The sequence below is a fragment of the Haliotis rubra genome, unplaced genomic scaffold (assembly GCF_003918875.1).
Source record: "Haliotis rubra isolate DU_JTF1 unplaced genomic scaffold, ASM391887v1 Scf955, whole genome shotgun sequence".
Lineage (NCBI taxonomy): Eukaryota > Metazoa > Mollusca > Gastropoda > Lepetellida > Haliotidae > Haliotis > Haliotis rubra.
In genome coordinates this window covers 18987-91075 of record NW_025767696.1, presented here as the reverse complement: position 1 = coordinate 91075, position 72089 = coordinate 18987, and the positions used below count along the sequence as shown (strand labels likewise).

The 72089-nt window shown below is 41.1% G+C and overlaps 2 protein-coding genes across 2 annotated transcripts in view; one reads left to right on the top strand and one right to left on the bottom strand.

Annotated features, from left to right (window-relative positions):
• Positions 1-4348, bottom strand: part of LOC124264993 — a 12624-nt gene extending 8276 nt beyond the window's left edge. The window contains exons 1-2 of the mRNA XM_046699772.1: positions 4210-4348; positions 2597-3011 (exon numbers count right to left, since the gene is read on the bottom strand). Of these exons, the coding sequence (XP_046555728.1) occupies positions 2597-3008 (412 nt within the window). The 5' untranslated portion in view covers positions 3009-3011; positions 4210-4348. The remainder of the gene's footprint in view (positions 1-2596; positions 3012-4209) is intronic.
• A 15254-nt stretch (positions 4349-19602) lies between these two features.
• On the top strand, positions 19603-52489 carry LOC124264997 (probable methyltransferase-like protein 24). Its single transcript, XM_046699774.1, has 9 exons — positions 19603-19721; positions 20440-20553; positions 36909-36986; positions 39828-39905; positions 40957-41024; positions 45243-45371; positions 48183-48257; positions 51595-51730; positions 52193-52489. Exons 2-9 carry the CDS (start codon positions 20473-20475, stop codon positions 52487-52489), a joined length of 942 nt encoding a protein of 313 aa, XP_046555730.1. The 5' UTR covers positions 19603-19721; positions 20440-20472.
• Positions 52490-72089: the final 19600 nt, after the last annotated feature.

Genomic DNA, 72089 nt, shown 5'->3' with positions numbered 1-72089 from the left:
AGGGTGTAGTGTATGTGTGGTGTGGTGTGGTGTAGTGAGGGTGTGGTGTACGTGTGGTGTGGGTGTGTTGTGGTGTGGTGTAGTGAAGGTGTAGTGTATGTGTGGTGTGGTGGGTGTGTCCAGGTGTGTGGTATGGTATAGGTGTGGGTGTGGTGTGGTGTGGTGTGGGTGTGTAGGTGTGGTGTGTGTGGTGTGGTGTGGTGTGGTGTGGTGTGGGTGTGGTGTATGGTGTGGTGGTGTAATGTGGTGTGGGTGTCCAGGTGTGTGTGTGTAATGTGTGTGTGTGTGTGTGTGTGTGGTGTGTGTGTGTGTGTGTGTGTGTGTGTGTGTGTGTGTGTGTGTGGTGCAGTAAGGTGTGTTGTGTTTGTGGGGGGAGGTGTGGTGTGAGTGGTGGGAAAGGTGTGTGGTGTGTGGTTGTATATTGCATTTCACTTGCAGGTGTGTGTGTTTGGATTTCGTGGTTGTCTGTCCTCACTAATCACTTTTTTTCTCATGGAGTGAGATTAAGTCCCTTGGGTCAGTATTCATAAGTGTTTAAAACCCGGGAAGATGTACTCTCCTAGCATTAGATCAAGATTATGTGAGCAATACATACCAGTGACATTATACTATACACCCTCTCATCACATATCTTTCAGAAACTTTACATCTGTGTATGGCGGTAGTGAACTCACTGTGACATCTCACACATGCTCTCACTCACACACTTCGCACACTGGCATCACAGGCTCTGATTTTCCGAGATAAGGACAAAACAGAAAGAACAAAAATGAATGTATGACAGAAAAATCATTTTGACTATTTACCCTCAGAGTCATCAAAATCTCTCATTTTCACCTTTGTTAGCCATATTTGTATACTTTAATATTCCAGAAGTACAAAATACAATGTGCAACTAAACTGACATTACATTTAGGTCCCTTGTACAATAACACAAATAATGCGGCCTCAGCACTTCTGGTTGGGCCAAGAGTCGATCATACAATCCTTCAAATTAAATCATAAGCATTAAATCCTTATTTTAAGCTGATCAATATATCTTTGTGTTTTTTCATAATACTTTATTGTCATGTAAACCTACAAAAGTAGTTTAACTTACACTAAAACGTATCAGGTGGTGGCATAGCCTAGTGGTTAAAGCATTCGCTCTTCACTCAGTAGACCTGTGTTTGATTCCCCACATGGATACAATATGTGAAGCCCATTTGAGATTACCTGCTATGATATTGCTTGAATATTGCTAAAACCTCACTAACTCATTCAGTGAACCTTATGGGGGCTATTGATCACTGGATTGTCTGGTCCAGACTTGATTATTTACAGACCTCCCCCATATAGCTGGAATATTGCTGAGTGCGGCGTAAAACTAAACACACACGCAAAACATACACAACACAACGCAACACAGAACAACACACACAAACACAACACAACACAACACAACACAACACACAACACAACACAACACAACAGACACACATTCCTACCTTATAAGCAACACAGACCACACTTAGGCTGACAGAAGTAGTTTGTGAATTTCTATACCACAGTTATGGTATTAGGAAAAGCAAAATTTATGGATGATGAAGGAGCAAGCATACACTCTGAGATGTTGTGTTATTCACAAGAAAGATGTTGACATCCCTAAATCTTGCTTTTCTTATGCATTCCACTTCTAAATGCCCTTCAAAGATTTGAGTTATGGTATAAATTATTATTAACCCAAGGAATTATCAAATCTGTTTGAGGGACTGACCATTTCATATTAGAGGTGGCCTGGGAATTTTCCCCAAAAAATATTTTTCAGCTTCAGGCTGTAGGAAATATAGAAGAATTCATTCGCCACGAAAAAGAAATAGTTTTTCAGGCTGTGGGGTTGAACCAGCCTCACCATAGAGACCGAGTTGACATGTAGGTTATATTGACGTCATATTTATAACAATGCACTTCTGCTAAAACCCTGGGTGCTAAATAAATATTAAAGCCTTTTCCTTCTATTACATCGTCTCTCCTTGAAGGGGCGGTGGGATAGCCTAGTGGTTAAAGCGGTCACTCGTTGGGCAGAAGGGCCGGGTTCGATTCCCCACATGGATATAATGTGTGCAGCCCATTTCTGGTGTCCCCTACCGTGATATGCTGGAATATTGCTAAAAGTGGCATGAAATCCTTACTTGTAACAAATTCTGGTGATTAAGCGGAGATAATAGAAAATGGAAATTGTGGAACTTTGATTGTACATTACAGGAGGGGTAGTTACCATTACTGAAGCAGATTAAATTCTTCATTCCATTTGACTCTCACTATATAATTATAAGCAGCAACAATTCTGTGAATACATCATAAAAAACATAATATTTTTCAAATTTTTTTTACATCTGGTCAACCATGCAAAACCATCTATCTTGATGTGAGTGAGTGAGTGAGTATGGTTTTACGAAACTTTTAGCAATATTCAGGCAATATCGACGGCAGGAGACACCAGAAATGGGCTCACACATTGTACCCATGCGGGGAATGGAACCTGGGTGATGAGCGAACGCTTTAACCACTAGGATACCCCACTGCTCTTGATATGAAGACATAACAGCTCACATACCTTCCATCAAATCCTTCAGTCCAATACGAGGGTCCTCCCTCACTGGTCCATCCTCAAGAACAGAAATGAGGGTACCCATGCTATCAGGAATCCTCTTCTTCACATAAAGATGCACATCAACTGTGGATGTATTGAGTGGAACCTCTTCTATCCACACATGGTGCCTCACTACCACCTGGTCACTGCTGGACGATATCTCAGTGGACTCCACTCTGACCTTCACCCCTGGAGGGGGGTCAGGTTGAACTGGGCGGGGCTCGTTTGCCTCGTATATATGGACCATGGTGTTTATCCGAAGGACGTGATTCGGAGGCACTTGGAGAATATGAATGTCATTTGTGTAGTTTATTGTTTGAACGAATACACGTGGGGGGTTACAGTGAGGGCAGGGACGTTTGTCTTCCTTCCCCATGATCTGACAAAACACAACAGAAAAAATATACATCAAGAATAACATATTCTATGGATTGACAACATCTTTTTTGCAATAGATGCAATGTTTTGATGCAGATGCTGACAGCGCCATGAAGCAAGTGACACACCATATTATTGCTCTAAAGATAAATTTGTCGAATTCTGATTGGTCAAAAGCCAAAGCATACATCTATTAAAGCAAAGGCAGATTTGCCAGGGTGTACAAACCGTACATCCGTCAAATCTGTCATGTGACACACCACACTCGTTGTACAAATGACCTTGACCTTAGATGGAATGTAGCTGCCAAAAAGCTGACTGCTTCGAAATTTAGAGTTGGCATACATAATTATGAGTATAAACAGAGTAATAAACTGTTTGCCATTATTTCTTATTTGTTTGAGTGAATTTCACTTGCCGTTTATCAAAACCTATATTCGATCATTTTTATCATAAACTAAAAGACATCACAAGTTATCTCCCTTTATGACCCTTGGTAAATATCATCGCGAAACGTTTTGCGTCTTATTCTGCTGAAGATTGAATGTTGTTTTAGGTCATAAATTCGTCAGTGTTTTGAAAGGGTGTACATGACTGTACGACCCTTGTAAATTCCGTATTTCATGAGGCGCAGCAATATTCCAGCAATAACATGGTGGAGGACACCGGACATAGGCTTCACACACTGTACCCATGTGTGGAATCGAACCCGAGCCGATGGCGTGACAAGCGATTGGCGTAACCACTAGGCTACCCAACTGCCCCATTTGGGAACAGAATCACGGCCAAACCATTTTCAGTTGCAGTTATTTTGCAATATTGTGCACGTTTGCCTGAAACAAATTTCTATAATGCCACGTAGTTTTATTGATCTGTACTGTACAGGCAGTTTCCCCAATCTGAGGCTCGCCAGATCATAACGCACTGTACATGTCGTCAACCCGTGAACACCCGGGTAAGAATTGGTGTTCAGCAACCCATGGTCAATCAGCGTAAATATTTGTACTTGCAGCCGTACATGTAGATAACAAACAACATTAATTTTTGCTTCAGGAGGATGTGAGTTAGGTTCAGTTACAAGTGCGCGTTGACAAAATGGCGAAACCGACTTCAGCTTGAGTTCAATCTGACCGTGTTTGAAAGTGTTGTCTGCGCAACAACAAAGCCATGCAATTAAATATGTGTTGAAATTAACTTACATTCGGTAGAGGTACAGCTGAGATGTTGACAATACAGATCTATCCCACTGTCTCCATGTGAAGCGGGCGACCCTCAACTCCAAGGCTTCCCGAATCGTCTATTCGGGGAATTCCCTTCCGTATCACGTGACATTACCTATGACGCGTTACTATAAATACTCTATCAGTATTGGGTTTTCCCGAGGGTGCTTTTGCGGTGGTAATATGGAAACTTACCTGGGGAAAGTCAAGTTTACCTGAAACGAATTCAAAACACGCTTGTTTGCTTACTCTAAACTGAGCACAAAGCACAAAATGAGTACAATAATACGTAACCCATGTTCCAACATTTTGTATGGCCGTGCATATTTGGAGTTAGGGAATCTTCTTGTTTCCATGTTCTGTTGTCGCGAGAAGTTTCTCGGGTTTTTTACTGTGCACCTATCATAAAAGTGTGAACATGACTAATGCGTTTTTGTCTTGCTTTTTCCTATTATACATGTTGAAATCTGGAAAATTAATTGTTGAATCACGACGAAACCCATTCGTGACCAACTCGTGTTATTCCGGTACACGCCGAATCGCGAGGTTACGGAAAGGGGCGAGTGGTGACGAATGGCCCTGAAGTGGTACCAAATTAAACTGTCCCGATTTCAGTGAGTGAGTGAGTATGGTTTAACGCCGCTTTTAACAATACTCCCGCAATACCACTGCTGGGGACACCAGGAATGGGCTTCACACATTGTACCCATGTGGGGAATCGAACCCGCTGCGTTTCTATGTTCGACTAAACGGATCGGGTGGTCTACTTTTTAAAAAATTTGAGGTAATAAATTTAAAACGCGTTCGGTTTTAGTGAGTGGGTGCGTATGGCTTCACGCCGCTTTTAGCAATATTCAAGCAATATCATGACGTTGGACATAGAAAATTGGCGTCACACATTTTACCCATGTGGGGAATCGAACCTGGATCTTCGGTGTGACCAGCGGCCGCTTTAACCATTAATCTACCCCACCGCCACCACATTCGGTTTTAAATTAAATTTAGAGCTATTATAATTCCGTAAACACAAAAGGTTTATCCCCTTAGAGTAGTGAACAACGTTACCCTGGCGGGATTTTCAAGATGGCGGCACATCCGGTCAGGGGGAGGTAACTCGGGGTTCCGGTTCCGGTGTGTGCGCACGCATCGCGATGTCGTCACGACGGGTTCAGGTGTGTGCGCGCGCATGACGATGACGTCATCTTCGGGCCAAGATGGCGGACGCGTTTCAAGATGGCGGCCAAGATGGCGGACGCGTTTCAAGATGGCGGCGCATCCGGTGGGATTACGTGAGATCTCGCGGGATCTCGTGGAATCTCGCGGGATCTCGCGAGCGTAGACGCATTTCAAGATGGCGGACGGACGAGCGGCGGATGGGAAGGAGAGGGAGGAAAGGAGAGGGAAGGAGAGGGAGGGAGGGTGGTGAGGGGACGATGGCATTGCTAGAGAAGTGTGTGGTTCAAGCATGGGATGAGGCAAAGTAGAGTGTACGCCGAACGGTGATGAAGCCAGTTACACCATCAACAACATCTATCTGGAGTTCGACATGGTCACTAGCCCGGAGCTGGCAATGCAGGTTCGAAACTAGTACTCGGGGAAGGTGGCCATCCTGTACGATAGGGTCCTGAGGCATAGAGCAATCAATCGGGACAAGAGCGACTCGCTGGGGAACATCAACCTAAACGTGTCGGCGCGATCGATGAAAGGTATCCTGATCGTCCCTGTGGAGGATTACGAGCCGTTCCGAAGGGACAGCGAGAAGTTTTTCAACCCCGAGATTGAAAAGGTGGAAGTGACCACTGAGGGCGTGCCCAACCAGCTGTTCAGCGCGCCGGTATGAGGGCGCACCAGCAGTGGGATGAGATAATGAAACTACCGACCCGGCACCAACACATCATCAAGGACCTGGACCTATCCTCTGTGCAGATCGGTGAATACCTGACCACCAAGTACGCGCTATGGTTGGACATGCGATCCACGGATGACGATAAATTGCATGGCAGCAGTTTGCCGCATCGACAACGGCAGCGAGGGGATAACAATCCAGATTACAAAGAAGGCTCAACCCTCGGGCAAGTTGAAATTATATCTGTACGTGATTATGAACGCGCAACTTAATATAGAGAATGGGAGATTCGTGCAAGCCATCTATTGATTTGCCTGCCGGCAAGCCATCTACCGACAACGGCAACGAGGGGATAACAATCCAGATTACCAAGAAGGCTTGGAATCTAGTTGGAAACTCAGTTACTCAGTTTCAGTGAATGGAAACCAACTGGATTCCCCATTTACCCAGTATACGGATGGTTTCCAGATTTCAGGAAACCAAGTCATTTTTGTAGTGAAGAGGTACAAGTATGCCCTAACCGTCGTGGATGTGGCCAGTCGCTACAAGGAAGCCGAACCCTTGACCGCGAAAGACTCGGCCTAGGTAGCCCGCGGATTCGAACGCATGTACAAACGCAGTCTGCTGACGTGGCCCACAGAGCTGCAAGTCGACCCCGGGCGGGAGTTCATGGGTGCCGTGTCACACCTGCTAGACAAACATGATACCAAGGTCAGGCGTGGCACAGCCGGGGCTCATCGCAGCCAAGCCATAGTTGAGAGATTCAATAGGACTTTGGCTGAGCTCTTATTCGGGCATGAGTATGCGAGAGAGATGGCCAACCCGGGGAAACAATCGACTGAATGGGTAGCGTGGCTACCTCAGGTGGTGTCGGCCATCAACCACGAAATCACCCGTCTCACCGGCAAGAAACCAGCTGACGCTATCAAACTAAAATCAATAGTGGCTGAGTCGGCTGCACCATCGCGTGGGAAGGAGAAACAGATACCAGATAGGGCCCTAGTGAGGTACCTCTACCAGCCGGGGGAACACGAAGGGGACACTCGGAAACGAGCCACCGATCCGATATGGTCAGTCAAAACTTACAACATAGATAAAGTGGACATCAAAGCCGACGAGCCGAACTTGTACTACTTGAGAGATGGGCCAGGGAGAGGTTTTGTTAAAGAGGAATTATTAGTCATACCGTACGGCACAATGTTACCCCCCAAGCAAAATATTTAACACTTACCAAGTAATCCCAATAGTATCCTGTAACCAACTGTTTCCTGTCAACACGACATAGGGTAATCACAATAGTGCCATGTGATCAGGAAAGTGCTAGTTCGCGGTCAAAGTGACACTATTGTGTCACGTGGGGTCGGGAAGTTAACTGGGGGTTCAAAAGTAGAATATACAATTGGGGCGAGATCTAAGGGCCTGACAAAAGCTTTATTTGTGAAATAAAGCTTTACAGAGGCTTTTGTTGGACTTGGTCTCGGACAATCATTGTATCTACTACTATTGTGAAATCTGTGACCAGGGATACGACCACGCTCAGGATCATCGCTGCACCCGAGAATTTCAATGTTACTGGTGCCAATGTCCTGGATACTGTGGCAACGTGGACAATGAAGGACTCTCCTGTCTCCAATATGGCAGGTGGTTCCGAAACTCTACCTGCTTTCAATGGCATCTGACGGCCTCCGCCAATCATCCCAGCACCTGCTCCACCACCAACACCACCAGTGTCATCAATGTCTGGCCAAACTCAACGTGAGAAAAATCGAGGGCATGGCCAACCATCTGTGCAGCACGAATCACGACTGCAAGATCTGCAAAGAACCCATGGAACCCAACCACCAGTGCTACATGTCTGTCATCAAACCACCCACACAAGATGAAGAGGGCGAAAACAAGGATGAAGACAAAGAACGACAACAGCGTCAGTTTGTCTTCTATGACTCTGAATGTACCCAAGATCAAGGGACTCATGTTCCCAACTTGTGTGTGGCGCATCTGGGATGTGGAAAATGTATTTCTGAGGCTTCGGATCAACTGTGTGAAAAGTGCCCCCTGGGGTAAGGAAGGAGAAGGCCCTAGCCGCATCAAAGTGTTTTGGGGATCTACGACCTTGAATGACATGGGCGACTGGCTGATGGCACTGGCAGAAAAGAAACAGAAGAAGAAGAAACGTAAGGCACCCCACCAGCAGCCGTCTGGCTGTGCCTCGAAACAACCCAAACCGCCATCACTAGAATCCAATGATGATGTGGAACAAGAAGACGACGAAGAACAAGACGATGAAGACGATATTTCCCCTACCATTGATGATGACGACGTTTTGGTCATTGCTCACAACTACCGAGGGTATGATGGACACTTGCTCCAACAGTACTTCCATCAACATCTAGTGAAAGCACCCCAGGTCACACTACGTGGGCGACACATCTTGCAGATGACCGTGGGACGCCTTGTTTTCAAAGATTCACTCAATTTCCTCACGATGGCTCTGAAGCAGTTTCCAAAAACGTTTGCGTTGACGGAACTCAAGAAGGCTACTTCCCTCACTTCTTCAACACCGAAGCTCACCAAGGCTATGTGGGTCTTTATCCTCCTGTTTCTACCTACGATCCTTACAGCATGTTTCCTGCTGAACGTAAAGCTTTCTTGGCCTGGTACAATGCGCGGGTGGCTGAAGGGGCTGTCTTTGATCTGGATGAAGAATTGTTGACCTACTGTCAGAGTGATGTGGACATTTTGCGTCGAGGCTGTGCTGCATTCCGCAACATATTCATCCAACAGAACAACGTGGACCCTTTCTATGAAGCGGTGACTCTACCCATGGCTTGCATGCACACCTTCCGAAAACAGTTTTTGGAACCCGCACCATCGCCATCATACCTACTCAAGGTTATCGCCCCCAGCGTCGCTACTCTCTTCAGTGTCTCCACTGGCTCAACTGGGTCATGCATCAACACCTTGGTGTCCACAACCAACATGCTCGTATTGGTGGAGAAGTAGGCTTTGACTGTGCTGATGGCAGTCACTATGGATGGCTACGACGCCAAGACACGCACCGTGTATGAATACTTGGGCTGTTTCTGGCATGGATGTACTCACTGTTACAAGACGGGCCGATGTGAACACCATGCTAGCTTGGGTACAGCACCTTGGGAACAATACCATCATACGATGTACCGACTGGGTGTGTTACGTCAACATCCTGATATCGGCCAAGTGGTGACCCTCTGGGAATGTGATTTTCTGAAACAACAGAAAGACAATGGTGACCTGAGAGCCTTCCTGACCACACTGCAAGGACCCCATGCCTACATGCCTGACCCGTGGATCCCAGACATGCGTTCTTTGGAGGACGTACCAACGCCACCAAGTTGTACTACGAAGCCACAGAAGATGAAGAAATCAAATATGTGGATGTTTGCTTGCTGTATCCTTACATCTGCAAGTATGGCACTTTCCCCGTGGGACATCCCGAGATCAAAGATCATCCTCCCGTGTCTGACTTGTTTGAGTTACATGGGCTGATCCAGTGCCGAGTCTTTCCACCCACCGTCCTCTATCATCCTGTTCTTCTTTACCTTGTCCAGGGTAAGTTGTTATTTCCTCTGTGCCGTACTTGTGCTGAAGAGCAGTTGGATGCTTCCTGCCCCCACGGGGATGAAGACCGGGCATGGATCGGTACTTACGTCAGCAAGGAGCTTCAGTATGCTGTTGAAAAGTGTGGCTATCAAGTGCTTCACATCTTTGAGGCTTGGCACTTTGACACACTCACTACCTACGACCCTGACACTCAAGAGGGAGGGCTGTTTGCCAAGTATGTAGACAATTTCTTCAAGATCAAGCAAGAGGCCAGTGGATACCCAGAAGGCTGTCCAGACCCACACGTCTACATCAACAAGATACAGCAAAAAGAAGGAGTCACCTTGGATCCTGCTCACATTCGCAAAAACCCAGAACTACGTGCCTTAGCAAAAGCCTGCCTGAACAATCACTGGGGCAAGTTTGGTCAATGCGTTGGGTTTGACAAGACGGAATACATAAGTTCCCCTGAGAGGTACTTTGCCCTCCTCCGGGATGAGCGCTGTGTGGTGAAAGACATTAACATCATCAATGAAGACCTCATCTGTGTCACTCACGAACCTCAGGCAGAATTTCACGACCCCCATCCAGCCCACAATGTCGCCATTGCAGCCTGGGTGACAGCACAACCCCGTCGCAAGCTGTATTCTTATTTGCAACCCTTGGATCGCCGTGTACTCTATTTTGATACAGACAGTATCATCTACATTCATCGTCCATTAAGCTACAACCCTCGACTGGGAGATACCTTGGGGGAGCTGACTGATGAACTGGGAGGGGGCAACAGCATTCAAACCTTTGTCTTGGCAGGACCCAAGAATTATGCCTACAAGCTGCGTCATCCTCAATCTGACGGCAGTTTGGGCATCAGCAAAGTCCGAGGATTTACTTTAAATCACAGGGCGAGCCAACATGTCAACTTTGACAGCATGAAGAACCTCGTCTGTCAGAGGGATCAAGCCAACATCACTGTCCCGTACCCGCACCACATCATTCGAGGAGGACTTCGCCATGGCAACGCGTTGCTGTCCAAGGACACCACCAAAAGTTATCGTTTGGTCTACACTAAACGACGAGTCCAGTACGCCCACAAGCCGTCCCCAGGGTAACTCTCCCCTATGGCTATAAAGAGTGACCTAGGAACAAATCCCCATGGACTTTTGTTGCAGACATGCTCTGTTCATGATCTACTGTATATGTTCTGTAACCAAAGGGAGGAGAAGGGAGAGCAGAGTGGCGCAGTGGAAGCGTACTGGACTCATAACCCAGAGGCCCATGGATCGAAACCACGCTCTGCTAACGACAATGTATTTCTTTTTCTTTCTATGTTGCAAATACAACCCATTGACACACACCCTATGACGTCATCACGACCCTGTGTATATATAAAGAGATGTTTCTGTCAGAGTCATTACAGATTCTGTTGTCTAAGGAAAGAGAAGGATGGAACCCGTTCACCGCGATAGGCTTAGGGAGAATCGTTCCGCCCTCGTGGTTGCTATCAAGCAGATAGAAGGATGCAACCCGTTCACCGCGATAGGCTTAGGGAGAATCGTTCCGCCCTCGTGGTTGCTATCGAGCAGATAGAAGCTGTGGTCGACAAACTGATGGAGTTTAAAGTCCTTACCATCTTCATGAAGGCAGAGATTATCGAAAAACCTCGAACCTCCTTTGACCGTGTCAGAGAATTGTTAGATATGCTTCCCCGACATGGACCCAAAGCTTACTCCCTCTTCTGCAAAGCTTTGGAGGAATGTGGAGAGACAGACGCCATGACATTGCTGGGACTAGAGACTCCAAGTGACAAGTCACAGTCACAAGTGACAGTCCATTGGCTATTCTCCTATGGGATCAAGTCACCGTTCAGCAACTTTCATCCAGCTGTGTTTACCTTGGATGGTGTTACATTTAATTGTGTTGAACAGTGTTACATGTACTCTAAAGCAATGTACTTTGGAGATTTGGACAGTGCGACATGTATTCTGCAAGAGGCTGTTCCAGCAAAGCAAAAACGTCTGGGGCGATGTGTGAAAGGCTTTACTCAAAAAGTGTGGGACACTGTCAGTCTTGATGTGATGACCAAGGTGATAACGGCTAAATTTTCCCAGATCAATGACTTGAAACAGATATTGATTCAATCCTACCCTAAGCCGTTAGCTGAAGCTAGCCCCTTTGATCAAAGATGGGGAATAGGAATTGGTGTATCTCATCCTGATACTGACAAACCCTGGAAATGGTTGGGGAAAAACAAGTTGGGAAAAGCGTTAATGCATCTTCGTGAAAAGTTGTTGTTGTGAGTGATGGTATCCATTGACAAACTCCAGTGACGTCATCCATGCACGACCCACGTGACGTCACCCTGTGTATATATAAAAACTCTGACCGAGACATGAGTAGACATGTTGTTCACACTGCTCTTTGTGGTCGCAACGTATCTAGAAGAGAGACACTACTTTTTAGAACAGTTCAGAGAAGCGGTGCAAGACGCTGTGCAGAAACAACACAATTGTGACGCAATTTGAAGTGACGTCATAGCGTGCGCTGCTGCCTATAAGAACGCAGGATCGGTCAAGCGGGTCATCAGTTGCACCAACTCAGTCGTTGAAGATGGCATCTCCAGGCAACCTCCCTTCTTCCTTCGTCAACTTGGCTTTGCAGGCAAAGGACCTAGCTTCTGACATGGCCCATCTCCACAACAACATGATGGCTCAAAGCCAGTTATACAAGACCAACTACATGGATCTCCAGGACCGGCTGCGTGTGATGGAACAAAAGTTGCCATCAATCATCCACAAGCTGGCGGGTATTCATCCGAAAAAGAGAGACACTGTATGGAATGATGGGTCGCTTCTGTGAGTTGACTGAGGAAGACTATTACTGGATGGTGTTTCACCAAGATCGCTTAGAGATCCTCTCCGACAGCGCCAACAACTCTGTTCGCTTGATACTCATAGGTATCAACAATGCGCATGCCAAGGAAAATGCAGGGGAGACCTTCCTCAGCAAGCTGTTACACATCATGTTCAAGTTGAGGAATGGACGTCCTATGGCCTATGGCAATGGTGTGCTTTACATCAAGCTGTTGGACAAACTCCAGGTGCAACTCTGGCCTCACCCACCCAGCTATGATCTTCGACGTGCCACCTGCGCTCTACCTTTGTTCTCCAACGCCCAAGCCTGTCCCTCGAAAAAGAATACCTCCCAAGACCACTCCTGCCAAGACTTCTCCAAAGAAGAAGAAGCTGAAGGAGGGGCCCCCCACCAAGGCCTCCACCAAGAAGGCACCCCTTCCCAAGGCACCCACCAAGAAGACGTCACCTCCCAAGGTTACCCTTGCCACGGCTTCTCAAAAGAAACAGAAGAAGAAGCCAAACAAGGAGTCACCCCCCAAGGTCTCCACGATGGTCCAGGAAGAGTTACCTCCAGATCTTCAGCACCTGAATGATCTACTCCCGATGCCTGTCACCATGAAAGCAGAGCAGACAGCTCCAGAGATGGCTACAGAGACGACTCCAGTGATGGGTCTGCAGGCGGATCTGGTGATGGCTTCAGTGACGGCTCCAGAGGAGCCAGAGGGCATCATCGACATCCCCATGTTTAACGATGAAAATCATTTTCATCCAGGACAAAGGACTTTTTATGTTGTTCTACCTGCAATCCCGAGGATCACCTGAACTGGTGGTGATCTGTTGATGTACTGTTGATCTGTTGATGCATTATTGTTGATCTTTTCACCATGTTGTTGTTCATCAATAAAATGTGAATTCAATTTCAAAGGGCTGCGTCTTCTATATCTTCAGGGATCTTAGCTCTTGGAGGTCATTTCCGGTGCAACCCGCAGGGTGGTAAGACGTGTGTCAGGGGCTATGTCAGGGACTTTGTCAGGGACTATGTCAGGGACACTGTCAGGGACTATGTCAGGGTCAGACCTGGTGGAGGCCATGGTCACCCCACTCACGTTACGTCATCCCTTTACCATGTTGATTGCAGGCCCTACAGGGTCGGGTAAAACATCGTTTGTCAAAGCCTTCATGGAACATGTGTTTCAACCGGGGATCCTTGATCTTCCACCTCAGGGCATCGTGTGGGTGTACAGTGAATGGCAACCCATGCATGAGGACTTGGAAGTTCTTACCTCGAGGTTAGGGATACCCCTGACGTTTGTGAAAACCATGGGGGAAGCTAACACTCAGTTACCTGCAGGGTCTGGGGGTAAGGCAGAGGAGGGTTTGCCGACGCTCCATTGGTTGATCATTGATGATTTGCTGGGCGACAATACCAGTGAGGAAGAAGCCGAGGTCCTGCGATGGTTTACAAAGAAAAGTCATCATCGCAACACGTCCGTGTTGTACTTGACACAAAACCTCTTTGCTTCATCGCCTCATCATCGCACCATTAGTTTAAATGCCCACTACATGGTGCTGTTTAAAAACCCGAGGGATGCCTCGCAAATGGATCACTTGGCCAGACAAATCTTTCCAGGAGAGACGGCCTTCCTTCGGGAAGCCTATGAGGATGCCACTTTGGCTCCTTATTCCTATTTAGTAGTAGGAGTAATAGCGGTACGAGATCAAGTCCAACAAAAGCCTCTGCAAAGCTTTATTTCACAAATAAAGCTTTTGTCAGACCCTTAGATCTCACCCGCTATTGTCTACTATTTTTGAGCCCCCAGTTAACTTCCCGGCCACGCGTGACACTATTGTGCCACACGTGGCACTACTGTACCACTATGACGGGTTGACAGGGGGTAACATTGTACCGTACGGTATGATCAATAATTCCTCTTTAACAAAACCTCTCCCTGGCCCATCTCTCAAGTAGTACAAGTTCGGCGCGTCGGCTTTGATGTCCACTTTATCTATGTTGTAAGTTTTGACTGACCATATCGGATCGGTGGCTCGCTTACGACTATCACCCTTGTGTTCCCCCGGCTGGTAGAGGTACCTCACTAGGGCCCTATCTGGTATCTGTTTCTCCTTCCCACGCAATGGTGCAGCCGACTCAGCCACTATTGATTTTAGTTTGATAGCGTCAGCTGGTTTCTTGCCGGTGAGACGGGTGATTTCGTGGTTGATGGCCGACACCACCTGAGGTAGCTGTGCTACCCATTCAGTCGATCGTTTCCCCGGGTTGGCCATCTCTCTCGCATACTGATGTCCGAATAAGCGCTCAGCCAAAGTCCTATTGAATCTCTCAACTATAGCTTGGCTGCGATGGGCTCCGGCCGTGCCACCCTGACCTTGGTATCGTGTTTGTCTAGCAGGTGTGACACGACACCCATGAACTCCCGCCTGGGGTCGACTCACAGCTCTGTGGGCCACGTCAGCGGGCTGCACTTGTATATGCATTCGAATCCGCAGGCTACCTAGGCCGAGTCTTTCGCGGTCAAGGGTTCAGCTTCCTTGTAGCGACTGGCAACGTCCACGACGGTTAAGGCATACTTGTACCTCTTATCGTGTTGTAGGAATAGGAGGTCGGCCTGGTGAAAGCTATTGGGTATGTTAATACCGAACTTCCTTCTAGGCACGTAGCGTGGTGCCGGTAAATAGATCTGCCACAGGGGTTGTTTTTCAAGCCACGCTTTGGCCTTGTTTCGGGGTACTCGCGCCATTTTAGCCAGCTTATGTACGGCGCTAGCTCCTTTCCAGTCCCCACGCGGGCTGTAGTAAATAGACTCAGACTTTCTCTGGTTCCGTGACATGGTATCGTGTTTATATATACACCTATGTTCTTGGTTCAATTTTCTCATGCCCGTACGCGTACGTGTTGATCCCATCAATAGCTATCCAACGCTTAGTGTCCATTGGCGACAGGGACGTCTTCTTTATCATCAGTCCGTATATCCTATGCCCATCACTTCTAAGCGTGTTCATTTTATGTCTAAAGGTACGGGTCTTGAACAGGGCTTCCTTGAATCTGGCGTAGACGGGCAATTTGGGACTTGAACTTCAGTTTGCAGAACCCCTACCACGTCCCGTCACTCTCGTCTGCTACGAGGAATACGAAAGCGTTTGGAAATTGATCGGTTCCGTAACGCTCTGATGGTCTAAGGATGGACGACAGTGGCTTGACGACCAAACACTTGAATGCCTACGTACAACAGGATCCCCTGCTGCGACCCCTCTACCAAGGTACCTTTGCCCGAGATCACTTTGCTACCACCGTGCTGTGTGAACAACAGGGACATTATCCTAAAGCCTACATTGTCAACACAGACCCCAGCCATCTCCCAGGACAACACTGGGTGTGCGTGTATCGCCCAGCACCAGGTGCCATTGACTACTTTGACAGTTATGAACTCCATCCCTACCAACAGCATCCAGACTTTCAGAATGTCATGACCTTCGCCGGATGACTCCAACAACAGTGGAATGGTGAATCACTTCAACCCTGGTTCAGTGCCTCTTGTGGGATGTACTGTTTGTATGTACTGGCTCCTCGTGCCCGTGGATGGTCTTTTGACGAAGTGATGGAACAGTTTGCTCACTACGATACTCTCGTCAATGAAGAACATGTAAGACGTTGGTTTCAACCCACACCCTGACAGACAACAACGATGGCCATGATCCACAACCCTGGCAAAGGACACAACCTTATCGTTCTGATGTTAGGATGTTACAGTTATGATGTTATGATGTTACAGTTCATACCGTTTGTAAACAAAAGATCAAGGACGCCCCTAATTCTGCCTCTTTTGTCAAAGTGTTCTTGTTAGCGGGGGAAAATGAAACGTTTGAAAAAATGGCAACCTATTGTTGTTATTATTGTTGGCATTGAAATGAAGCCTTCTTTTGAGAGAGATGGGTGGCCCTGAAAAGGGCCCGTTTTTTAGAGTGTACCTCACTAAAGGGACCAGAGCTGGCACCTGCATTGACAGGGATGGATGACCAGTTTTCATTTCACCGGGCACTTGCTCCCATAAGTGAGGCGACGGATGTAGGTATTCTTCAGCACGGTACCGCAGTACACGCACTGAAATGTCCCGTTATAATCTATGCTACCGTTGACATAGACGGGCAGGCAGCCATGGCATAGGTGGCACTGCCATGCCGGTAAGGGTGGCGAGGACGAGGGTGCCTCCAAGGACATTAACTCTTAGTCCCAATTTTCAGCCATGGTGCGGGTATCTGGCTTTGGTCACCCGCTCATGATATATAGGAGAGCTAAGCCAATCAAAGACCATGGCAGCGCCACCACCTCACAGTGACGTCACCGGTGCCACGTCAGCACCCTCATGCGCGACCATGACGTCATCGACGACACGTCATCGATGTCTCGTTGCCTGTATATAAACTCCAGCATTGGTCAGTGAGGGCTATCTCGATGCAACATGGACACAAGAAAAGTGGAAGTCATCGACCTGCACCTTACCGGAAAGATTGCGGTAGACAACAATGCTTGCGGTGCAGCCCTACCTTACAAGTAAAGGGTGGTATCAAAATGGAAGAGGCAGCAACAGAACCGGTTCTGATACCAACAACGGCAACAGAAGCAGCGGCAGCCCCACCACCACCAATAACAACGGCAGCCACATCGAAAACATTACCAAAATGGTCGTCAAAATGGCGACTTGTTATCTGTGCTACCTGTTTCAAAGCATATCCCTCAAATCGCTTCGATGTCGTCCCAGGAGCTGACTTTTACATTTGCCTCTACTGTGGGGAAGGGATCATCAAGAGAGGACAACAGCAGCACGATGATGTGTGCCCCGGTAAATATATTTTTCGAGGCCTCAATCTCCTCTGTGAATGTTAACCTGCCTTGTTCACATACCAACGGCCCTTTTCAGGGCCACCCAGCCCGCTCGAAAGAAAACCGCATCACATGCTTGAACGACACACTTCTCTAGCCACGCCATCGCCCCCTCACCACCCTCCCTCCCTCTCCTTTCCTCCCTCTCCTTCCCGTCCGCAGCTCGTCCGTCCGCCATCTTGAAATGCGTCTACGCTCGCGAGATCCCGCGAGTTTCCACGAGATCCCGCGAGATCTCACGTGATCCCACCGGATGGGCCGCCATCTTGAAACGCGTCCGCCATCTTGGCCCGGAGATGACGTCATCGTCATGCGCGCGCACACACCGGAACCGGGCGTGACGACATCGCGGTGCGTGTGAACACATCAGAACCGGAAGCACCGGAACACCGAGTTACCACCCCCTGACCGGAAGTGACGCCATCTTGGATCAAGATGGCGGCGCTCACGGTGACCAGATGTGTCGCAATCTTGAAAATCCCGCCAGCGTAACGTTGTTCACTACTACTCCTTAGTGTGAAGTGAGGTTAAGTCTCTGAAAATATACAATATGGCTGAGAACACATTTCATCTTAAACGGAGTTCCAGTAAGATAACAGATACAAGGAAGATCGACATTCTATAATTGGAACGTGGTAAACAAACGCTGTTTAATAAATGTATCTGAATACATGACGAGTTCATCCTTATGTTTTACAATCCAGCCTTCATCGTAAGCACGATGAAACATAGAATGTCGACTTTACCTGAATTAAATAGGATTCGAACCAGCTTCATATGTAAACGAGTGAGTTAGTGAGTTTAGTTTTACGCCGCACTCAGTAATATTCCAGTTATATGACTACGGTCTGTAAGTAATCGAACGCCTCCGTGGTGTAGTGGTTAGAGCGTCCGCCCGCAGAGCGGAAGGTCGCTGGTTCGATCCCCGACCGCGTCATACCAAAAGACGTTAAAATATGGTACTTGTTGGTCCCTGCCTGGCGGCTCGGCATTAATGGGTACAACAAGGACTGGTCGGCTCGGAGTCAGTATAATGTGTCTGAGTGGGGTATTCATGCTTCACTGCGGCATGGTGTCTCAGTGGACTAGCACTATAAACCAGCTTCAGCCTGGGCAAGTACAAGCAGCCGCACTTACACATACACACGCATGCACGTCGTCATATGAGCGAAATATTCTCAAGCACGACGTTAAACCCAATTTCACCTCACCTCACCTGTAAGTAATCAAGTCTGGACTAGACAATCCAGTGATCATCAGCATGAGCATCGATCTGCGCAATTGGGAACCGATGACATGTGTCAACCAAGTCAGCGAGCCTGACCACCCAATCCCGTTAGTCGCCTCTTACGACAAGCATGGGTTACTGAAGGTTCATTCTAACCCTGACCTTCATGGGTCATATGTAAACGATGAAATACTAACATTACAAACAGATTTTAGACGAAAACGTTCTCTAAACGGTCCCTTAAAAGTTGATATTTATGGGGTTGCCTAATAAAGAATTTTAACTGCGTAAAAGGCCCCCAACATGGTGCTTGGCTTACGCTCTTTGAATATACATGTATATATACTTTTGATAAAAAACAAGAAAATCCTCTTAAATCAAAAGGCGCTCACGTGAAATGGGAGAATCAGAAGAAATATAGACTTACTTAATTTAGGGCTTAGGATTGTAATAAACTTTGAAAATATTGGACTTTGTCAGAGGTGAATTTCATTGTCTCATGCAGCGTGTCAATAAATCGATTAGCTATGCTTGATGTGACGTCACAATTGCACGTGCTTTCCCACCCTTGAGGCTCTTCCTGCAACAGTTTACTGTTACTTTACCCTCGTAAAACTTCACACGGAAAACTGCAAAACAAAATGATGATAGTTTGTTAAGTAAGTTTTTTTTTATAATGGAGATAAATGTTATCAAACTTTTTTCCATAGTTGGTCTGATGTTTTCATTGCATTCTGCGTTGAAATGAATGTTTGATCACGAACAGATTTGGAGTTAGATTGTGATTCATCTGTATCATTTTGACCCAAGCAGACGAGGCGAGGCGAGGCGAGGTTTAACGTCATACTTAAGAATATTTCGCTCAATATGACGACGTGCATGCGTGTGTGCAATGTCTCAACACAACCGTAGCTACAGCTCACAAAACTACCAAACGCCTCCTGTTGCATAAAAGCTTGCCATTGATCTTCACATGTTTATACCGTCATAGGACTTCTGTAGCAACTGCTCTGCGCCGATGACCGGGCCCATACCTACGATATCGACAAGTGATCAGATGTCTATCCCCTGCGGTTGTCGAAGGTCGGTAAATTTTTGTTCTGCGACAGTCTGCAATTCTACACATGGCATGCTTAACTCATAAACAGTTATATATAATATTCGTGAAACCTCCAACAGGCTTGGAGGACGTGAAACTTCCAACAGGCTTGGAGGAACATAATCAGCATTAGTTCTGAACGCCCTCCTCAATAGTTGTGTTTTTGTTGTAAATACCCTTCCAAGCTTTAGTTGTGAATTAAGAAGTGGAAAAGGAATTATACAGAATGATTGTCTCTGAGCAAAACCTCTGATATGATTATACTTGTATGTTTTATCGCATACGTAAATACATTCCTTTTTCGAGAGTTCTCTAATACATATGTATGTATATTTGACTCTTGATAGCGGCATAATATTATGATGTGGTCAACTCAATGGCTAAAACGGCTTCCGATTAAGTACAGTCTATTATCGATTGCATGTTGTGTCGCTAATGCAGACTTTTGAAGCGTTCCTGGTGTTTGAAATGCAAATAATTATGTCATGTCGATTTGTCATTGCTGTTATCGTTGGGGAAGCCTAGTGGTTAGAGTGTTCGGTTATCACGACGAAGGCCCGGGTTCGATTCCCAACAGAGGTACAAAGCCTGAAGCCCATTTCAATTGTCCTCCGTCGTGATATTGCTGGAATTTGCTAAAAGCGGCGTAAAACCACACTCACTCGCTGTTATCAGTACAACATGTGTTTTTGTCTGTTTCAGTATAAACATCTACGCCTCATTCTGAGATAAAACATGAAGTTGAACCAAGCAGTCGTCGGATTTGTGTTTGGAATGGGATGTTGTGTAGTTTTATACACGATAATGATGAATCAGGTAAGTCCTTTCATACCTAGTTTAAGCACCAATACAGAAAACGTGAGTTTAACATAGGATATTTGAAAACTTTAATGTGAATTGTACACGCATTTTATTCGGAAAGGAAATTAGTTCCTAAACGTGGACTAGTGAGTTAATTAATACGCATGCCTTAAAACCTTTAGAATAAACAAGGAACGACATAGTGCTTAACTGACAAATGACATGTTGGTTAGGTTTATGCCCTCTGTGGCACTTGGCAAATTAATTGATGAGGGTCAAGTTTCAATTCAATTCAATGTATTACTCAAAACACCACCAACGGTGGTACATGAGAATACAATAAATATATACAGGTCAAGATGGCAGATAAAAGCGAAAAAGAACCAAAGGTTAATGTGTGGCACGCGAGTGTGTCTAGTGTCCCTTTGTGGCACGTGTGCAGCAAGCCGTAACTGATCGAGGGCTAGATCAATAACACCTTTGATTAACCTTATTCAATCAATTAAGTTTATTAAAAAAACACCTCACCGTGGTACATGGATGTACATATTTTTGCGACTATGATGTGACTGTACACATTTACACTTTTATTAATGAGATAGCAATAACACCAATAATTAAGTACCATTCACGTACGTATTTACAAAGACGAGAAACAACAATTGCCATGCATTTATTACAATAATTATAAACATCTATCAATCTCAACTGAATTTGAATACCACATTGACAAAAGATACTGAAGTTTACTTGAAATATCTTGAGAAATATATTGCGATGGGAAAGTGTCCTAAAGTAATTACACAATTGCACACATTTGGATGGTGTCATGGAAGCTTCAAGATCAAGTCACATCAGGACGAGTGATACTGGCAAGAAGGCAAGTCCAATGAACACACGAAGCCAGTGCTGCACATGAAAGGGTCTAGCAACAGTAGCTCTTGAGTATCCAAAATGTTAAGCACTCTGTAATCTGGGTAAATTCCTATTCAAAGCTTCACAGTTAAGACTAATTTTTACTGTAAAATGTGTTTGTATGTTCTTCTTATGCCTATATATTGTACCAAACTAACCACCCTGTCTGTACTAAGAATGTATATAACCGATTAGCTGCACAGATAAAGGTAAATTGAATTGAATTGCGTAAAGTAATCTTGAATTCACGTCTCATTACACCTAATTATCTGAGGTGAGCCGTGAGGTGAGATTGGGTTTAACGTCGTGCTTGAGAATATTTCGCTCATATGACGACGTGCATGCGCGTGTGTGTGCGGCTGCTTGTACTAGCCCAGACTGAAGCTGGTTTTATAGTGCCAGCCCACTAAGAGAAGTAACCTGACCAAACTACGCTGCGGTAATCTAAAATTACGTATAGAAACAGGTCGTTACAGCAAACCCCCAACCCCTCTGTGTGAGAGAATTTGTCCTTTCTGTAAATGTGTGGAAGACGAGATACATTTTCTTTTGCACTGTTATTTTTATCAGGATCTTAGATATCATCTTATAAATGGAGATTTCAAGTATGATAACAATGTGCATTTATTAAGTATTTTAATGTCGTCAGACCCGTTAATTTTACCGTGAATAACATGTTTAGAAGACGACTCCTATTCCTGTAAAAATGTTATTCATTTAAACTACCTCTTATATTTTACTCTAAAACGAAATGTACATAGTTATTAAATTGTGTATGGTGTCTCATAAGCCTTATTGGCTGGGTGAACGATATTTTATTATATATATTGTGTATTTTATTTCATGTAATCGTTCACGTGACACCTTAATAAACTATATCTGTCTGTCTGTCTGTCTGTCCTACCATGCCGCAGTGAAGCATGAATATCCCACTCAGACACATTATACTGACTCCGAGCCGACCAGTCCTTGTTGTACCCATTAATGCCGAGCCGCCAGGCAGGGACCAACAAGTACCATATTTTAACGTCTTTTGGTATGACGCGGCCGGGGATCGAACCGGTGACCTTCCGCTTCCGTTTAATGGGCCACTGATCGAGGACTGGTTGTTGCTTTTGTTATTGTTTTTCACCCGTGCCCGGATGATATCCCATAACTCTTGACTGGTTCGTGACCTCTGCTGTCCTACCCGCATGCGCAATTGATAGTATAAGTATAGATTGATCAACAAAGAGGAAATCTTTTTTATTCGATAATATTTCCATTACCTTGTTCGAGGAATGTATCCATCAATATCCACATAAAGGAACGACATGCCATTCGCCTTCAGCTGACAAAGAATCCTGTTCCATGTCAAGTGTCTTTTAACGGTCTAATATGCGAAAAAGTGATATATAGTTTCAGGTTTTTCACATTGGTGTAGAGTCTGATTGGTCACCCAAGATAGCACACCTGACAACTAATTGCACGATGTCCGCCATTCTTTAACAAAGTAATTTAGTTAGCCAATAATAAGCAATCAATCAATGTATTGGCGGTTAATCCTCTGAAGGGAGGAGGTTGTTTTTACACAGTCACTTTACGACAGAGTGTATTCAGTATAGATTAGTAAATCTACATACATAAACACTACCTTTTGACAAATCCACTGTGCAAAATAAAAGCAGTTAATCAATCAGCGCGTTATTGGTTAATCCTTTGATCGATGTTTGTTTTTGTAAGTCCGCTGATATAATCCCTCTTGCTGCACTTCCAAGCGCATATTACATAAGATGTAATACATTTGCCACATCAGACCTTAACCAATAATGAAGGAAAACCAATTGCAAGTTCTATGGATAGTCAATTTCTTTATTGCAATAGGTGCGACGTTTCGGTGTAGGTACTAACACCGTTATAATATAAATAAATAATAAGTACATTTATAATGCACCAAATCCAGACACAAAGTGTATGCTCATAGCGCTACATAAGAGATTCTGACATCTCCAGGTTAAGAGATCGCGTCTAGAAATGATTAGAACTGAGTGAAGAGAAATGTTTTGAGACTGTCTTTGAACATTTGCAGAGTAGGGATTCCTTTCAGATAATCTGGGAGTTTATTCCAGAGAGTGGTGGCATTGTAAGTAAATGATCTCTGGCCTCTGATCTACTAACACCGTTATCAAGCAACAAAACGTCGGACTCATTGCAATAAAGAAGTTGATTATCCATAGAACTTGGTTTTCCTTCACCTATACACCTTCTAAAATACCTCTCAAAGAACTTAATTAATAATGTTGAGTATTTATCCCAGACACGAGAAATGCCAAACGGGGACCTTTTACGGGTAGTCTGCGTGGTGTTACCACTAATTATGCCTGTTATAAATTCATTAACTGACCATCAAGTGTATGATGACAACTAGCATGTAGGTTTATACCACCAAATACTGGTTACATAAAGGGAGTAGTAATCGTTGTGTTGCATGCAGTTCTCATTGCCTGACAAAGACTTATAGACATTTCAATGTATAAATTGTTCTAGATTAATAGTGATAATTCATTGCGCCTAACAGGCAGCATGGCTGTATGATCCCCGGGGAGTTGAAAAAGTATCGGCTAGTATAATCAGGGATAATCTACAACAACGTTATATAGTCTCCCTGGTATAATGGTGTCCTATGAGCGGGGATAGTAATGTACGTAGCGCCGTAAGCAGGTAATGTGTCTGGATATGAGCGCCATAGAAGCAGACTGTTACTATTACATTACTTCTCGTCACGATATGAATGATATACTGCCGATGTGACGCTAACTCAGTCACACTCACTGTAAGTCGTAAACAGTCCGTGAGTCCTGCACTGCCAGGCCTTTGTCAACTACCACCAGGGTTTACTAGACTTTGTGAAGCTTTGTAGCTGCCAGTTCGCCATATTGAATGTCCCAGCTGAGAGCTGTGATTTGCATAAGAAGTGGGGCAAATGCTTCTTCAGTGACTGCTTCTGTCGCCGTTCGGTGTATAAACGCAGCTATTGAAAAGGTCGTTCAAAACACATTATCACTTACTGTTGGGTTGTACGAAAGCCTGATGGCGACACTTTTGTAGCAAACATATTTTACTTCAGCGAAAGTTCCCGTTGCTTCGAATATGTTTTTCCTTTCTTCGATTATTTTCTCGTTGCTTCGAGCATTTTCTCGTTCCTTCAACTTTCTGTCAAAAAGTAACGAGAAAATACTTTAAGCAATGAGACAATATTTGAAATTTCAACTTTTGGAAAAATTTATTGAAACAACAAGAAAAGTTTCGAAACAACGAAAACGTAATTAAAGTAACGCGAAAATACTCGAAGCAACGAAAAAAAAATTGAAGCAACGAGGAAATAATCGAAACAACGAGAAAATACTCAAAGCAACGAAAAAATAATCGAAGCAACGATAATTGTCGCTGAAAAAGAATGCTTTATGTTACAAAAGTGGCAGTATTAGGCTTCGCAAGGATAAGCTCAGGACGTAAACCGTTCAATGTGTTCGATCGAAAAAAAAGTGGCGCCGTTTGCTGGATTTGGGACATTTTGTTTTCTCTATTTCCATGGAAATAATTTGTACTTTGTCTTAAATGGGGAGGATTGTGTTTCCGGAGTACAACTCAACGGCCGTTCATTATCTTCAACAGAGCTTGATAGCTACAATTGCGCAGATAGATGCTCATGCTGTTGATCTCTGGTTTTACCGACTTCGGTAACAAACATAATATCATATTCGTACTCATATCATACTATTTTTACGACACTCGTACCTAAATATCCGTATATGCCTCGCTCTCACTCGGGAAATACCAACATTTAGGCACGAGTGTCGTAAACATAGTATGACATGGACACTCATATAATATCCTCTATAATAACCTCTATAGAGGATATGATATGAGTGCCCATTATATGATATACCGATATTTAGGCACGAGTGTCGTAAACAAAGTATGACATGGACACTCATATAATATCCTCTATAATAACCTCTATAGAGGATATTATATGAGTGCCCATTATATGATATACCGATATTTAGGCACGAGTGTCGTAAACATAGTATGACATGGACACTAATATAATATCCTCTATAATAACCTCTATAGAGGATATTATATGAGTGCCCATTATATGATATACCGATATTTAGGCACGAGTGTCGTAAACATAGTATGACACGGGCACTCATATGATATCCTCTATAATAACCTCTATAGAGGATATTATATGAGTGCCCATTATATGATATACATGTACCGTTATTTAGGAACGAGTGTCGTAAACATAGTATGACATGGGCACTCATATAATATCCTCTATAATATCCCCTATAATATCATACTATGTTTACGACACTCGTGCCAATACTATCATAAATAGTATGATATAGGCACTCATATAATATCCTCTATAATAACCTCTATAGAGGATATTATATGAGTGCCCATTATATGATATACCGATATTTAGGCACGAGTGTCGTAAACATAGTATGACATGGACACTCATATAATATCCTCTATAATAACCTCTATAGAGGAGGGGCGGTGGGGTAGCCTAATGGTTAAAGCGTTGGCTCGTCACGCCGAAGACCCGGGTTCGAATCCCCACATGGGTACAATGTGTGAAGCCCATTTCTGGTGTTCCCCGCCGTGATGTTGCTGGAATATTGCTAAAAGCGGCGTAAAACCAAACTCAGTCAATCAGTCAGTCTATAGAGGATATTATATGAGTGCCCATTATATGATATACGGATATTTAGGCACGAGTGTCGTAAACATAGTATGACATGGACACTCATATAATATCCTCTATAATAACCTCTATAGAGGATATTATATGAGTGCCCATTATATGATATACGGATATTTAGGCACGAATGTCGTAAACATAGTATGACATGGACACTAATATAATATCCTCTATAATAACCTCTATAGAGGATATTATATGAGTGCCCATTATATGATATACCGATATTTAGGCACGAGCGTCGTAAACATAGTATGACACGGGCACTCATATAATATCCTCTATAATAACCTCTATAGAGGATATTATATGAGTGCCCATTATATGATATACCGATATTTAGGCACGAGTGTCGTAAACATAGTATGACATGGGCACTCATATAATATCCTCTATAATAACCTCTATAGAGGATATTATATGAGTGCCCATTATATGATATACCGATATTTAGGCACGAGCGTCGTAAACATAGTATGACATGGACACTCATATAATATCCTCTAAATTAACCTCTATAGAGGATATTATATGAGTGCCCATTATATGATATACGGATATTTAGGCACGAGTGTCGTAAACATAGTATGACATGGGCACTCATATAATATCCTCTATAATAACCTCTATAGAGGATATTATATGAGTGCCCATTATATGATATACGGATATTTAGGCACGAATGTCGTAAACATAGTATAATATGGGTACGAATATAATATTCTGTTTGTTACCGCAGTCGTCAAATTGAGGAAAGAATAAGTCCAAGCCTATTTGCAAACATAGGCTGGCTACCCGCCGTCTCCGTATGTAGAAGGCAACGTCATAGAAGAAACGTGAAGAGCATTGTTCATGACGTCACGTCTCCATGACAAAGTGATATTTTGCCCTCAGGCATCGTATGAAAAACGTTAACCCCGACATTTCACCCCCGTAGGTAATAAATGTATTTATGACACAAATGATCAAGACACTGGCAGGCTAATTTGTATGTCAACGAGAATGTCACTTTTCTAAATGAAAATCTGATTGTCACAGAGACGCGATCTGAAAGCATCCATCAGTATACTGATTTTATACCGTGTGCGTTTGGATAAAAGAACAAATCTAGATTCCAATTCAATCACGCCTCTGATGAAGCTATATAGAAAAGGGATCCTCTCAGTAATGTTCTCGAGGGAATGTTAACGTTGTACATTTAGAGCTCTAAGCTCGAAATCGACGTATGGCATGTGGTTCTGTAACGAAAACATGTACATTGTGATCTATAGAACAACGTTTATGGATAACAACTTCTTATATTTGTTTTATGTCCATTGCGCATTTGTCGAAAATAACATTGCTGCTCTTTGTCAAGAACTGCGCAACTCAATACATGGTAAATACATCCTTTCAATATCATCGTCACGGAAGAAATATTTAAATACTACCGCCTTGAAGATTGAAAGAAAGGAAGGCTGTATTGTCTATCAATATTTGCAGTGGTTGCTGTATGCACCAGATGCAATGACAATATGTAATTGTACTAAAATTGATCGTTTTGACACGTTGTGTACTAACTTCGTGGCGAGATGGCCAGGTGGTACGCTTGACAGCCAGAGTAATGTGAAGCAACATATGCCCGGCCATATTTCATGTCTCCCGGCGAAACATTAAAATAAAAAATGTAATGCATCATTAGGGTTTAATGTTGCTATCAGTTAACGACGTAATGCTGTAGCCGGATCCTGGTCATGATATAATGTGAACATACAGTTATGAACTGCCAAACGATACACTGCCTGGAATCCTAGCGTCAGTGGCTGCAGTAAACAAACGTTCAAGTTTGATGATTGAGACAAGTCATTCCGTTTTGTTTTGAATTTTGTTTTCGGAACATATTTAATGACCCTGTATCTAAAGCCCCTAGAAAGAGGGATTCATTAAAATGAAACGTTTAATGCAACATCAGGATTTACGCGAGTGAGCGAGTGAGTTTAGTTTTACGCCGCACTCAGTAATATTCGAGCTATATGTCGGCGGTCTGTAAATAATCGAGTCTGGACCACACAATCCAGTGATGAGCATCAATCTACGCAATTGGGATATGATGGCATGTGTCAGCCAAGCCAGCGAGTCTGACCACCCGATCCCGTTACTAGTAGTTGCCTCTTACGACAAGCATGGGTTACTGAAGACCAATTTTAACGGGTATCAGGGCTTACGGCACATAAAAGCTGATTTCTTGACGTTTGTAAAAGTATTGTTTTTCATAGAAATGATCTCATTTCCAAGTATATTATCTTTGTTTGTTTGTTTTTCATTTAATGCTACATTCCGTAATATTTCAACTGGATGCGGTCTGTAAATAATAACGTCTGGACCAAATATTCCAGTGATTTTAAGTATACTAAATCATTTGGTTACATTTATATGTAAGCCTAGTTTGTAACATGTGTTATATTTGGAATTACACTTTCTCAGTGACGTAATTTTGTTGGGATTCGAACCCACACCCTCAGAGTCAGGCACCTAATCGACAGCACACAAAGCCGGGGCGGTGGGGTAGCGTAGTGGTTAAAGCGTTGGCTTGTCACACCGAAGACCCGGGTTCAATTCCCCACATGGGTACAATGTGTGAAGCCCATTCTGGTGTCCCCGCCGGGATATTGCTGGAATATTGCTAAAAGCGGCGTAAAACCATTCTCACTCACAAACTCACTCACACAAAGCCAGCCGCCTAACCCACTCTGCCACTGTAATCCCAAATATATAATATGTTACATTTGACACTTTCTAAATGGCATTTCGTATTCCTAACCTCGTTTGTGTATGTTTTGAAATGTTGTAGAAATACACTTACGTCAGTGTCCAGTATCCTTGCAAGTGTAATTTGTCATATATGCCGTAGGGTAATCACACGTAACTCAGTGGGCGAAATACCAACTGGCCTGCTAGCCCGTGGCTAGTAAAAATCCAGTCGGGCCAGTACATCTCCACAGTCACTGGCCCGACTGGCTAGTGAAGTTTCATGATTTTTTCATTCTTATACATTATTCCCCTACAATAACTTTTAAGATATACGATTTCTTTGCATCATAAACTTTACAAATTAATATCAATAAGTACAAGAAAGTGCCAGACATAATTTTCTGGAGAAGGGAAAAATAAGGATATATTTGATGTTCAAAAAGTTATATTTACAATGATGAGAGTACGTCTGAATAAATGAACAATTAAATGGTACAATTAAATCATTTATCATTTTCAGATTTGTTGAATTTGAATTGACAGAATCATGCTTTAAAAAGTTTATGAACCACCACACATGTTGCTTTGAAAAAATATATGTGAGAAGTTGAAGGTGAATAGTATCTATGACATTCGATTGACAGTTTTGGTGCGTCTATATATGCAAATATATTACAAAAATCATTCAATTTGGTTATACATGTAATTATCTTACAAGTGTTAGACATTAACTATTAATGTGTGAACATTTCTACATGTTGTTTTTCAAAGAATTAGACAGTGCATGAAGCCTTTGGTGCTAAACATGTCTTGACGTTGGGAAATTTATAATGTCATTTGGATCAAAATAATGAATGAATTTGGATTGCTTTTCATGTAACATAATATTTCTGGAACGTTGTTAACCCGTTTTAATGAATAATTACCACTTTTACAGCTTGTAGTGATCTTTGAGGTCATCAATGACATCATCCTCTGTAGCAACGGTGTAAACAGGAAGTGCAGCCATATTGGATTACACATAACATTACCCAACAACTAATTACATATCTATTTTTAGGGAAGCAGCGTCAGGCAACTCTTAATAACGACCATACAAATTTATAGCTGTTCATATGTGATTGCTATCATGCTTTAACATTGACATTAGTCATGTATCTTCATTTTAAACACCCCAAACCTTGGTCACCTTACGGGGGCATCAAAGCTTTCTGACAAAATGCGTATTTCACACACGGATTGGGGAAGAGAAAAGACGGACTAACCCCCATCCCCACGCCACCACCCCAACCTCTCCCCCAGAAGTTCAAATCCAGTCAATAATGAATATGTCATGTAGGTGTCAAGCTGGTTTGCGTCACGTGTCATACGACACAGGGTATTTTGGGATGAGTATGTTGGGCTTGTGTGAATAGGCTAATCCCTTCAGTAGTTCATTGTCCGCTTCACAATCACTCGGGATTTACATTAACCCGTTACCCCTTCACAATCCTTCAGACATCACATACCCCCTGTAAATCATTTAAACATAACCAAAAACCCTCTCAATCATTCATATATTACATTAACCCCTTTGAAATCAATTAGGCATAACAAAACCCTTTCACAATCATTCACATTTAACATTAACCCCTTCACAATCCTTCAGACATCACATACCCCCTGTAAATCATTTAAACATAACCAAAAACCCTCTCAATCATTCATATATTACATTAACCCCTTTGAAATCAATTAGGCATAACAAAACCCTTTCACAATCATTCACATTTAACATTAACCCCTTCACAATCATTCACATATTACATAAACTCCTTCACAATCAATCACATGTTACATTAACCCCCTTCACAATCATTCATATATTACATTAACCCCTTCACAATCATTTATATATTGCAATAACCCATTCACAATCATTTATATATTACATTAACCCCTTCACAATCATTCACATATTACACTAACCCTTTCACAATCATTTATATATTACAATAACCCCTTCACAATCATTCATATATTACATTAACCCCTTCACAATCATTCACATGTTACATCAATCCCTTCACAATCATTCACATATTACATTAATCCCCTTCACAATCATTCACATATTACACTAACCCTTTCACAATGATTGATAATATTACACTAACCCCTTCACAATCATTCATGTATTACACTAACCCCTTCACAATCATTCACATATTACACTAACCCCTTCACAATCATTCACATATTACACTAACCCTTTCACAATCATGTATATATTACAATAACCCCTTCACAATCATTCATATATTACATTAACCCCTTCACAATCATTCACATATTACATTAACCCCTTCACAATCATTCAAATATTACACTTACCCTTTCACAACCATTGATAATATTATACTAACCCCTTCACAATCATTCATGTATTACACTTACCCCTTCACAATCATTCACACATTACGCTAACCCCTTCACAATCATTTACATATTACATTAATCCCTTCACAATCATTCACATATTACAATAACCCCTTCACAATCATTCACATATTACACTAACCCTTTCACAATGATTCATAATATTATACTAACCTCTTCACAATCCTTGGTGTATTACACTAACCCCTTCACAATCATTCACATATTACACTAACCCCTTCGCAATCATTCACATATTACACTTACCCTTTCACAATCATTTATATATTACAATAACCCCTTCACAATCATTCACATATAACACTAACCCTTTCACAATCATTCACATATTACACTAACCCTTTCACAACCATTGATAATATTACACTAACCCCTTCACAATCATTCATGTATTACACTAACCCCTTCACAATCATTCACATATTACACTAACCCTTTCACAATGATTGATAATATTACACTAACCCCTTCACAATCATTCACATATTACACCAACACCTTCACAATCATTCACATATTACACTTACCCTTTCACAATCATGTATATATTACAATAACCCCTTCACAATCATTCATATATTACATTAACCCCTTCACAACGATTCACATATTACATTAACCCCTTCACAATCATTTATATATTACAATAACCCCTTCACAATCATTTATATATTACAATAACCCCTTCACAATCATTCACACATTACGCTAACCCCTTCACAATCATTCACATATTACATTAATCCCTTCACAATCATTGATGTATTACACTAACCCCTTCACAATCATTCACATATTACACTAACCCCTTCACAATCATTCACATATTACACTAACCCTTTCACAATCATGTATATATTACAATAACCCCTTCACAATCATTCATATATTACATTAACCCCTTCACAATCATTCACATATTACATTCATATATTACATTAACCCCTTCACAATGATTCACATATTACATTAACCCCTTCACAATCATTTATATATTACAATAACCCCTTCACAATCATTCACACATTAGGCTAACCCCTTCACAATCAATCACATATTACATTAATCCCTTCACAATCATTGATGTATTACACTAACCCCTTCACAATCATTCACATATTACACTAACCCCTTCACAATCATTCACATATTACACTAACCTTTTCACAATCATGTATATATTACAATAACCCCTTCACAATCATTCATATATTACATTAACCCCTTCACAATCATTCACATATTACATTAAATCCTTCACAATCATTCAAATATTACACTAACCCTTTCACAACCATTGATAATATTATACTAACCCCTTCACAATCATTCATGTATTACACTTACCCCCTTCACAATCATTCACACATTACGCTAACCCCTTCACAATCATTCACATATTACATTAATCCCTTCACAATCATTCACATATTACAATAACCCCTTCACAATCATTCACATATTACACTAACCCTTTCACAATGATTGATAATATTATACTAACCCCTTCACAATCATTGATGTATTAAACTAACCCATTCACAATCATTCACATATTACACTAACCCCTTCACAATCATTCACATATTACACTTACCCTTTCACAATCATTTATATATTACAATAACCCCTTCACAATCATTCACATATTACACTTACCCTTTCACAATCATTTATACATTACAATAACCCCTTCACAATCATTCACATATTACACTTACCCTTTCACAATCATTCACATATTACACTAACCCTTTCACAATGATTGATAATATTACACTAACCCCTTCACAATCATTCATGTATTACACTAACCCCTTCACAATCATTCACATATTACACTAACCCCTTCACAATAATTCACATATTACATTAACCCCTTCACAATCATTCACATATTACACTAACCCTTTCACAAACCATTGATAATATTACACTAACCCCTTCACAATCATTAATGTATTACACTAACCCCTTCACAATGATTCACATATTACACTAACCCTTTCACAATGATTGATAATATTACACTAACCCCTTCACAATCATTCATGTATTACACTAACCCCTTCACAATCATTCACATATTACATTAACCCCTTCACAATCATTCACATATTACACTAACCCTTTCACAACCATTGATAATATTACACTAACCCTTCACAATCATTCATGTATTACACTAACCCCTTCACAATCATTCACATATTACACTAACCCTTCCACAATGATTGATAATATTACACTAACCCCTTCACAATCATTCATGTATTACACTAACCCCTTCACAATCATTCACATATTACACTAACCTCTTCACAATCATTCACATATTACACTCACCCCTTCACAATCATTCATGTATTACACTAACCCTTCACAATCATTCACATATTACACTAACCCCTTCACAATCATTCACATATTACATTAATCTCTTTCACAATCATTCACATATTACAATAACCCTTCACAATCATTCACATATTACACTAACCCTTTCACAATGATTGATAATATTATACTAACCCCTTCACAATCATTGATGTATTACACTAACCCCTTCACAATCATTCACATATTACACTAACCCCTTCACAATCATTCACATATTACACTTACCCTTTCACAATCATTTATATATTACAATAACCCCTTCACAATCATTCATATATTACATTAACCCTTCTACAATCATTCATATATTACATTAACCCTTCACAATCATTCACATATTACATTAACCCCTTCACAATCATGCATATATTACACTAACCCCTTCACAATCATTCACATATTACACTAACCCTTTCACAATCATTCACATATTACATTAACCCCTTCACAATCATTCACATATTACATTAACCCCTTCACAATCATTCACATATTACATTAACCTTTTCACAACCATTGATAATATTACACTAACCCCTTCACAATCATTCATATATTACATTAACCCCTTCACAATCATTCACATATTACATTAAATCCTTCACAATCATTCAAATATTACACTAACCCTTTCACAACCATTGATAATATTATACTAACCCCTTCACAATCATTCATGTATTACACTTACCCCCTTCACAATCATTCACACATTACGCTAACCCCTTCACAATCATTCACATATTACATTAATCCCTTCACAATCATTCACATATTACAATAACCCCTTCACAATCATTCACATATTACACTAACCCTTTCACAATGATTGATAATATTATACTAACCCCTTCACAATCATTGATGTATTAAACTAACCCATTCACAATCATTCACATATTACACTAACCCCTTCACAATCATTCACATATTACACTTACCCTTTCACAATCATTTATATATTACAATAACCCCTTCACAATCATTCACATATTACACTTACCCTTTCACAATCATTTATACATTACAATAACCCCTTCACAATCATTCACATATTACACTTACCCTTTCACAATCATTCACATATTACACTAACCCTTTCACAATGATTGATAATATTACACTAACCCCTTCACAATCATTCATGTATTACACTAACCCCTTCACAATCATTCACATATTACACTAACCCCTTCACAATAATTCACATATTACATTAACCCCTTCACAATCATTCACATATTACACTAACCCTTTCACAACCATTGATAATATTACACTAACCCCTTCACAATCATTAATGTATTACACTAACCCCTTCACAATGATTCACATATTACACTAACCCTTTCACAATGATTGATAATATTACACTAACCCCTTCACAATCATTCATGTATTACACTAACCCCTTCACAATCATTCACATATTACATTAACCCCTTCACAATCATTCACATATTACACTAACCCTTTCACAACCATTGATAATATTACACTAACCCCTTCACAATCATTCATGTATTACACTAACCCCTTCACAATCATTCACATATTACACTAACCCTTCCACAATGATTGATAATATTACACTAACCCCTTCACAATCATTCATGTATTACACTAACCCCTTCACAATCATTCACATATTACACTAACCTCTTCACAATCATTCACATATTACACTCACCCCTTCACAATCATTCATGTATTACACTAACCCTTCACAATCATTCACATATTACACTAACCCCTTCACATTCATTCACATATTACATTAATCTCTTCACAATCATTCACATATTACAATAACCCCTTCACAATCATTCACATATTACACTAACCCTTTCACAATGATTGATAATATTATACTAACCCCTTCACAATCATTGATGTATTACACTAACCCCTTCACAATCATTCACATATTACACTAACCCCTTCACAATCATTCACATATTACACTTACCCTTTCACAATCATTTATATATTACAATAACCCCTTCACAATCATTCATATATTACATTAACCCCTTCACAATCATTCATATATTACATTAACCCCTTCACAATCATTCATATATTACATTAACCCCTTCACAATCATGCACATATTACACTAACCCCTTCACAATCATTCACATATTACACTAACCCTTTCACAATCATTCACATATTACATTAACCCCTTCACAATCATTCACATATTACATTAACCCCTTCACAATCATTCACATATTACATTAACCTTTTCACAACCATTGATAATATTACACTAACCCCTTCACAATCATTCATGTATTACACTAACCCCTTCACAATCATTCACATATTACACTAACCCTTTCACAATGATTGATAATATTACACTAACACCTTCACAATCATGCACATATTACACTAATCCCTTCACAATCATTCACATATTTCATTAATCCTTCACAATCATTCACATATTACAATAACCCCTTCACAATCATTCACATATTACACTAACCCTTTCACAATGATTGATAATATTACACTAACCCCTTCACAATCATTCATGTATTACACTAACCCCTTCACAATCATTCACATATTACACTAACCCCTTCACAATAATTCACATTTTACATTAACCCCTTCACAATCATTTATATATTACAATAACCCCTTCACAATCATTCATATATTACATTAACCCCTTCACAATCATTCACATATTACATTAACCCCTTCACAATCATTCAAATATTACACTAACCCTTTCACAACCATTGATAATATTACTCTAACCCCTTCACAATCATTCATGTATTACACTAACCCCTTCACAATCATTCACACATTACACTAACCCCTTCACAATCATTCACTTATTACCCCAATCCTTTCACAATCATTTATATATTACAATAACCCCTTCACAATCTTTCAAACTTTGCATTAACCCTGTTACAATCATTCAAATTTTACATTAACCCCTTCAACAAGTTGGAGATGTGGAAGTTAAAACTAATAATAGCCAGTTTCGAATAGGCGGGTTTTGTATTTTGACGTACAAAATTGAAATTAAACTAATTGGAATGTTTGTATTTATGAAAGAATAGAGATTAAAATTTCAAATCACTCCCTATCACAGCCTGGATATGCAGAAAAGAACGTCCGCCCAGTTGAAACCTTCACTGAACACACCAAGGGGAAGACCCATCAAAAACAGGTAATTGAGTGGGTGGGTTTATTTTTACGCCGCGCTCTGTAAATAATAGAGTCCGGACCAGACAATCCAGTGATCAACATCATGAGCATCGTTCTACGCAACGGGGTCTGCGTTGTTGGCAAATCTTGTGAGGTGCTTGTTTCGAGGGATTGAAAGGTTCAGTGGTGAACAAAGGCCGATGACATGTGTCCACCAAGTGACCGAGCCTGACCACCCGATCCCGTTAGTCGCCTCTTACATGTAATGTACACAGTCCTAAGGCCATATTCAGACACACTACACTGAGTTAAAATTTAAAGTCACATCGGCAGTATTTCAGCCATATCTCTAGCGTGCATTCTTTCAATGGCGATGTTCCGTGTCGCAGCGTCAAGACATGGCTTAGTGATTTGACCTTGAAACTCCTTCAAAACGAATGACGATTTCCGAAAGTAATCTGGATTTTTATAGCCAGACAGTGCATGCTCTTTGCTGCACAATCTCAACAGGAAGGTGATTTCTGTTGCGTTGTGGCGATGCCTTTTTTATCCTTGTAAGAAATCTCATCAAAATCAACATTTTCAGATAAAGTTGAGTTTTTACTTGTGCAATTGTGTAAAATCAAGTTATCAAACACTTTTGTTACATATTTTGACGATTGTTTGAACACAATAAGTAATTAATAGATTTTAAAAATACAAACCGTCTATGCGTTTTTTTTTTTATAGTTTATATATATATTAAAACAAGGGCAGACAGTACGTATACTGATGGGATCTTTTCTTGAGTTCATAGAAGCCGCGAGTACAATGCCTGGTAATTATATATTGTCGGTCGTTTCTATCGGAATTAGACAAGGCAGAAATATGGAATTATCAAAGACTACAATAGGGGTCAAGGATATGATGACTCAAATATGAGCGGTCACTTGAATGGCGTTCAAGCCATCTATCGACATCAGCATATTCGAGGTTTTCTATGCTCATTGTAAGTGTTATCGCTTGAATTTGGTCCCAGTTCATAGCTGTTTCATCAGATCAGTCAAAGCGATCATGTCAATTGTTCAAAATATAGCCTTCGGATTCTCATATTCATCAAAGTGCCTTTTGGCTTTTTTCTAAAGCCGGGTCCCAATCCACAAAGCGTTCGTAATGTTAAGATCTGTCGTCACTCTATAGTTTATCATAAGCTTACGAATGGCGTAGCGCTATGAATGCTTTGTGGATCGGAACCAAGATATCCAATCACAGAAGCCAAGGACATTATGGGATGTCAACAGGATCACCTTGTTCAGATTCTTTGCCCACTTTCAAAGCATCATCATCGTGTGATGTCTGAATAATTATTTATGTATGTAAACCTTTTTACCCGTGAAGGTCCGGGTTAGAATATTTGCCTTCAGTAACCCATGCTTGTCGTAAGAGGCGACTAACGGGATCGGGTGATCAGGCTCGCTGACTTGGTTGACACATGTCATCGGTTCCCAATTGCACAGATCGATGCTAATGCTGTTGATCACTGGATTGTCTGGTCCAGACTCGATTATTTACAGACCGTCGTCATATAGGTGGAATATTGGTGAGTGCGGCGTAAAACCCAACTCACTCACTCACTCTTTACTTTGAGGAATACGACGTTTCGGAGTATATTTCTACTCCTTCATCAGGTGAATCCTATTCCTCAAAGTAAAGACGCTGACGCCGTTCAAAAAGTCAAGCGTCTGACTGACCTTGAACAGTATGATGTCTCTATGTTCTATTCAAATCGTTTGATGTCATCATTGGTCTTGTTGTTACTCAACCCGTGAACATCTGGGTTAGAATTGGTCTCCAGCAACCCTGATAAGAAGACCTCGTGCTTTGTAAAACATTGGACTTTGCAACGGAAGATCTGTAAATAATATCCATGTTGTTGCCCAAACACTTGTCATAATGCCTGTTGCCGAGTGATCATTCAGTGGCATTCGACACGTGAATACCGATTTCAGGTGAACAACGGTGACTGGTCGACTCTAACCACCAAGGCCTCCTTTCACAAAGCACTAAGGTGATCGTAAGTCACTAAGGTAACCTTAGTGCAGTGTTAAAGAATGGGAGTTAAGGTAAGCATTACTAAAGGTTGCTTTGTGAAAGGAGCCCCAGGCCTTCTTTATATTCACAGTGCTTTTCATATTGACTTTGATCAAGTTATTGACAGTACTTATGGGGTTGGGTAGCCTTGTGGTTAAAACGTTTGCTCGTCACACAGAAGACCCAGGTTCGATTCCCAACATGGGTACAATGTGTGAAGCCCATTTCTGGTGTCCCCCGCCGTGATATTGCTGGAATATTGCTAAACGAGGCGTAAAACTAAATTCACTCACTCACTAGTGACAGTATAATGGGAAATGAGAAATCTTGTATTGCGTTGTGTGTTATGTTACAAGATTTTAACCCTCTTTGCAGTAATTTGCCTGAAAATGTAACTGGCGTCATTCTTTGAGTTACTGTTTTTAGAACCTGCTTGGGTTTCGTATGTTCCAATATTTGTTTAGATTCGGATGAGAAGAACCCATGCTTGTCGTAAGAGGCGACAAACGGGATCGGGTGGTCAGGCTCGCTGACTTGGTTGACACATGTCATCGATTCCCAATTGCGTATATCGATGTTCATGCTGTTGATCACTGGATTGTGTGGTCCAGACTCGATTATTTACAGACCGCCGCCATACAGCTGGGATATTTCTGAGTACGGCGTAAAACAAACTCACTCATTTTGTGGATCGTGGCCCAGATCCTCAAGAAATAGTGACAAAAAATGTATCTCTGTCCAATACATATTTATATTTTGACTCTTCAACATATAAACTCGTTCTTTCTTTCAGAACCGATCACCATCTTGGGTCCTTCATTCAGAAACAAACAATGCTGGACCACTCAAGCAAATTCGCCAGCAGGGACAGGTATGAATCTCCACATTGCATAATTTCATTTTAAGGGTGGTCCTGAGTAACTTCCCTTGGACGTGCCAGGAACCTGTGATCCTGGGTTTAAATCCTGGTTAGCGTATTGTTTATTTGGTCCCAAAGTTGTCCCTGTATAATATCATTTAAGAAACTCCCTCTAATCAGACATCGGTCTGTCTATTTCGAATTCTGACACTCAAATCCGGTCCCCAAACATGTTTTTAGTGAAAATTGACACTTTCTAAACCGACATTGTAATTGCATCAGCCAACACATGGTGTGTATTTAGCAATTCAACGCGCTTGGGCGAGAAGAGAGTGAGTGGGTTACAATTTAACGTCACACCGGCAATATGTCAGCCATATAGTGACAGGAACAAAGGTAGTATATGATCAATATCTGTCACGAAGGACAGTAAAACTTTAGCAACGTATCACAGAATGCAAGTCTAAAAACTAATCATTTCCAGTTCTAAAAATGCAACTCGATATGACATATATTAACATTAAAATATCGGCTATGGACCACCAACAATCAAAGCTAGGCCACCTTACTGGGGTTCACGGGGACTTTCAGTACATCAGCTGCCCGCATGAATCACCAGCAGGATTTACACCATCACTTCAGTCACTGGTAGTTATAAACAATGCTAGCCAGACATTAAAACAATACAATTAAAGCAATAGAATTCCAGTTGTCTGCCATGCACTATAATAATATTATGCAGTCACAAAGGGACACTCCTTTTACGACACTTCAACCCCATTACTTGCTAATTATTTATTCAATGGATTCATAGATTGGTGAATTCACCTGTTAAGTGCTTGTTATGATTCATTGACATTGACATTGACACTGACATTGAGATCATCATTTCTGTTTGTTTAGTTTTGTCTCTGTGGTTGAATTTTGGATTGAGTGCCTAATACCTCCTCTAATCCGACAACCCTCTAAACCGACAGTTTTCACCGGTCCCGAGCAATGTCGACTTAGAGGGAGCTCACTGTATTTGTTGTTGTGCGGTATTACATTCATTTCCATGTTGTAGATCGTTCTACCGGATAAGGATGGCATCGCGAAGATGACCGTCAGTGAAGCGTTCAGAACGTACCACAGGTGAGCAATTGTAGGTCAGTCTGGGTCAAAAGTTTAGTGCCGGCGACAACTACGACAGCTACTACTACTACATACGAATCTTATTTCTATGTAAAAGGTTTCTCCCTTCGGGGTGTGCTAAATGGTAATAACTACGGATCCATAACTATATGGATATTCTACGGTCAGTCCATCAATTCATTATTACATCCAAACGATTTGATATATAAAAGTTTTTGTATTTTCTGTTTATTTTATATTTGTGTCAACTGGCCACGAAACAAAAGCAAGATAAATTGTTGATATCCAATATTGTTATTATTCAGAGATAACGTGTTATGACTGTTATAAATATGTACAACATTACGCATAAATGTGAACCTTCACATTGTAGAGCGGCACTAATAGAAGCCAATTAGGCTTGTTTGCCAATCCTTTTCTTTCTACTTGAATGGAATAAAATATGTTTAAACCACATACGGAGGTGGGGAGGGGGGTTAGGTGGTGGTTGGTGGTGTGGTTGCCTAAATGTTAAAGCATTCGCTGGTCACGCTGAAGACCCAACTCACTCACTCATAGGCTCAGATACTTGTCAATATAAGTACTCATAAAATCATTCTACTTAAAGGCACCAAAAGGGTACGGGGCTGGTAGTATATCTTCATGGTACTTCCTCCTTCACGCTGTCAGAACTAACATATGATAACAGATATAATCAAAGAGGTGAGGTGAGGTGAAATTGGGTTTCACGTCCTGCTTGAGAATATTTCGCTCATGTGACGACGTACATGCGTGTGTATGTGTATGTGCGGCTGCTTGTACTAGCCCAGACTTAAGCTGTTTTTTTATAGTGCTAGACCACTGAGATACCATGCCGCAGTGAAGCATGAATACCCCACTCAGACACATTATACTGACTCTGAGCCGACCAGTCCTTGTTGTAACCATTAATGCCGAGCGCCAGGCAGGGACCAACAAGTACCATATTTTAACGTCTGTTGGTATGACGCGGTCGGGGATCGAACCCGCGACCTTCCGCTCTCCGGGCGGACGCTCTAACCACAACACCACGGAGGCGGTCAATCAAAGAGAATGGTGTACAAAGGCGATTATAGTAGTAATAGTAGCAGTAGAAGCAGCAGCTGCTGCTGCTGCTGTTGCTGCTGCTGTTGCTGTTGCTGTTGCTGCTGCTGCTGCTGTTGCGCGCTGTTGCTGTTGTTGTTGTTGTTGTGGTGGTGGTGGTAGAATGGGTGAGTTTAGTTTTACGCCGCTTTTAGCAATATTCCATCAATATCACGGCGGAGACACCAGAATGGGCTTCACATATTGTAACCATGTGTGGAATCGAACGCGGGGCTTCGACGTGACGAGCGAACGCATTAACCACTGGGCTACCCCACCGTCCCCCCGTTGCGTATGAACTCAATCTTGATCACTCCGTGTATTTCCATCTGTAATGTGTTTGGTATCAGTTTTATTCTGCATATAATTTCAATGAGCCCCCTGAACCAAATCACTGCCATATCCTACCGGTCGTCTTGGAGGAATAATTGTGAATAAACATCATTGAAGGATATTATTTTATGGCTCTTCAATCACTTTACTATTATCTGATAACATATGATTATGTGCCATGTGATTGTATACACCATCATCTTTGAATAATTCTTCCAAGAATTTGTCGTCTTCAAAGATTGTATCAAAATCCTAGAGAAAGAATTTGAGGTGGTATTGAATTTGAGGTGGTAATTTGAGGTGGCAGGATACGCTAATCTGGTATTATCAATATATTTCCCACCCTTACGAGGTACCCATTCTCAGCTGGGTGGACTGGGACACATAGTCACAGTATTTTGTCCAAGTTTACTGCACGTTGCTGTACCCGCAACTAGGTGTTTGCACGTATTCATGTGGCCACCATCTCGTCACTTAAACCACTAACGAAAGTTTTGTCCATTGTTCTTGGAAGTGTTTTATTAGCATAACTGAATAACTGCCCTAGGGCAAATATTTCTATTTAAAAACAATAAAATCGTACTCATTTTGATAATCTTCATCATGCCTAATACAATACACGCGTATTAAATATGTATGCCCTCGTGGTGTAAGCCGTTTAATCGCCCTCACTACGGTAGTTATTTAAATAAACTCTGCTCGGGACAAAAGCCCTCGCAGAATTTATTTAAATAAGTATCTTGTAAGGGTGATTAACCTATACTTACCAACGGATTCGTGGGCTCTTTTAAGTGCACAGGGCTGTGTATTGTACACTAGGGGTTGTGACAACAATGAAAGAGTCTGCATACCAAGATTTTTACACCCGGTCACAGGTGGGCTCGATCCAGGCACCTCAAGCTCGCTGGATCACTAGCCTGGCGCCTAAGACAGCTCGCCCACCACTGTATATTGTGTCGTTATGTCCTGGACCTATTTTCTTACCTTCATATAAAATACTTTAATTTCATTGGTCAATGACGCTTTAACAAGTTTCCATGTCACCCCTTCCAGGAGGGTGACAACAGGAAAAAATATTACCAGTCCTGCTGCCACGGTAACCGCCAAACTCTCCGCCGAGAAGCGGTATCGCTAACAATCGTATGACGTCATAATATGACGCACGCAGTGGCCGGAGTTCGAAAAGAGTTCGATTAGCTGTTTCAGAGTTCACTATGTACACATTTATTTTAACGACTTTCACTGCTTTATTTAAACCATTTTATACCTTGATGCGTTTGCACAATCAACTTAAACATAATTAATCATGTTTATAGCAGTTTTTAGCTTGTCAGAATATGTTTTACTGATGCTAAAAATCCAATCGAGAGGCAGACGCCATTTTCTTTACATGTCATATAGTCGGTAGCCAGGTTACCGATCTTCAAAATAAAAATTAAATGATATTTTGAACATTTAACATGGCGGTACGATAAATACGTGTGACACTGCTACAAAAAAGCGTACATCAGACCGTATTACCCTCGAGAGAAACATACAACTTATAATAATGTAAATACCACATTAGTTTGTATATTTTGTTGTCTGCAATATTTAGGAGATAAACGTACTGTGTTGGAAATTAGATGAATGTTAGGCAGAATTGATAGTCTCTAAATTTCATTTGGAACCGAACGCGTAGCAGTGGAAAATACTTGACTGACTGTCGAATCTGAACCATGCAGAATCCAAGAATAGATACTTTTCTGATCGACCTACGATTCAAAGATTTGTATGACCATCTAGTGTGGATCAAGATTTCACTTACATAGGCTGTAGGTGCCTGCACCCCGGCATGCGACGAAAAGAGTGACAGTGCTGCTTTGTGTACATGCGACTCCTTGGAACATTGTTTTCATCATTTGGGACTGGATTGTGGCCAAACTTTTTTCAAAGTGTTCGAACATAGATCACCAAAAGTGACAGCCTTGTGGGGAAGCTGGCAGAGAGCGGAATTCTGGTGGTTCAAGTTTTTACATGTATTTTTTGAACGATGCAACGGGACATGATGGAGTGTGAGTGGCATAAATTTTGTGTTTCGCCTGACCGTTATCGTGCGAATTTCCCATTCTTATGATTCTAAACGGAAACAAATATACCATTTACCAGGTAGGTAAATGTTTAGTAAGGATTTGCTGCACATTTTGTATAGATAGGGATGAAATTTACAAGGCTTTCTGATTTACATGTTAGATATTGTTTGTTTATGTTTGGGGCTGTGTATTGTAATTGAGTTTGAATATTTTTATTATAGAAGGTTATATGATAGTTAGGTTCCCTAATAATTGTGGAGGAAAAATCATATAATAATTGTATTTTTCGAGTTTTCATAAATGTTTTATCAGCATTTCCATCACGTCTGTTGTGTTGATATTAGCCATGTTGGTGGTCAAGCTGATGCGGCAGTGTTGTATACGTGCGCAGTGAAGCGGTCATGAAATCAGACGAATTTTCAATCCAAAATTGATGGCGTCTAATTTTATTGATTGACCAATCAAAATCGATCATTTCACGTAGCCATAGTAGAATTCAATATACCTGACGGTGGAATGCAAATGTTCTTCACCAGATAAACCACGCAGTCATTCATGTCAATCGTCTTGCCAATTGGTTGTCTCTTACGAGATCTGTTAGATTGTTCAAATCCCTGTGGGAAACATGCCCATAAAAAATCGAGATATGATACACTATACACAATTATTAAATGAATAATTAATTTTTATTTTTATTTTTTTTGCTGTTCAGTTACCTTGACAACACAGATACATTGTGCAACCGGAAGCTGCGCATGGGCAAACTGGGGGATGGAGGCTGGGAGATCTGTGACGACCCTGGTTACCGCCCAGTAAAGAATTGTATCGTGTACTCGTTTGGGTGAGTAGTCAATTAACTGGAACACGTATTAGTCCAAGAAAGAGAATGGTATGGAGACACTTTTATAAATGCCAAGGAGAAAATGAGTGAGTAAGTGAATTATGTTTTACGCCGCACTCAGCAACAATCCAGCTATATAGCGGCGGTCTGTTAATAATCGAGCAGGAGCATCGATCTACGCAATTGGGATACGATGCCATGTGTCAAACAAGGCAGGGAGCCTGACAACCTGATCCTGTTAGTCGCCTCTTACGACAAGCATGGGTTACTGAAGACCAGTTCTAACCCGAAGTTTCACGGGTGCGGAGCAAATGAAGGATACATATTAAGTTTGGAGACATGTTTGCACCCTTCATGCCATGCCCAGGGCTGAGTATTTCCTAAAAAATATAACACGTGTACTTTACACTGACAACGGAATGTGGGACACGAACGCGTCTTGTTAAAATCGAAGTGAGTGAGTTTAGTTGTACGCCTCACTCAGCAATGTTCCACCTGTAAATAATCGAGTCTGGACCACACAATCCAGTGATCAACAGCATTAGCATCGATCTACGCAATTGGGAATCGATGACATGTGTCAACCAAGTCAGCGAGCCTGACCACCCGATCCCGTTTGTCGCCTCTTACGACAAGCATGGGTTACTGAAGATCAATATTCTAACCCGGACCTTCACGGGTATGTTAAAATTGAAAAAAGATACGTTTCAAAATATAAAACGAACATATATGTTCTCCCAGCGCAACCCCTTTGAACATATTCTCACAAGTCATGTACCATCTCAAGTGCATGTTAGAGTATGGGAGTTAGCGTTAGGAGGGGAGATGGGGTAGCCTTGTGGTTAAAGCGCTCGTTCGTGACGCCGAAGACCCGGGTTCGATTCCCCACATGGGTACACTGTGAGAAGCCCATTTCTGGTGTCCCCCTGTCGTGATATTGCTGGAATATTGCTAAAGGCGGCGTCAAACTAAATTCGCTCACTCATTCACTCACTTATCGTTAAGATCGCTTTGCACAAGTGGGGTCATATCTTTAACTCCGTAACCACGTGGTGTTGCGCCACATCCTGGTGTGGTGATGACTCGGCATAACGTCGCTGCCAAATACATATTTGTATATCGCCTGATTAGACTCTTCTCTTTCTCTCATTGTGAACAAAGGAGCTTATTCTGCATTTTGTGAAAACCTATTGAGAGCCATTCATGCACTTTATATACCTTTTTGCACAATATTACACTCTTCAGAAAAAAAAAAATGCATTGGCCAAAAATAAGGAAACGTATTAAACGTGTTCAAGTGTACATAAGTCGGGCGGTGGGGTAGCCTAGTGGTTAAAGCGTTCGCTCGTCACGCCGAAGACCCGGGTTCGATTCCCCACATGGGTACAATGTGTTAAGCCTATTTTCTGGTGTCCCCACGTGATATTGGTGGAATATTGCTAAAAGCGGCGTAAAACTAAAACTCAATCAGTCAGTCAGTCAGTACATAAGTCGATGAGGCTTGAACATGGATGAAGGAAATTCGACACACGGATGAACATGTGTATTGTTGTCATTGTCAGCATTAATTCAGTTCGCTCACTGCACGTGTGTGGACACAAGGGGGAGTTCAGGCCAGTACCTGGTGACACCACCCCTTGCAGCCCTCACTGCTGAACGCCGCCATGGAAGGGATTGCAAAAGTCGTCGGAATATTGCTTGGAGAATTCTTCGTCTATCCTCGTTTACTTCATAGTGAAATGATGGATTTGGTTTGTCCTTTTATAGTCGATGTCTCAAGTCATGTGCCCGACACATTCACGTGCATTACGTGGAAAACTTTTTCTGCATGCACTTTTCATGTATCGTTTTCATTTTTTATGACAAACGATTACAAACACATTTTGGGATGCTGTACACAACAACTACGACATGATTAACGGGATTCGAACATAGGAATTGTCTTAATGACGATTTCTGTCAAAATATATCGATATGAGCTGCTGGAAACGCCTATGCGTTTCTTTTTTGAAGAGTGTATAACCATGCATCCGTAGCTTGGACAGTGAGATGCACGGCAATCCATCAGCAACTATATCTCTATACATGTGACAATCGCTAGCTCTGCGCAGGGATTCTGTCAATAAAACATAAATACACAAATGGGAAAGTTTTCATCGCACTTTAGGATATTTTCTCAATTCTATCCATTATCGTACATCAATATCTGCAGATTCGCCTCAAATGAGACATGAAGAAAATATAATATATATGTATACTCCCATATACTCCCATATAGCTGGAATATTGCTGAGTGCATCGTAAAACTAAACTCACTCACTCACTCACTCTTGTTCCCAAGCCGCCATATAGCTGAAATATTGCTGAGTGCAGCGTAAAACTAAACTCACTCACTCACTCTTGTTCCTAAGCCGCCATTTAGCTGGAATATTGCTGAGTGCAGCGTAAAACTAAACTCACTCACTCACTCTTGTTCCCAAGCCGCCATATAGCTGGAATATTGCTGAGTGCAGCGTAAAACTAAACTCACTCACTCACTCTTGTTCCCAAGCCGCCATATAGCTGGAATATTGCTGAGTGCAGCGTAAAACTAAACTCACTCACTCACTCACTCACTCACTCACTCACTCACTCACTCACTCACTCACTCACTCACTCACTCACTCACTCACTCACTCACTCACTCACTCACTCACTCACTCACTCACTCACTCACTCACTCACTCACTCACTCACTCACTCACTCACTCACTCACTCACTCTTGGTTTTGTCATAACACACTTTCATATGTAATGCCTTTTATTCCACAGAATCAACAACGATTTTTCCTTTGACGATGACACGGCCAAAAATTATGAGTGCAATGTTTTTGCCTTTGATCCAAGGTTTGTATATACGTTTGTGCAGGTCGGTTGTTTGTTTATTTGTTCGGACGCATATCAACAATATGTTGTTATCTGGCAGATGTTAATATACTACTCACACTTTGCTAAGGATCACAAAAATTCACAACTTTACTTAAATGTAGCTTATAATTGGAAATTGAATCACTTTAAAAGTGGATACATAATAATATGGTAACCCCTCATTAGGCAAAATAGTCACTTTAATCTAACCTTATGTTCTTGATACATGAGTAACCATGAAAATGGTTTTTCTTGGCACCAATCAACCATTTTGGCAAATCATGGAATGAGTCTTTGACAAATAAAAAACACATGTCAATAGCAGATATAGGATCCACAAGATGCAGTGACATACTGAAACCTAGGATATATGCTTACAGGCATTTAAACCAAATTTGCACCCACATAATAGTTGTCTGTTGAATCCATGACTTGATCCGTAGTAAAGTGTGAATAGTATAATTTAGACATCCGGGAGTCTGGAGTCTGGACATCCGGGAGTCTGGAGTCTGGACACCCTGGAGTCTGGAGTCTGGACACCCTGGAGTCTGGAGTCTGGACATCCGGGAGTCTGGAGTCTGGACACCCTGGAGTCTGGAGTCTGGACATCCGGGAGTCTGGAGTCTAGACATCCGGGAGTCTTGAGTCTAGACATCCGGGAGTCTGGAGGCTGGACATCCGGGAGTCTGGAGGCTGGACATCCGGGAGTCTGGAGTCTTGACACCCTGGTATCTGGAGTCTGGACACCCTGGAGTCTGGAGTCTGGACATCCGGGAGTCTTGAGTCTGGACATCCTGGAGTCTGGAGTCTTGACACCCTGGAGTCTGGACACCCTGGAGTCTGGAGTCTGGACATACGGGAGTCTTGAGTCTGGACATACGGGAGTCTTGAGTCTGGACATCCGGGAGTCTGGACACCCTGGAGTCTGGAGTCTTGACACCCTGGTATCTGGAGTCTGGACACCCTGGAGTCTCGAGTCTGGACATCCGGGAGTCTTGAGTCTGGACATCCGGGAGTCTGGACACCCTGGACTCTTGAGTTTGGACACCCTGGAGTCTGGACATCCTGGAGTCTGGAGTCTGGACATCCTGGACCCTGGAGTCTGGACATCCGGGAGTCTGGAGTCTGGACATCCGGGAGTCTGGAGTCTGGACACCCTGGAGTCTGGAGTCTGGACACCCTGGAGTCTGGAGTCTGGACATCCGGGAGTCTGGAGTCTGGACACCCTGGAGTCTGGAGTCTGGACATCCGGGAGTCTGGAGTCTAGACATCCGGGAGTCTTGAGTCTAGACATCCGGGAGTCTGGAGGCTGGACATCCGGGAGTCTTGAGTCTGGACATCCGGGAGTCTGGAGTCTTGACACCCTGGTATCTGGAGTCTGGACACCCTGGAGTCTGGAGTCTGGACATCCGGGAGTCTTGAGTCTGGACATCCTGGAGTCTGGAGTCTTGACACCCTGGAGTCTGGACACCCTGGAGTCTGGAGTCTGGACATACGGGAGTCTTGAGTCTGGACATCCGGGAGTCTGGACACCCTGGAGTCTGGAGTCTTGACACCCTGGTATCTGGAGTCTGGACACCCTGGAGTCTCGAGTCTGGACATCCGGGAGTCTTGAGTCTGGACATCCGGGAGTCTGGACACCCTGGACTCTTGAGTTTGGACACCCTGGAGTCTGGACATCCTGGAGTCTGGAGTCTGGACATCCTGGACCCTGGAGTCTGGACATCCGGGAGTCTGGAGTCTGGACATCCGGGAGTCTGGAGTCTGGACACCCTGGAGTCTGGACATCCTGGAGTCTGGACACCCTGGAGTCTATAGTCTGGACATCCTGGAGTCTGGAGTCTGCCAGATGTTAATGATTTAGACATCCTGGAATCTGGACATCCTGGAATCTGGACATCCTGGAGTCTGGACATTTTTGCCCATAGTCCATGCCAGAGTCATCGAGGTTGTCCATCCAATACCCAAATCGCCTCTGACAAGTAGCATCTATTGGGTTCGAACCGTAAACCATACGGAATAAACAGACTATTTCTGAATGAATGAGATCCCTTCGCCTGTGCATGTCAGCTGTGCTAGGGCTGTGTGACAATTTCCAATCCCATCATCGATAGAATCTTGTTTTGCAAAGTTATTTATATTTTTGATTCGACCACCGAATCTATGAAACAGTTTTAAGACATTTGAAAGTCAATTTTGCAAAATATGTGTACACATGTCCTACAGTTTTGATTTTCTGCGAATTTTTAGTTTGCGTCAGAAAATGCTTGTAGAGAACATCAGCAACATCAAAGACCTGACATGTTACACAAACAAGTGTCTTAGTAAAGGGTTTCCGTTTCCGTGAAATGAAACTCAGTTTAGTTAACTTCTATGCATGCCGCTTTTGTCAATATTCAAGCAATATCACGGTGTGTGTGTGTGTGCGTGCGTACGTGCGTGCGTGCGTGCGTGCGTGCATAGATCGTATTCGTTTTCGTATTGATCATGATTTGAGGTGTGCGGGAAAAGTCAGCAGGTAAAGATACTTGCCATGTAAAGTTCCAAGATTGCCGACCCGTGAAGATCCGGGTTAGAACTGACCTTCAGTAACCCATGCTTGTCTCCTCCCCGTGAAGATCCGGGTTAGAACTGATCTTCAGTAACCCGTGCTTGTCTCCTCCCCGTGAAGATCCGGGTTAGAACTGACCTTCAGTAACCCATGCTTGTCTCCTCCCCGTGAAGATCCGGGCAGTAACCCATTAGAACTGACCTTCAGTAACCCATGCTTGTCTCCTCCCCGTGAAGATCCGGGTTAGAACTGACCTTCAGTAACCCGTGCTTGTCTCCTCCCCGTGAAGATCCGGGTTAGAACTGACCTTCAGTAACCCATGCTTGTCTCCTCCCCGTGAAGATCCGGGTTAGAACTGATCTTCAGTAACCCGTGCTTGTCTCCTCCCCGTGAAGATCCGGGTTAGAACTGACCTTCAGTAACCCATGCTTGTCTCCTCCCCGTGAAGATCCGGGTTAGAACTGATCTTCAGTAACCCGTGCTCGTCGTAAAAGGCGACTAACGGGATCGGGTGGTCAGGCTCCCTGACTTGGTTGGCACATATCATCGTATACAATTGCGTAGATCGATGCTGATGCTGTTGATCACTGGATTGTGTGGTCCATACTCGAATATTTACAGACCGCCGCTATATAGCTATAATATTGCTAAGTGCGACGTAAAACTAAACTGACTCACTCACTCATTTTCTCCTTGGCATTTATGTAGGAAGACTGCCTGTCTGTAAAAATAGTAATGACGATAGTGATAATAATCATATTTCAGTATGAACCAGGCCAGTTACCAGAGGTCGCCACGTGTCCGGTTTTTGAGGATAGGCATTGATGGAAGAGACTACAAAAAGGCAGCTTGGGACATGCTGACATTGACGAGTATGAAGAAAATGTTGAACCACACGGGGGTAAGTGACACAAACATATATTGACATTTGACATTTGACATATTTTGACATGTCACTGCTCCCGTGAATGCCTTCGTGGCCCCATTTATAGTAATTGTTAGTCATGTCACTGCTCCCGTGAATATCCTGGTTTTCCGATGTCTGCTTCCAGGAAATCAGACTATTTGACCCTCAACGTATGATCTGTTTGTTGTTTAACACACACTGCACACATCACTATTGAAACTAACTCTCTCTCTCTCTCTCTCTCTCTCGCACACATCACTATTGAAACTCTCTCTCTCGCTCGCACACATCACTATTGAAACTCTCTCTCTCGCACACATCACTATTGAAACTCTCTCTCTCCCTCTCTCTCCCCCTCTCTCACTCTCCCCCTCTCCCTCCCCCCCTTCTCTCTCCATCCCCCTCCATCTCTCTCTCTCTCTCTCATCCGGTAAAATAATTCCTTTTGTTTTCCAGAGAGTCATTGATGTCTTGAAGATGGATGTGGAAAGATCAGAATGGCCTTCAATCCCCAACATGGTGTCATCCGGCGAACTGTCCAAAGTCAGACAGTTTCTCGTGGAATATCACGGAGCTTGCAGTGACAGGAATGACTGCATCAACAGACTGAAAATATTGAAAGACGTCCATGATGCAGGATTCAGGAAATTTTATGTCCACAAAAATCATTACTGTGGCTTTACAAATTATTTCTTTCCTGTCGTGAGGACACTTTGCTATGAGATTCATTACGTGAACATCAACCGTATGTGAGTATTAACAGATCTCGGTATTTTCATTGCTCCTTGGTTGTCCATAGTTCAGATTATTTCACTTATACATTACCCGAGAACACTATCAGAATTGTCTTGAAGTACATATCAAATGACCTGTGCCAAGAATGTCACACGCTAAAAGCTTTTTTGGCAAATCATCTTGGCTTGCAAAAACCATGATCCTGTGGTTTCCCAGGTAGCCCGGGCTTTGTTTGTCAGAACATCGTCATCATTTAGCATGTATTGTGGGGCGGTGGGGTAGCCTAGTGGTTAAAGCGATCGCTCGTCACGCCGAAGACCCGGGTTCGATTCCCCACATGGGTACAATGTGTGAAGCCCATTTCTGGTGTCCCCCGCCGTGATATTACTGGAATATTGCTAAAGGCGGCGTAAAACTAAACTCACTCACGAACATGTATTGTGTTATTTTTAAGATGTATTGTGTTATTTTTAAGATGTATGCTTAGTGCTGATTAAAAACTGAATTGTTTGATGTCTTTGTTAATTTGAATGCTTCAAAGGGATAGGCATGGTTTGTGTTTTCAATTACATTGATAGAAGTGCCACGTTATTATTGGAATTGTATATATCGAACCCGGGTTAAGTCGAATTATTTCTCTAATCCCAAGGAATAGGAAACATGGGTGAGTGAGTGGGTTGGATATAAAAGTTTGTTGGTTTACGCCGCACTCAGCAATACCTTAGCTATATGGTGGCGGTATGTAAGTAATCGAGTCTGGATCAGAGAATCCAGTGATCAACATCATGAGCATTGATCAACGCAATTGGGATACGATAACATGTGTCAACCAAGTCAGCGAGCCTGACCACCCGATCCCGTTAGTCGCCTTTTACGACAAGCACGGGTTACTGAAGATCAATTCTAAACTGGATCTTCACGGGGAGGAGACAAGCATGGGTTACTGAAGATCAATTCTAACCCGGATCTTAACGGTTCGGCGTCTGGTGTGCCCTGCCTTGATATTGCTGGAATACTGCTAAAAAAGCGGCGTAAAACCATACTCACTCACTCACTCTTCACGGTTAGCGTGGTTTGTGAGTGTGTGATGCCAGTGTGTGGAGCGTGTGAGTGAGAGTGTGTGAGTTTATGTATGTCCCACTTCAGCAATACACAGAAGTAAAGTTTCTGAAAGATGTGTCATGAGAGGATGCATAGTATAATTCCATTGGTATGTACATGTATTGCTCGAATAATCTTGATCTAATGCTCTCACATACAATGTAGGAGAGTACACCTTGTACGTGAAGCGTGCCATAACCCGATAAACACTATAGGCACATTTTGGTCCAAGCAGGCGACCATACCCTATCAAACGGGAATGCACATGGAATGCACGTGCTTAAATATATAACAAAGGTATGGGTTGCATGTCGACGTGCTGCGGAGACGCCATTCACCTTGGTGTAAACATGTAAACATTTTAAAGAAGGACAATACACGATGGCAAGTTTTCGGCATGAATGACACAGGGATGTCCTGTCGCAAAACCGGTGCATATGTAGCGGCCATAAAATGTCCGATTCCCGTGCTGGGATTCGAACCACGAAGTCTAACGCTTGTCCACATGACCAAAGAGGTTAACCCCGTCAGCAAGCTGACAAGGTAAGGATGTCATCTGTGGGATGACGCCACGCCCTGCTGCATACTCCCTGTTGTATATACCTCTGTTTGATCGAATTTTCGATCAAAACGGTCCGGGGGGCGTGGCCTATCCCGTGCGTCAGGACACAAAGAGTCGATGACGTCACGAATCAAGCGATGCCAAAATACGGTAAAAGTGGAAGAAGCGGCCATTGAGAAGCAATCAACCCGATGACGTCACGAAAGACGCGATGCCAAAAATGGTCCCATAGCGTCCCTCACTATACAATGGTTTGGAGATGAGTGGTGATTGGTTTTCGATCATAATTTAGCCAATCAAAAGGAGTACCGATAGAACAAAGCCTATAACTAACTAACTAACTATATATGAACGTAGCGTCCCTACGTCAGCGTCATTTCCTTCGAGTCATCGTTTGAAAACTGTGTGACGGTCCCACAAATTCAATTTCAACTGAATTTATTTATTGATTGATTTCAACTTCCTTTTTTATATAGTACGTGAAACTGATCGTAATAAACTGACGGTTTGAAAGAATACAAGACAAAAACAAAGACGGAAACGGTGTAGTAACAAGCCCTTATTTATAAGCCAGTTCATTCATATGCTATTTGAGTCCGTTTACATTCCATTGGCATAAGAATGCTGTGTTAGGGCTGATAGAATAAACGACCCCCAGCCCTAAACAAGCCTCGTTGAACGTTTCCGCGAGAGCGGCCCGCGCTACGGGAGACAAAGGAAAAGTCATTCATCTCTCGCGCAAGGACCGTGACTTGAGAGCGGCCCGCGATACGGTGGGAACAAAGGAAAATTCATTTCATCTCTCTCGCAAGGACCGCGATTTGTGACAGCGCTATTGACTATAACAAATAAAAAACCACACAATACTCACAGTATGTCGATGACGTTCCAACGAATAAACAAATCCGAAAGCACAATAAATCCACTGTAAATTCCCAAGAGCGTTCAGAGATCGAGAAATCCTCGTTTTCCTCCCAGTTCTGTCGTTCATTTAGTCGGGTGAATCTCTTATAATAATGCGGCCGAGATTTCGTGTACTAGGTCGACATATATCATAAAAGAACCCCCCAACACATTATTCCAAAAGACCCCAATTTCATAGAAGTTTTGTTTTTAGTTTTTGTTTTTTAATTTTTTATATCATTTTAAAAGTTTGGTTTTTTTTACTTTCCCAAACAGCCAAAATAGTAATGGTTTCCTGAATAAATTCTAACTGTTCCTCTATTTCCCTGAGCATCTGCCTTGAGGCTGCCACGAGGAGTATGATCTTCTGAAAGGATTAAAAAGAAAAGGAATTGGAATTAGAATAAAACAAACTTAAGATTACTGGTTAATTGTCGCGTCTATAAAATTGAATGAATGAAATGAATGAGTGAAAATGAATGAATGAATGATACTCACTTGCCTCGGACTTGGTGTTTCCACCCAGGAGGGCGAGTTCGGAGTCGACGGAGTCGACGGAGTCGACGGAGTCGGTGCTAGCGTGGTGTCTCCCTTTCTCTCCCTTCAGAGTAGAAGTAACAGAATAAATTTAGAATTATCAGAGACCGTATGCATTGTATCGCGCAGAACAGAAAAAAAGACTACCATTAAATCAAGCGAATGCTTTCTATGGGTTGGTTTAAAGAACGTGGTATCGTACAAGACTATCGACAAACCCCGAGCGCAAAAATGTATACGAGTATACCGCGGATAAAAAGCAATTTCTAGATGCAAAATGTAGTAAAATAGCGACTTACACGGGGGATGGCACTTCTCCCTCGTAAGAGAGACGCCGCTTGAGTGTCTTCACTCCTGGACGTATTGGAGTGCTGCTCCAGAGACTACAAATGAAATTAAAATGAAAAATAAGGAGCAAAGATGAACACGACTCGTTAAAATTTGTAATCCAAAGATCCTTCGTTCGTAAAATTCTTTTGTTGACATTACATTCTAATAAAATTTACCTAAGAAATGAAAGAAAAAAGTACTTACGGATAATTCAAAGTTGTAGCCAGCAATGACACGCTGGTGGGAGAGGAGGTGCCGTCAACGCTGTTAAACAAAAAAAAAACATAGGAAAAAACATTCAAACCAAATTAATTGCGATAAATAACAATATTATAACGTAATAATGTTATCGTGTTTCCAGAAGTAAAACAAATACCGAAATACTCACATGGGAAATGACGAATTCATTCTGAATGCGGACCACTAGATGTACTTAAGTCGGAAGCCAAAACGCAAGTGACGCCAAAGTCGCGAAGAGGTACGTCTATAAGATTTCAAGTTTCAAAAAAATGAAAATGGTCTTTGCGACGTTGCCATTGGTTAAAAAATGTTATGAAATCATGGGGTACGGCCGACGCAACTCGCGTTGTAATTAGCGTTCACGTAACAAAGACATGCCAGGTCGTACTAAGCGATAAACATAGATCGGGAAGAATCTTTTCGGGTTTTTTGTTGTTTTTTGTTTTTTTAAATGTAACTTTTGCAACTGTCATTTTGAGATACGAAAATCAAAATAGGCAAAATAATGGGAATGACCTTGAAAAGAGTATTCTCTTGATTTTTGTTTGTTTGCGAATTGCGTTGAATAACATATGAAATAATAGGACGCCGATCATGTAAAAATGTCTCTGAAACGAACGTGTTTGGTAGCACCGATGAATAAAAAGTTCGTTCAACATTGGAAATAATGTTAAAAGTTTCGTTTAAATCGATCCATTAGAACTCCAGTTACAGTCATCGAAAGCTATTCACGTTCGTAAATTATAGGTACCGTAATAATTTTAGAAAATGCGTCGTATTAACGCTCTGAACTAAGAAATATTCTCACTACCTTACCTTGGGAGTCGATTTCCAATTTTATTCGAATCATTTGTTTTTTAAACAAAACGCGAGTATTTATACCAACCTCATCGTCGGATACGAGCTCGTTATAACGTCATCGCTTTCGTCATATCTTGTAGTTATAGACCGATGCCGACGATATAGCGCGAAACGGAAGCGGCTAGACAAGGCGACTCCAACGCACTAATCCGCATCAAGATTGGACCCATACAGACCGAGTAATGATCGATCTAAGCTAGAAGTGGGTCACGTCATAAAAAACGTCTTTTTTATTTTCGTCGATTTCTCGCCTCCTTCTCGTCCGATTTTAGAAATCTTTTTTTTAAGGACAACTACTCCCAGAGACCTGTCCCGTGAACATGCCGGCGGCGTCGTACGACGTCATCTTCTATTGTAGTTGGGTTATGAGACTGTTACGTCGTTTCTATGCTATAGAATCGAGCGAAAATAATGGCATCGTGAATGTCTTGACCTAATCTACTGTTTCCTTTAGTATAACACCAATTTGAATTACTGTATCATGAAATATATTTATTTTAGGCATGGTATCATTAATGTTTCAGATGGACAAGTACCGTTCTATTTATAAAAAAAATAGTGAATTCGTTCACATCGAGCGAGGATCTCAGAGCTTGGTCCCTAAGACATGACCTTGAGAATGAAGAGTACGTCATCCTGCACGAATTTAAACTCATGTGCGATGACATTGCTCTGGATCAAGCGCATATACCACTCCCATGGATTTTGGTATCCATTGTCCGGTCAACTGGCCGACTTCTCCCACCTCCGTTGTCACAACCAAGAGGCCTCGTTCACATCGAAAGAGGTTTAGATATGCGTCTTCTGGACAGCCTGTCCTTTTTCAATACCCGTCTCGCCGACCTACCAAAGATGTTTCACTTAAAGGTCACATGCAACCAAAAAATCAAACATAATTAAAACACAATTATCACTTATTCATGACATATAATATACATTGCTGGTTATGAAAAAAAATATAAACAAAGTTATAAGCGTACAATCGCAAATCAAAAGTGCAATATTGTGTACTTGGGTTTACTTCCCAAGAAACGAAGCAGCCGGGATGGGTGGGTGTGAGCGGGTGGGTGTGCACTCAAGTGTCAGGGCTGGTTCATTTGCAGATGCCCCACGGCTCATTGTGTGTTTATATAGAAATGTTGGGTTTTGTAAATACATGCTCATTTTTTGTGTATAACATTTTTCAATCAACAGACATCATAACATGTCATGTGTTCAAGTATCACACCTGCCTGTCGTGTAATTACATAATGTGACAGAGACCGAACTCGGGCCATAAATCAATGCGTTTTGTTTATGGTGTATAGCCTGATTGGTGTTAAGTTCAAATTGCATGTGGTCAGTGATCGCAGTTGTGTATTGAATATTGCCATTAGCAGACAGGCAGGCAGAAATACAGGTGTCAATAAAACAAGACATTGAGTTTTGTCTGTGACAACGACATATCTATATCACAGTTAGAAATTCTGTCAACGCTAAATAATGACATTGCTTTTAAGTATCGAACTGAGAAAGTGACTCGGTAAGAAGAACGTGTGGTGAAATAGACAAATGAAATTATATAAACAGTTTATTTACTGTCATAACATATAAAAAGCTCTCGCCTGTGAGATATCAACAAAACATTAGGAAAATAGCTCACGCCAAAGCCTTCACCGAGTATTCACCGGACAGCCCGCTTCCAAGTTGCGCGAACCTATTTCACTGCGCACGTGCTATGAGCGCAGCCCAGCTATTGAAACCAGTTTCCCCCCGAAAATTCGGGGGAAAATTAGTGAATCGTTTGAAGTCCGATTTCGGGCGTTTTTTTTCATCGGGTTATTTTTCAACTTTATAAGTTGAATTTGCATTTTTGATGATTTGTTTTGGTAAGTCCATACCGAATGGTATCAGAACCTGCAAAGTTGTGTTTAACGTTGCATGTGACCTTTAAGACTCATTACATGATTAAGAAATTGAACCCCTCGTTTTATACTGTATGGAGAACTAGGAAGATTCCCTATTAGAATTATGATATATATACGTTTATTATACTTTTGGCACAAGTTAACTTACCAAGAAGGTGTTTTTAAACTTAAAGACTTCATTTACACTTATTTATCACTTCAAAGAACAAGAAATAACAAATATATTCTCTGGCTCTCGCACGTTAAACTATATATTAGACAATACTGGACTCGTGTATGTTTTTGAAAACCCCTCAATTTGTACAACCCAGTGACTGGTCTCAAATGTTTAACATATTCTTAAAGATCAAATTACCCAAAACTGGCACAATGACATTATTTCTAGTCCCTAGGGAATTAACTATCAACACCTGAAGCCATGTACTAAGTTTGATGTATATCTCCTCCTTCAAAAGCTAATTTCTATGTAACCATAACTTACCTATTGAGAAGGGGCCGCTGGTATAATATTCCAAGGGACGAGAGAACGTGTCAACTATGAACTTCTAAAAGCATCACAGATGAATATCATTATATTTTTCATTGAAAAGAATTACATACTTTGAGAAAACAATATTTACCCACCCATCTAACCTCTTTTCCCAATGGAACAAAGTTCACGAAAATATTATCTGCGAACCATCTCAAGTAAATGTATCAAATATATCCTACATCTATCATCTCTGGTTAGGAAAATTGTAATATGTTGTTTTCTGCCACCGTGAATTTGTATTTGTATATATATGTTTACAAAATATGCTCTTGTGCTATCAAGATGGTTTATGTGAATAAAGTATTGAATAGACACACACGTGATGCACGGCGCTCCTCGCCTCGACGTTCCCCTCGACGATCACCTTGAAGGCAACTATCACTGTTTCCTCAGGGCTCGCCTAGACACACGCCTGTTCCGGTTCGTCAGCGCTCGTGTTCCAGGGCTCCACTATTCAGATGTCAGGATTCCTCGTCCCTCTTGTCGGAGGCCAAGTTTGTACCAGACTATGAGGAGGAAGTGAACCAGGGACTAACATCACCTGGGCATGAAAAGCGTGTTCGCTTGGATAGCTGACAGACGACTCAGTTGCCCGTCCCCAGGCCTGAACGGCCCCCACCCCACCCCCATGCTAATTCTGCTCTCTGATCCCATGGTTGCCGACGCCTTAGCTTCGCTTGATGAGGATTTTCAGAAGTTATCAAGACAGCCAGACTCCGCCACCAAGATTATAAGGTGCACTCTTTGACTTCGTGGATTTTGGTGGTGCTCAGAATGAAGCTGCCAAACGCCTTTCGGACGCTTCTCAGGCTCAACATAAAGTCCCGGATGTGAAGCTGTTGGCGATGGACTCTGAACTTCACAGGACTTTGAAGCCTCTTTCAGTTCTCGCTTCGGCCACGGAGGCTATGCCACAGGATCTCAGTGAAGACAACCCTTCACGTTTGGATCACCTAACTACCATGTTTAGTTGGCAGGCCAGAGTAATTTCCGACATCCGTTCAGAGCTGGCTACCACCACAGTGACTCGGAGGACTGGTTTGCTTTCTCCATGGATCATTTCGGCCATAAATCACAGTCTTTTTTATATTTTTATTTTTAATTTTTTTTTTTATTCCATTTCAAGTCTCACATAAAATACATATGGCAAAGAGGACAACAACCAAATATATATGTACATAGCTTCAGTGATGTTTTGCAAGGTTCTATATGACATAAAAGACAGTATTGCAAACATATACACACACGCGCACACATACATATATACATATACATACATATGCACATACATACACGCATGTATACATATATATAAATATAACATCATGAGATTACAACAATTATATAGATACATAAGATGTCATTAAAGTTTCTGTGGAGGGAATATGAAATTGGAGGGGTAAGGTTGAATAGTATGGTTGTAGTGAGTAGGGTCTGGAGGTCTCAGCTGATATTATAAGTAGAATTTAATGTTTAGCACATAGTAAGGTATCTAAATGTTTCCATTTCCTTATTAAGGGATCTAAGCTATTGTTTTTCCTAGCTATATATTTTTCAGTTGTATATATATCTTTTAATAACTTAAGAAATCCCTCAAGGGAAAGTGTTTGTTGTTTTATACTTGAAACATAAATGAATCTTTTGGCAAGAAGTATAATATGGTTTAGTATTTTATTGTTTGAGAACATTCCAAACATGATAGTGAATTTTGTAAATGTGACATCACACTGGAGGTGGGCATTTAGAAATTGTTCTACTTTTCGCCAAAAGTTTTTAACTAAATCACAGTAAAAAAATACATGCAATATGTCTTCTGAGGTATTTTTACAAAAAGTACAAGTATCATTATCAACTAGCTTCGTCTTCAATAGTTCTTTCTTTGTATAGATGATTCTGTAAATAAATCTGTACTGAAAATCTAACAGCTTACAATCATTTGTGCATTTCCTGTAATATCTGAATACATTACTCCACATTATATCCTGCTGAAAGACAGTTTTCCAATACTCTAGTACTTTAGGGGTATTGTTGTTCTTAATCAATTTATCATAGAATATCCTTGAACCTTTAATATTTGAGATCATATCTAGGTAAACTCTATTAATGTTTAATTGATTTAAGCAGAGAGTTCTGTTTCCTACAAGTTGTCTCCAGTTCATTGGAATGTTATTTAACAAATGATGATAGTCTAGGAAGGTCCCGCTTATTTTGTACCTCTGTTTTACATCTTCAAAACTGAGAAATCCATTTTCATTACAAATATCGCTGACATAATGTATACCGCACTTAAACCAATTTCTTATCATGTATGAAGATTTAAAGAAATGGTTTAACCAGAGTGGCTGAGCTAAGATTTGGTCTAAGTCATCGCTGTCAAAGGTGTGTTTTTTATAAAATATTCTCCATGCAGATAAAACATCTCTCCAATAGGGATTATCTTTGCCAGATAAGCAATCAACAGCATTAGAACCTAGAAAGTACAGTTGACTTAAGGGAAAAATGCTATTAAAATTTGAAGTTTTCTTTAAGTGACATTTCAGTGACGATAATTTCGAAGCGTTAATGAAACTTTCAATGTCAATCATTCTGAGGCCTCCATCTTCGTAAGTTCTACTGATATTAGACCTTTTAATCTTATCATTTTTGTTATTCCATATGAATCTATAGATTATTTTATTGAGTTCATCGATGAATGTTTTTGGCGGGTTAGGAAGTGCTGAGAAAATATGTACTAGAGTAGAAATTGCTAGAGTTTTGATAACAGTGATTTTCCCGATTAGAGTCAGGTTTCTTCTTCGCCAACTAGCAAGTAATCTATTAATATGTTCTAGGCGTTTTCTGGTGTTAATTACCCAAAGGTCTTTAAGAGAAGCATTAAGTGTTATTCCTAAGATTTCAAAGTCTCCACTGTGCCAGTCAAGATAGGAGTCATTGGCTAAAGTTATATTACTACCTGTCATTGAGCCTATCCAGATAGCTTTTGTCTTGTTTATGTTCATTTTGAGTCCAGACATTTGATAGAATTTATTCAGTGTTTCAATTGCAACACTGAGACTTGTTTCGGATCCATCTAGAAATAACTGTGTATCGTCCGCATATTGTCCGAGCTTCTGCTCTGTATCATTAAGTGTTATACCCTTTATATTAGGATTCGACCTTATCATAATACCTAATATTTCAACGGCAAGGATAAATAAATACGGTGAGACTGGATCTCCCTGTCTACACCCTCGTTCCTGGTGGAAAAAGGAAGAGATGTGCCCGTTTTGTATCACAGCTGCTGTATTATTACCAGTTAGAATTTGAATCCATTTGATAATATTGGGCCCAAACCCAAATGCTTTCATTACCTGTATTATAAATGTTTTGGAGATAGTGTCAAAGGCTTTTTCAAAATCTATTAGTAATAATAGGCCGGGTTTATTTAACCTTCTTGTTTCAAAGACAATATCATATAGAAGTCTTATATTTTCACTCATACATCTCCCTGGTATAAAACCTGTTTGATTTTCATGTACAATTGTATCTAATATTGATTTAAACCTGTTTGCAATACATGTGCTTATTATTTTGTAAAGGGAATTTAGTAATGAAATAGGTCGCCAGTTCTTTAGGATTTTTCTGTCTCTATTTGGTTTAGGTAAACAAGTAATAATTCCCCTGTTCATTGTAATAGTTAATTCATTATTTGTAAAGGTTTCTTTTATAAATCTATAAACCCAAGGGCTTAAATCTTTCCAAAAGAACTTAAAGAATTCAATGGGGTAGCCATCAATTCCTGGGCTTTTATCATTCTTCATCGATAAAACAGCCTTATTTATTTCTTCTAAGCTAATTTCTTTTTTCCAAATCCTCAAATTCTTTTTTAGTTATCTTTGGAGTGTTAACAGAACTTAAATCAATATCATTTTGATCCTCATGTTGGTGAATATCTCTATACAAATTACTGTAAAATTGTTTCAGTTCGTCTAAAATACCGCTACCATCAGTTATCAGATCGCCATTGTCTTTCATAACACTTCCTATAAGCTTACTGGTAAAATTTCTGTTTTCCAGATGACAAAAATAGCTGGTGGGTTTTTCTCCTTCTTCATACCATTTTGTTCTTTTTTAGAAATTGAGTTCTTCTTACATCTTCCTCATTAATATGCTCCAAAAGTGTTTTCTTCGTAGCTAATTCTGCTAAATATTCTTCATTTAAATTGTTAAAGTCGCTTCTTATATTTTCTTCAAGAATTTGTATTGAATCTTCAAGATCCTTTCTGTTTTTTCTCTATTTTTCTTAATGTATGTAGAAAATGAAATTGTTTTTCCTCTCAAATTCATTAAGAAAGTTTCTAGAAATAAAGATTCAGATATTATCAATTCCTGCGTTCCGTCTTTTATAAAGTTGTTCGATTCGTCTTCATTGTCAATATTTTTTGCATATTCGAGTAGAGTATCATGTAATATATTTTTGACAATTTTTATATATTCTTCGTTGTGTAAGAGTGAGGTGTTAAATTTCCAATAACCACGGCCTCTTTCATTGCTTAATTTATTTGAAAGTGATAGTATAATTGGGGAATGGTCTGACTTATAGCCTGGGACAATATCAGTTTCATAAGATATATTGAATAAGTCCTGAGAGACTAGGAAAAAATCAAGTCTTGCTTGCTGCTTAGGGCTTCTCTTCCACCATGTAAATTTCTTGCATCCACTGTTTTGTTCTCTCCAAATGTCTAACAGATCTAATTCTTCAATCTTTTCCAGAACAATATTTCTTGCATTGGGATTGTTTATGTTCTTGTAGTTTTCAAGATCCACCGAAGGATTAAGCACCAGATTCCAATCACCACATATAATAATTGATTCATTTCCAAATTCCATGATATCATCAAATAATTTAGTATAGAATTTAGGTTCATCCCTATTTGGGCCATACAGGTTAGTTAGGGTAATAAATCGCAGTCTTGCCGAAACTCTACAGTATGCCATCGTTGTGGTGACCGATATGAGGGTTCCGACTGCGAGAAAAACTATAAGTGCGCTAACTGTAATGGCTTCCATTCCGCTTCATCGAGGTCTTTTCCCATGTTGCAGCGGGAATCACAAATAATAAACCTGGCCCCGATTTCTCGAAACATACTTAAGTTTTTACTCAAATTTCAAACTGAGTTTGACAATTTGAAACAGCTGGATTTTTATCTCAGCTGCATTTTTAAAATATAAAAGCCCAAACAACTTAATTATTCCATTCACCAAACACAAATTGTCTCCTATGTTTGAGTTTAATATCGGTTTTATTTCATTCTGGGAAATGCGTTTTCTCAAATTTGAGTAAAAACTCTAACTTAAGTCAAAACTCAGACTTAAGTTTGTTTCGAGAAATCGGGGCCTGAAGTGTCAAAACAACTATTCATACCTAGATGCAAAAATAATGACTTCAACTCCATCAAACCCACTCTGCTGCAGGCACTCGCTCTGTAGCAACATGACGTGACATGGGCAAAATCAGCCAAACCTATTTCTTCATCTTCAGCCCTTCAAATTGCTTCCAAAGCAACACAATATACGTCTGATTCTCAAACAGAAATTCACGAGAAACCATCTGAAACGTCTGCCTCCAAACCAGTCAGCGATAATTCAAAAAGAAGAAAGGAAAGAAATTAACTGGAGACAAGTAACCTACTGTTCCTTCATCTTCAGAGGTACCAACACAGAACGCATTTGGGCGTCTAGATATGGAGGTTATTCTGTCCTCACAGGACAGGCGGAAGAACAGCTCATCTTCCCATCCCGTGAACGATCGCCAATTGAGCCACCATGGCTCATTTGTCCACTATTGCAGAGGACTGAAGAACTACTTCTGTGAGATACAATTGCTGATACAGGATTCAGTCTTCAGTATTATGTGGTCAAGCGACATGTCTAAAAACACAGACTCATTCAATTTACGACAGTACAGTGAATATCACTCCTTCTCTCACCCAGGAGATAAATCACCTGGAGGTGCTTCTATTTTAGTACGACAGGGCATCATGCGTAGCCCTGTCACTCTTAATATCAATTCCCAGTCAGTTCGTCAGACTCTGCACATTGCGTTGACACTGTGCAGCTTGTATGTCCCTCCAGCTTCTGATGTCGGATCTGCAAAATCCGCATGATCAGCTCCCAAAGCCATGTATCCTTATGAGCGATCTGAACGGACACAACCCGTTTTGGTGAAGTGCCCATACTAATGATAAAGGTAAGGGTTAGGGTTAATGTTGAGGAATGTATTTATATCTATGTGTACCCGTGAAGATCAGGGTTAGAATATTGATCTTCAGTAACCCATGCTTGTCGTAAGAGGCGACTAATGGGATTGGGTGGTCAGGCTCGCTGACTTGGTTGACACTTGTCATCGGTTCCCAATTGCGCAGATCGATGCTTATGCTGTTGATCACTGGATTGTCTGGTTCAGACTCGATTATTTTCAGACCGCGGCGGCTCACTCACTCACTCAAAATGTTTTAGGCGGTGAGGTAGCCTAATGGTTAAAGCGTCCGCTCGCCACGCTGAAGACCCGGGTTTGATTCACACTTTATGTTGTCCTCCGCGGTGATATTGCTGGAATATTGCTAAAAGCGACTTAAAATCATACTCACTCAGTCACTCAAAATGTTTTTCAAAAAATGATGAACCAGACAGACTTTTAAGAATTTATTTGAACAAAGGAATAACAACCAAGCTAATACAAATATAAATATAGCTGGAATACAACGGAGAAAATACTATAAGAAATATCAATGATTATGACAATGATCAAAATACACAGTGTGGAAAAAAATGTTACGAACTGAAATTGAATATCTAAGGCTACCGTGTCCTTTTTGTCCATTTATTTTGTTTCAATATATATTTATGTCCTCTACATGTTATACAGCGCATAGGATGATTTGCGTACATTTTTCAAATATTCAGAATATATATATATATATATATATATATATATATATATATATATATATCAATGAAACACTAGTACCGGTAACAAAGACAGGCTCAATCTATTCTTGACTATATTTACGCATATTGTTAACTTAATAAATATCAGAAGATATTATACCTAAGTATATGACATGAAAGATGTTTTGAGTGGTTCAGAATACTGGATATACTTCGTACATTTTCTCGATTATTAACATAAATGAATACTAGTATAGATATAGATGATAGGCTGAAGCTACGAGTATTCATTACATGATTTACACACATCATTAACTTAAAAAGATTATTTATAAATATTTTTTCTATATATTTATATACATAAGGTAATAAACAAAATACAAATAGTTACCTGTAGTTACACATTACCTGTTGTCCACGTTGCATGTAAGATACTGTAATACCATTTGTTATACATTTTGTGTAATCAGTACCAAAACACAAATGGGGCTGTCCATCAATGTTGGACGTTGTCACAATCAGTGAAGCACAATATAGGAAAATGTACAATCTATTAAAAAAATACATATTTCTTCTCGCTTACTCTCCATCCACGTCCCGGATAGTCCTGCGCGTATCACAGTTCTCAATACTCGCATCTTTGAAGCTTAAAACAGATGCACACTGTGGCAGTGTAATTTCACTTTCCGCTTTTGTAAACGCGGAGCAACAGCAGGGATGACTCAGGATCTCTAAGCGTGGGCCGTCTCTTACACAAAATGGAGAGCAAAGAAATACCATATCTTGTTCACAGATTGGATTTTTAGTTAACACACGTGATTTCACCACCGTTATCATGTTCATCGTTGGTAGGTTAAGTTTGGTTGTTATATGTACAAGCCAGATGGTTTAATAGTTGCATTAGAACATATAAACAGAACCCAAGCAAAATCAACATCTTTTGCATCCTACAAATCGCAGTGCTTCCATATTAACCGTTGTACATTGTGCATTGAAAACACACCTAAGATAACAGATTATATGTTTTAATTAAATATAAAGGGGTGGTCCATCAAATCGTAAAAATGATCAAAGTAAAATCAGGTCCAATACCACGAATGTATGAACACTGAAATAATATAAAACATACAGGCCCCGAAATACATTAAACTTCTGTTATTCTGTATTCTGTTATTCTGTTATAAAAAATACAATACAAATTATCCAACAAGTATAATGGTCCGTTATTTGTTCATCTCAGTTGAATAAAGATTTGACGGATTACACCTTGCGTAAGACTTGGAACTTTTTCTGGGAATTCAAATTTAGCTAGCAAACGCGCAATGCTGGCTATGTGCTTAAAATCAGATTTTTGTAACAATGTACTTTCAACACTGAGGGCTGATGTGTGGGAATGTATTGTTGATGTAGGAGTGAGTGAGTTATGTTTTACGCCGCACTCAGCAATATTGCAGCTATATGGCGGCGGTCTGTAAATAATCGAGTCTGGATCCTATAGTCGACATAGACAGTGGAGGACGCTATATTTCATGAAATATAGCGTATATGGTATGCGATTTACAGCGTGGAATATGGAATGCATGGGAGGGCTGATGACCAATATTAATTCACATGAGTTAGGCTTTCAAAGTGCATATAGTACAGGTTGGTTGGTTGCAGTTTAATGCCGCACTCAGCAATATTCCAGCTATATGACGGCAGTCTGTAAACATTGGAGTGCGGACCAAACAATCCAGTGATCAGCAGCAAATCGATCAATGCAACTGGGATACGATGGCATGTGTTAACCAAGACAGCGAGCATGACCACCCGATCCCGTTCGTCGCCTCGCATGCATGGGTTGCCAAAGACCAATTCTAACCCGGATCTTTACGGGAGACAAGCTTGGGTTCCGGAAGACCAATTCTAACCCGGATCTTCACGGGAGACAAGCTTGGGTTGCTGAAGACCAGTTCTAACCCGGATCTTTACGGGAGACAAGCTTGGGTTGCTGGACCAATCTAACCCGGATCACGGGGAGACAAGTTTGGGTTGCTGAAGACCAATTCTAACCCGATCCACGGGGAGACAAGCTTGGGTTGCTGAAGACCAGTTCTAACCCGGATCTTTACGGGACGGGACAAGCTGGGTTGCTGAGACAAGCTTGACAAGCTGGGTTGTTGCTGAAGGATCTTCACGGGAGACAAGCTTTGGGTTGCTGACCAATTCAACCCGGATCTTCACGGGAGACAAGTTTGGGTTGCTGAAGACCAATTCTAACCCGGATCTTCACGGAGACAAGTTTGGGTTGCTGAAGACCAATTCTAACCCGGATCTTCACGGGAGACAAGTTTGGGTTGTTGAAGACCAATTCTACAGACAAGCTTGGGTTGCTGAAGACCAATTCTGATTCTAACCCGGATCTTTACGGGAGACAAGTTTGGGTTGCTGAAGACCAATTCTAACCCGGATCTTTACGGGAGACAAGCATGGGTTGCTGAAGACCACTTTTACCCGGATCTTTACGGGAGACAAGCTTGGGTTGCTGAAGACCAATTCTAACCCGGATCTTCACGGGAGACAAGCTTGGGTTGCTGAAGACCAATTCTAACCCGGATCTTTACGGGAGACAAGCTTGGGTTGCTGAAGACCAATTCTAACCCGGATCTTTACGGGTTGTATTGTAGAGGAATTCGGCCAGTGAGGAGCAAACTTGTATAAACTGACTTACCAGTAACAATAATAATCTTATGCTTTCGTGCCCCACACTGAGGCTTTCTGAACACTCTCTTCTGTATTGTGAAGATATTTCAGGTTAAAATTGATGATATCTAATGCACTGAACCTCACCCTCGTCTGTCGTCTGAAAAACCAAAACAGTTGTGTTGACCCATACAGGGGTGAAGGATCCCTTCCATCCATGTTCCACGGAAATCACCACTTGCTGCTTATCATCAAAATATCTGATTACAAATATGTGGGTTCTAGAGATGGCAAATGCAAAAAGATCCATCGTAATTCCACTTAATGGCCGTGGGTCTATTCAGTCCAGCTACAGTTCTTAATTCTTTAAACGTGAATCCACCTTCTCCCAACCTGAAGCAGGTGACTTTCAGGGTCTTAAACACCTGCTTCAAATAGACAGCCAGTCCAAACTTCCAGTTGTAGGCAAATACACAAAACAACATTGAGGATTTACAGCGTCTGCAACATATATACATATAATACCAATGAGTTATTGAATAGTAAACATCCTGCACACAAAATATGCTATCAATTTATTTATATGTGCTATTGCTTCCGATCTGAAATTACATTTCATGTTACCAGAGAGTTAATTTTACAAATTTGACGTTGAAATGGAATACACGTGTATTGTAAAACATGTCGTCAAGGGACAGTTAAACAACAAGACTGTCACAGTTAGAACTAAAACTAGCATGTTTAGTTAAAACTAATAGCAGTATTTGGACAATACATAATACAAAAAAACCCCAGGTTATAGATCGCCAACAACTGAAGGTAGATCACCATACTAGGTACCATGCAGATGGGGACTTACAGTAATTTTGCTACCTGCATGGACCCTAGCTGGATTTACATTATCTATTCAGCTCTTAGCGAATTTTGAGCAGTTTTGCCATAAATTAAAATCACAAACATTCTACGATTAAAACTCTGGTAGTGATCAAATACATTGAATGATGTGGTCATGAGTACTCTCTTCGGAGGACCACCTTTTTACGATACTTGAACCTCCTCTGAAGACACTGCCACTAACAAAAAAAATTATTTATTCATTCGACCAAATTTACAATAGAATTTATTAATTACAATACATGATCAAAATTTATGAACCAAATCAATTCACTTGAAAAAAACAAACAAACAAGAATTAAATGAGCATCGATCTACGCAATTGGGATACGATGACATGTGTCAACCAAGCCTGACCACCCGATCCCATTTGGTCGTCTCTTACCATAAGCACGGCTTCTTGATAAATATATCTTGTAAATAGATAAATGTTCTTTTGTAATTGGTATATTAGATTAGCAATTGAGAATGTTAGAGGCTGTATCCTCAAAGGGGGTAAAAGTATTGGGCAGTTATAATTATTGTCCTCCAGAGAGTTAGTGAGTGCGTTAATATTTATCGTCACATCGGCAATATTTCAGCCATATCGTGACGAGAATATTTTATAATTATATTAAAGATGAATAAAGTTAGAAATTAAAAAACCTGTTGACGAAGAACAGTAAAACTACTAGTGTATCACAGATATCCATTTAAAACTAGCAAGTAAATCTAAAAATATTGGAACTATAAATGGCAATACAATATAAAACAGGCTGTAGATTGCTAACGACTGAAGGTAGATCACCATACTAGGGACCATGGGGACTTACAGTACATTTGCTTCCTGCATGGACCCTAGCTGGATTTACACCATCCCTTCAGCTGTCAGCAAGTTTAGACAATTTAGCCATAAGTTAAAATAACACATATTCTACGCTTAAAAGTAATGGTATGTTTAAATTTACTTTGAATGTTTTGGGACTTACGTACCCCCACAGGAGGACAATAATTTTACAATGTGTCCCCCTGAGAGTGTACGTAAGTCCCAAAACATTTAAAATAAATTTTGATCTTCCGAGTGAGTAAAACTGTTGTGATTTGTTTTAATCAAGGAGGGTGGTATATTTCTTCTGTCAGTTAATATGGTGATTCTGCTATGAATTATGGTTGATTTTACACATCAAATTGAAAATAATATGAATCATAAATATCAAATAATAATTTGGCTTTCAGTTATATTGTTTCTTGCAATGTACAAAGAGTGATTTAAGCATTTAATGTGGGCCCGTCACAGTTAACAGTTAAGGTTTTGGTACTTTAACATTTTAATTGACATTTAATTATGATTTTTTTCAAAGATAAACTGACTGAACATTTTTGTATTGATATGTTTAAATTTGTATGTAGATGTTGGTAGATTTAATTAGCCATTGGGATTGTTGGGGCTGTATCCTCAAAGGGGCGTATAGTATTTTATACCATAATTGTTCTCCTTAGAGGCAAAAACGTTCAAAGGGAAGTTAGATCAATCACTTTCTTTAATCGCAGAATATAAGTTATTTTAATATATGGCAAAATTTGATTTGTCAAAATCGCCAACATCTGAAGGTCCACTGCAGGTGACAAACGTACTGTAGGTCCCAATTGTCACTAGTATGGTGTAGGGGTGGGCGATAATACCTGTTTACCGGTATATTGCAATTCGAACTTCACAATACGACATATTGCGGTACACTTTTCGCGAACCGGTTCATCCGATACGATCGGTAATTTCCGTGATGTAGTCAAAACTACTAATATCATTTGTATTTCCTTTATATTATTACACATGAATAGTTTTGAGAATGTTTATTGGTCATATAATTGCATTTGCGTGACTTTTAAACCATATAGATAAACAAATAGATTGGTATCGGCACTCGTTGTAAGGATAAACAAACCAAAATGGCGGACGAAGCTGCAGACGCTTTTTCTCGAGTTCCAAACTTTAGAGCGAAGTCTTCAATTTGGAAACATTTTCAATTGATCTCTTGTAATTACATCTGAGTGGCCAGTGGCATTGTTTCAAAAGAAAGGAAACAATAATTTAATGACCTTAAATCATGTTCTGTACTTTCACAATATATTGCAATACATATTGCAATGCGCCAACACATA

Excerpts from the sequence above, each read along its gene's own strand:
- LOC124264997 (XM_046699774.1), top strand. The coding sequence starts at position 20,473 with ATGAAGTTGAACCAAGCAGTCGTCGGATTTGTGTTTGGAATGGGATGT. Across the intron at positions 20,554-36,908 it reads ACACGATAATGATGAATCAG|CCTGGATATGCAGAAAAGAA; the intron begins GTAAGTCCTTTC and ends TCCCTATCACAG. Across the intron at positions 36,987-39,827 it reads GGAAGACCCATCAAAAACAG|AACCGATCACCATCTTGGGT; the intron begins GTAATTGAGTGG and ends TCTTTCTTTCAG.